Genomic DNA, 72,089 nt, shown 5'->3' on the forward strand with positions numbered 1-72,089 from the left:
GCCTTTTGAGGTGCTTCGAAAGATTGGGGAGGTGGCTTGTGAGCTTGCTTTTCCACCCAGCTTGTCGAGTGTGCATCCGGTATTTCATGTTTCTATGCTCCGTAAGTATATTGGGGAAACGTCTCATCTTATGGATTTCAGCACGGTTCAGTGGGATGATGATTTGACTTATAATGTGGAGCCAGTAGCTATTTTGGGTCGACAGGTTCGAAAATTGAGGTCAAAAGATATAGCGTCAGTGAAAGTGCAGTGGAGAGGTCGGCCCATGGAGGAGGCTACCTGGGAGACCGAGCGGGAAATGCGGAGCAGATATCCTCACCTGTTTGAGGCTTCAGGTATGTTTCTTGACACATTTGAGGACGAACGTTTGTTTAAGTTGGGGAGGATGTGACGACCCGACCAGTCATCTCATGAGTTACCGCTCCGTTTTCCCCCTTTCTGCTCCTTTATGCTTTGTTTATCCGTGTTATGTGATATCGGGTTGGTCGGATCGAATCCGGAATAAATTTAGTAAGGTTTGAGACACTTATTCTCTTTTGAGGAAGCTTAAGTTGGAAAAGTCAACCGGATGTTGACTTATGTGTTAGAGGGCTCGGATGTGAGTTCCGATGGTTCGGTTAGCTTCGGGAGGTGATTTGGGACTTAGGAGTGTGATTGGAATGGTCTTTGGAGGTTCAGAGTAGATTTAGGCTTGAATTGGCAAAGTTGATATTTTGGCGATTTCCGGTTGATAGGTGAGATTTTGATATAGGGGTCAGAATGGAATTCCAAGAGTTGCAGTAGTTCCGTTATGTCATTTGGATGTGTGTGTAAAATTTCAAGTCATTCAGACGTGGTTTGATTGGGTTTTTTATCAAAAGCGGAATTTGGAAGATTTTAGAAAATTTGGCTTGAATCCAATGTGTTTTGGTTGATTGATGTTGTTAGAGGTATTTTGAAGATTGGTACAAGTTTGAATAAGGTATTAGGATATGTTTGTGCTTTTGGTTGAGGTCCCAGGGGCCTCGGGGTGATTTCGGATGGCTAACGGAGAAGTTGGAATTTTGTTGCAGCTGCTGTTTGCTGCTTCTGGTATTTCTGCACCTGTGGATTGGGGACTACAGGTGTGATGAGGGAGGTCGCAAAAGCGGAAAAGTGCTGATGGAGTCAGGGACCGCAGAAGCGGTGAGATGGACCGCATCTGCGATGTCACATATGCGGATGAGGAATCGCATATGCGGAAAATAGTGAGTTAAGTGATTTCCGCAGAAGCAGAGAAATAACCGCAAATGCGGTACCGCAAGAGCGGGTATTGTGCCGCAAATGCGAAAATGTCTGGCAGAAAGTATAAATTGTATCATTCGCGAATTTTAGCTAATTTCACCATTTTTATCTCGGCTTTGGAGCTTTTTGGACGATTTGAGAGAGGGATTTCAAGGGAACTTCATTGAGGTAAGGAATTTAGACTTAAAACTCGTTCCTATGCTATTACTACATGGATTAGAGCTAGAAATCATGAAAATTTATGGTGAAAATTGGGGAAACTAGGGCTTGGAAACTTAGGCCTTTAATTGAGGATTTGAAGGACCATTTGGGGTCGGATTTAAGAACTTTGATATGTATGAACTCGTGGGGAGATAAGGAATCTAAAGATGTAAAGATTATTGAATTCCGAGACGTGGGACCAGGGGTCAAGTTTTGGTAATTTCGGGATTTGTGTCATATTTTGATTATTTTTGCTTGGGTTTCATTCCCTTAGCATATTTTGGCGTCCTCGTTCTGATTTTGGATAGATTCGACGCGAGTGGAAGCCGATTCAAGGGGCAAAGGCGTCGCGAGCTAGGGATTTGACCGGTTCGAGGTGAGTAATGATTGTAAATGATGTTCTGAGGGTATGAAACCCCGGACTTGCACATCGTTGCGCTATATTGAGGTGAGATACATGCTTGATGACGAGCGTGGGATCGTGCACTGTTGGGGATTGTGACTTAGTCCATTCCGAATGGCTATTTTACTGCGTATTTGACTGAAATCTATTTTCTATCTTCATGATTTGGGCTAAATTCCATATTTGGGCCTTGTGCCAACTACTTGAATCCTTTCGGGGATTTTTACTGGTATTTTCTCACTGTTTTGACTTTATACTTGAACTAAGTCATCCTATATTTCACTATTTTCGTACTCAGCCATGTTTACTCTGTTTTAAACACTTACATGATCTTTTAATTGATATTTTTGGGGCTGAAAAACATGTTTTACTACTGCCCGAGTGGCTTGTGAGGATTTTGACTGAGTAAGGCCGAGGGCCTATGTTGTGAGGATTTGATACTGATTATGAGGCCGAGGGCCTGAGATATGTGTGCCGTGATGTGGCTTGATTGATATGGGGGCTGAGGGCCTAGTGATGATGCCACGAGATGGCTTGATATTGCGCTTGGGCCGTAAGGGGCCTCTCCAGGAGTCTGTACACCTCCAGTGAGAACGGGTACCTATTTGTGTTGTGAGATTCAGCCAGAGGGGCTGGTATTATTCTATTTGATTGCCCGAGGGGCTGGTACTGTTCTGAGATGTTGCCCGAGGGGCGAATTTGTTGATACTATGCCCGAGGGGCGAGCCTTTATATGTTTACTTTTCATAATTGACTGTCAATTACCTGCTTAATTATTGAAAAAAAGCTTTTCATGAAATTACATTTTAGTTAAAGGATTTTACCTATCTTTCACTGATTTACTAAATTTAAATGGTTTTACTGCTTCATTATAGAATGTTTTGTGCCTTACGTGATTTCTTGCTTTCAGTCTTTATTTACATTTGTTACTCACTAAGCTGGAGTACTCCCTTTACTCCCTACACCCCTGTGTGCAGATTCAGGCATTGCTGATCCTGCCAGTGCGAGTTGAGTGCTCCCGGCGGACATTCGGAGTTCACGAGGTAGCTGTTTGACGTCCGCAGACCCGTGTTTCTCCCTCTTTATCATTTCTATTTCTGATCAGACAATTGTAATAGTTTATAGATTCATCGGATTTGTAGTAGGATTTATAGATGCTCATGACTAGTGACACCCCGGTATCGGGCTGTGTTGGGTTATTTTCCGCGAATTATGCTATTATCTGATAACTTTGGATTACCTTATCATACTTTAGATTTATTTCTTATGGTTTAACTGTTAATATTTGGAAATGGGAAGTGTCGGCTGGCCTTGTCTTCATGAGAGGCGACATCACGACCGGGTTTGGGGAGGGTCGTGACAGCAAGCGACCTTGCAAAGGTCAAATTGGAAGTTGATAAAAAATGCACATGTGATTGTAGATGCATCTATTAAACTCATACAATGGTAAAAAGTCCATATGGTAGGTGATTGGGCTCATATATGTCACGAACCAATTTCCTTTATTGGCCGTGATGACACCCAACATTGCTATTAGGCAAGCCAATGATGAACCATCAACACAAACAACCATTCTAATACTTTTAAAATCAAGAATTATAATAATAAAGTGGAGTTAAGTTTCGAAATCGTGGCAAAGTACTTTCAATCTTGCTAAGTCACAAAATATGAACAAAACATAAAGTGAAGTGATATGAATATTAGGTACAACTATGAACATCTACAATAATCCCCAAAATCCAGTGTCAAAAGTGTATGAGCATCTTGTAGGATATACAAAATCACTACAACTACTGTATGGAATGAAAAATAGACAGAATAAGATAAAAATATAGGAAAAGAGTCTCTGGGTGTTGCGGGTCAAAGCATGGAAAGAAGCTCATCACTAAGTCTCTAGATGATGCCACTATGAGCCCAAGTGACCATCTGATATACATGTCTCAGTACCTACACAATTAGGGCTAAAGTGTAGTATGAGGATGTAAATCAATACGTACCAAGTAAGTATCTAGTCTAACCTCTGAGAAGTAGTGATGAGGGATCGACTCATATGCGCTTTGAAAATATATTCGAATATTACGCACGAATTGTGCCTAGGTCGTGCGGCCTGATCCACAAGAATAGAGTTATGTAACATCACCGTATTCGTACGCCCGGATCTATAGATGCATCTCATAATACTACCGAGGTCGACGACCCGATCCATAATAATATTTTATAGCACTACCAAGACGTAGGACCCGATCACATTTCTATTATCTATTATATAGAAGAGGCAAGTGAGGTCGACCAAGGGCATAAATGTAATTTCACTCTGCCATAAAGTTTTGTGCTCCATTAGACACACTACAGTGTTCTAGAACCATCTCGTCTTCCATCTCTTCTATTCCAACAGAGCAGAAGTATTCTTTTCAGATCTTCAGACTTTCAAGAATACTTTTATCTCTCTTCATTTTTCTTCCATCTCTTGCAATTTCAGGTATGATTGTCTCTCAATCCTCTCTCTACTATTTTTGTCTTTGCCTTTTCGACATCTCTTAACAAATTTTAATTTCATAGCTGAATTTTTGGTTGTTGTTGTTGTCCTATGGTGACATTATTATGTCTATAGAGGGAAGGAGAACTAAAAATTTTGGGCTGAAATTTGTTGCTTTGATACGATTTCTCTTTCTATTTTTTCTACGTCATGGTTTATTCGAAGTTCTCTTCTAACTTTTCGTTTTCGCCAAAGAAGTCGAAAATAGAGAAAATCAAACCAAAATACAATACCAAAGCAGACTATAAGTTCTCTTATTCAGAGAAACTCAAGGAAAATAGGAAATCAAAATGCATTTCAGAACACCTATCAACATAAATCATACTGTATTTTGGAGATGATCCCATGGACATGTGATCCTGAATCAGATTCAACATTCAAAACTTTTCTCAACTGTTACTTGTATTGTTGTTTCAGTGGAAGACAGATTCAGCCACTCCTGCCTCTCTCACTTATTTCTACTTCCATTCATTGGACATGTTCTCATACTTGCAATTTGCATTCTCATCACACACTGACGATAGTACGATGGAAAAAGTTCCTTCATATTTACTAATTCTCTCTTGCAATCATAAATACAATCAAATTGGAATGAAAAAAAACTGACAGAAGGGCTAGGCGTTATATAGACTGATGTCGGCGGACAAAAACAAATCCCTTTTAATACAACAATGAGCTAATAAAGCTGAATTAAAAGATGGCTTTTCTGTGACAATGTTACTATTGCATTGTCGCAATAACACTCTATATAGATGAGTATAATTAGCGGAAATGGTATGATTCGTTGGAGTATCCTAATTCCAGTTTCAATCCGAACTAAAAAAACAAACAATAAAGAAGTTGTCATGTATAAATCCTCAACATATGTATTATGTAGTTTCTCTTTATTCTTTGACTAGCCATTTTGACTTTAGCACTTTTGCATGTTAAAAGGATAATTTGTATCTCTGCAGTAGAACAGTCACGTCCGATGGCTCTAAGCGCTGGCTGCACAACATAGAAGCCTAAGGTTGACGTTCTGACTGACACTGTCACTTTTTATTTTAAGATTTTGTTATTTTGGTCTTTTGCTTAAATTTTGTAGTTGCGCTTGTTTCCTTTAAGAGGATTTTTTATGAAATTCAAGGTTGCACGATAGAGATTAATGATAACTTGAAGCAGGTTTATCTATTACATGAATTTTGTGATTATTTCTCATCTTCATTTCTTCTACTGTAGGTACACTCACTAAAATACATATCCTGCATTTTACTGTTACGAAGTCTGGGAAAAAATTTATCAATGTTAATTGTTGAAAAAATTACGCTTAAAATATCAGCATCTCCTAATGGATAGCTGAATAAAGCACTTATGCATATAATCCAATTAGATTTACCTCCTTTAAGAGAGTGGACTAATATCTAGAATTCTGGATTTTAATCGATCCACCAATCCTGCTCTATGTTAAACTACTATATGTTGTTGCAACACATTCTCTCAGTACATTCTATCTGATTGATTTGGTGCAAAAAGCTTCCTTTTCTTACTCTACTTTTGAGATTTTTTTGGTTTCTTTGTTTGCCTTTTTTGGGGTCGCGGTTGGAGGGTCATGAAAACTAGAGTTTGTTTTAAGAATTTCTTTTTCGCTATTTTTAATATGTCGATGTATGTGCACCAAATTGTATATTTGCTTTTTTTCTTTTTGAAGCATGTTCTCTCTTTATCATTAATTTCTTCAAACTTACTGGGTACACTAATTTACCTTCGATATTTCTCTATCTATTTCTCTTTTGAGGAAATGAAAAAGAGAATTAAGGCCACTAATATTCTAATGTTTATCATTATACTAGAAATGAAATTCTTAAAAGGTAATATAAGGTTAGTATATCTCGGATATTTATACATTTTTTTATCTATCAAAAGATTTATTATTAGAGGGTGGATTGTATATTTAATTCCTCATGAAGATTGTCTTTTGCATGTTAAAGATGTTTCAAACTCTTTTGAGGATATATATAAAGGTATGCCAAACTATCATTCTTTTTTTTTTTTGTTATTGATTGTTTTGTTTATGCTCTATAATCTTTTAAACTATAAACAAACGCGCTATCTGCAAATGCCAATAATTTGTGCGTCAAAATGAATTGATACTTTAACATAATCAGCTAGATCCTTTTTAAGCTGTGAGCAAACATATTATCTGCACATGTGAATGAGTTATGTGTCAATTGAGTTGATGCATTAACTTAGTTAGCTATGTCATTTTTCTTACCACTAATTTTTTCAAGGAAAAGTGATGGGATGGTCATGGTACACGTTGGCAATAAAAGATATATGGCATTTGTGCTAACCAACGTTACTTGAGGAAGTATATATTATATTTGAAGTTAAAGCCTAGAAGCCAGCAGCATACTTTGCTAATAGTTTTGGACTGCTCATCTTATCCAAAACTCAATTGCAAGTAGCTTCAGTATTCCATCTTCTTTCAAGAAAAGCAATTTTTTGGCATCCATCTATGCGGCAGTTGTGTTTATAAGTTTCAAATATAGTATTAGGTTGTCATGGTGATCCAAAATGAATAAGCCTCTTCTCCTTGATTGCCCATATTGTATGCTTCTGAGTTCAAGAATTTAGAACTGACATGTCTAAGGAAATTTAAAGAAGAGGGGCAACAATATTGTCCTATTCTATTCTTGTTCTTTCTTTCCTTCCTATAATTTTTTATACATATATATTATATGTACATTGACACCTGACAATTCTCATCACTTCGCAATTCTACAGGTGCGAAAGATGCAAAAAGGACACGACTGACCACAACATCATCAATGCATCAAGCATCAAATTTTCTGAATATGTAAATAGTAATAGTAAGTTCATGGCAGTAAAAAATGTGCTACTTACAATATTTCGTAACTTGTGTACAACTTGATTTTGTTTCTAAATGCATCGATGATATGAAGGTTCGTGGATGTGAAGAATGTATTCTTTGGCAGCCACACAACATGCATGAGTGCATATTTTGTTCAGAAATGAATATAAATTATTTGAAGCTGTTAATTTCAACACTGACAATATTGGGCCCGTGCTTACGGGCCATAACCATCTAGTAGGAATAGAGAAACTTTCATCGGGCCACTAGCCCCACATGTGAAGGTACGTGCGAGTCGAGAAGTCCCTGAACTACCGATCACATAAGAACACACGAGGATATGAATGTAAGAGAAAACATAATTGTTACCGACAATCAAATATCCCGCCAAAACTCAAAGTAAAGAGGCTTGGTCAAATATGTAAATTCTAGTCTCAAGTTCAGCTATGAATTTAAGTAATCAAAAAGGAAAGATTAATTCAAGTATAACAGTTAAGGCATGATGTAGGTATAATTCTACCTGGGCATAAACTAGAATCTAGCTTACGCACGGGCACTCGTCACCTCGTATGTATGTAGCACCCAAAACACATAGCACATAACAAGTAAAAATACCTATGGGGATAATTTCCTCTTATTAGATTAGACAAGAGACTTACCTTGCTTCCAAGTCCACTACTCGGCTCCCACACCTCACTAACGCCTCAAATTGATGCCGAGCAACTCGAAACTAGCCAAAAGGACGTGCAAACCAATCAATATATGCTTAAGAACTCATAATATAACTATTAGAATTAACTTCCAACCCCACTCGGAAAGTCAACAAAAGTCCACCCCGGACTCAAGCCCGAATTCTAGAAATTTTTGAAGATAAATATCACCCATGGAATCACGAACTTAAATGTATAATTTATACATAATTTCATAACCAATTTCGTGGTCAAATCTCACTTTTTCCAGTTCTAATTTTTCTATCCAAGACCAAAAAAATCTACTAAGTTTCATGTTAAAGTCCTCACATAATACATATATTCAACTCACAATAAGTACAAATCACTTACCTAGTGATGATTAATGAAAATGGCCCGTCAAAAAGCTCCCCTATCGCCCCAAGCCAAGAAAAAATAGGGCGAATGAGCCTAAGTCTCGTATTGAAACTTTTAATCTGTGCAAGTGTCCTTCATCGCGATCGTGAAGGCCAAATGATGCCTCAGCCAACCTTTCACATTTCTGGGCCCACAACCGCGTTTGCGAAGGCCAAATCCTGACATCCCATTCCTTCCTCTTCCTTCTTCGTGTTCGCATAGGCTTCTTCACGTTCGCAAAGAGGAGCTAGGTCATCCATTGCGTTCGCAGGGGGCATTCTTCGCGTTCACAAAGAGCAACCACTGCACCCCTCCAAAATCCTTCTTCGCGATTGCGGGACCACATTCGCGATCGCGAAGGACACTAGCACCATAAAATTTTTATCAACTTCAACATCGCTCAAGGTTGTCCGAAACTCACCCGAACCACCCGGGATCCCATTCAATTATACCAACAAGTCCATAGGCATAATCTGACCTACTTAAGGTCTCAAAATACTCAAAATCACACACAACCAAGAATCTAACCCCAAACCAAACTTATCAACTTCTAATCATCAAACTTCTTCCAACAAACTCCTAACGCAACGAATCATACTTAGATAACTCGGAATGATGCCAAAATTCATAAACAAGTTCAATATGATAATAGGAATCTATCCATAGGTTTGGAAAACCAAACGGGATCCGATAATGCCAAAGTCCACCCTAGGTAAAACATAGAAAACTCTAAAACCTTCAAAATACCAACTTCTAACAATAATTACCGAAACACTCTCGGTCCACTTGAAACTCGATTCGAAAGTTCAAAATTGTCATATGAACCTATTGGAACCTTCAATTCCTGATTTTGAGGTCGTTTACTCAAATTGTTGACTTAAGTAATACTTTTCCAATTAGGCCACTATTATATAACGAAATATTTGCACTTCAACCCGAACCCTTCCAAAATCAAACCAACCTCCCCCGAAAGTCATAAAATAGGAAAAACACATATGGGAAGTCTTAAGTAGGGGCACAGTATTTTTGAAAGCAAATCGACCGATCAGGTCATTTTGTTTTCCACCTTTTAAACAAATATTTATCCTTGAACGAGTTTAAAATCATAGTTGAAGTGCCAAATATGTGTGGATATATACTCCGTGTGTCCTCCTTTGTTTCCCAAGTCACCTCATTGACTGGTTGACCCCTCCATTGAACTTTCACAGCTGAAATCTCCTTAGACCTCAACTTGCGAACATGCTTGTCAATAATGGAAACTAGCTCCTCCTCGTAACTCAAGTTCTCATCCATTTGAACTGTGCTATAATCCAACACACGGGGCCTATCAGCATGGTACCTCCAGAGCAAGACACATGAAATACCGGATGAACTCCCAATAGGCTAGGAGGCAAAGCAAACTTGTATGCAACCTCACTAACTCGCTCCCAAACCTCGAACGAACTAATAAATCTCAGATTCAACTTGTCTCTCATTCTGAATCTCATGATATCCTTCATCGGCAAGACTTTCAAAAGAACCTTCTCACCCACCATAAATGACAAATTACTCATTCTGATCTGCATAGCTCTTCTTCTTGGACTGTGCTATGCGAAGCCGCTATTGAATCAACTTTACCTTATCCAAGGCATCCTTTACCAAATTACTGCCATATAACCTAGCCTCCCCAAGCTCGAACCAACCGATAGGAGAACGACATCGTCGGCCACATAAGACCTCAAAAGGAGACATCTCGATACTGGATAGATAACTGATGTATAAGCAAATTCGGACAATGGTAAGAATCATTCCTACTGCCCTCCAAAGTCAATCATACATGCTCTAAGCATATCCTCCAGGATCTGAACTGTCTAATCCGACTGCCCGTCGGTCTGCGGATGAAAGGCTGTGCTGAGCTCTACCTAGGTACCCAACTCACTCTGTAATGCTCTCCAAAAAAGCGAAATGAACTAAGTTCCTTGATCTGAAATAATGGAAATAGGCAAGCCATGTCACCGGACGATCTCCTGGATATAAATATTGGCCAACCTCTCCGAAGTATAAATAGTCATCACCTGAATAAAGTGCACAAACTAGGTCAGTCTATCGGCAATGACCCAAAAATATCAAATTTCCGCAACGACTGCTGCAAACCAACCATGAAATCCATAATGATGCGCTCCTATTTCCACTCCAGTATAACCATTTTTTGAAGTAAGCCACCTGGCCTCTAATGCTCGTACTTAACCTGCTGGTAATTAAAACATCTCGACACATACTCAACTATGTCCTTCTTCATCCACCCCCACCAGTAATGCTGCCTTAGGTCAGAAACATCTTCGTAGTACCTGGATGAATGAAATAACACAAACTATGTGCCTCCTCTAGAATCGACTCCCTCAGGCCATCGACATTAGTAACATATAAGCGAACCTGGAGCCACAGAACACCATCATCCCGGATAGTAACCTCCTTGGCATTACCTCAAAGTACCAACTCTCTAAGAACCATCAAGTGTGGATCCTCATACTGACGAGCCTTAATCCGCTCGAATGAATATTGAGCCACAACAATGCGAGAACTCGATTGGGCTCTAAAATATCCAATCTCACACTGCGTTTAGCTAAGGACTAAATGTCTAAAGCCAATGTCCTCTCCTCTGCTGGAATTAATGCCAAACTACCCGTACTGTTAGCCTTTCTGCTCAAGGCATCCGCGACCACATTCGCCTTGCCCTGATGACAAAGAATGGTAATATCACAGTTCTTTAGTAACTCAAGCCACCTGCACTACATTAGATAAATATCCTTCTACTTAAATAGATGCTGCAAGCTACAGTGATCGATGTAAACCTCCATGACACTCCATAAGGATAATGCTTCCAGATCTTAAGAGTATGAACTATCGCAACCAACTCCAAATTGTGCACATGGTAATTCTTGTCATTGGGCCTCAACTGATGAGAAGCATACACAATAACTCGCTCTTCTTGCATCAACACACAACCTAACCCAACACATGAAGCATCGCAATACACAGTGTAATCCCAAAACCGAAAGGTAAAACTAATACTTATGCGGTAGTCAATGCAGTCTTGAGCTTCTAAAAGCTCGACTCGCAATCATCGGACCATTTGTAGTGAACGCTCTTATGGGTCAATCTAGTTAAAGGAGCTACAGTAGATGAGAATTCCTCTACAAACCGACGATAATAACCTGCTAGCCCCAAAAACTCTTGATCTCAATCATTGTGGTAGGACGACCCTAACTCTGAACTTCCTCGATCTTCTTGGGGCTCAACTTAATACCCTCACCGGATATAGCATGCCCCAAGAAAGGCACAAAATCTAACCAGAACTCATACTTGGAGAACTTAGCATACAATTTTTGTTCCCGCAAAGTCTAAAGTACTATCCTCAAATGTTGCTCATGCTCCTATATGCTACGCGAGTAGATCAATATGCCATCAATGAAGACAATAACAAATGAGTCAAGATATGTCATGAACACCCAATTCATCAAATCCATAAATGTTGTTGGAGCTTTAGTCAAGCCAAAGGACATAACCAGGAACTCATAGTATCCATATCTAGTCCGAAAAGCCGTATTCGGAAAATCTGAATTATGAATCCTCTGCTGATGATACCCAAATCTCAAGTCGATCTTCGAGAACACTCTAGAACCCTTAATCTGATCAAATAAATCGTTAAGTCCAGCAATAAAAACTTATTCTTGATGGTAACCTTATTAGCTAGTGATAATCAATGCACATACGCATAATCCCATCCTTTTCCTTCACAAATAATATCGGTGCGCACTAAGGAAACACACTCGGCCTGATAAACCCCTTCTCGAGCAACTCCTAAAGCTGCTCCTTCAGCTTTCTCAACTTAACATGAGTCATATGATAAGGTAGGATAGAGATAGGCTGGGCTCCTTGTGCCAAATTAATGCCAAAATCGATATCACGATCCGGCGACATGCTTAGTAAATCAATAGGAAATACATCAAAAAACTCCCGCACTATATGCACTAAATCTATCTTGGGAGTCTCTACAACAATATCTTGAACAAAGTCCAGATAGGTCAAACAACCCTTCTTGATCATATGTCGAGCCTTCAAGAATGAAATAACCTGACTGGATGTACTACTAGATGAACCTCTCTACTTAAGCCTAGGCAACTCTCGAGTGTTGATTCCAAACGCACCCGCAAGTGTACGTGGTCGACAAATAGTAAAATGATGAGAAAGTATCGTCCCGCGAGAATTAATAATCAACTATTTTCCAATCTAAACTATGTATAAATTTCTTGCTCAAGGATTTTTACTACTAAAGTTACTACGAAATTACTAAATAGTCAAACAATTCAAAGATGCAAAGCAATCAAGTAAACACTTAGAAAGAATTCAATGAGGTGGGAATATTCCAGTGTTATGAGATTAATGTCTCTCCAATTGCGTTCTATGGGTTGATTTAATCACTTGATTAACTAATTTGTTAATTAGCAGAGCTTATTATGCTCGTGAAGTTCTTTCAACGCTTCGCGCGCGTATTCAAGTAACCTAAGACTATATGTCTATAGAATCAGAACTAACAAGAATGTATGCATATTTCTTGTGAAAATAACAAAGTAAGGGAACTAGAATATATCGATCCTAATCGCGAATCTATTCTCCGGTGTCTGAATTGAAGAACTTACTCTATTCAATCTTATATGCAATCTATAATTTCCACTTTTGAGTTCAACTATAAACTCGTAGATAGTATTTTATTGTTAGCTATGCAATAGAAAAAATTAATTGCAGGATTGAATAAACAAATTAATATAATAATTCAAGCAAAACAATCAACCATCAAACTATAATAGACAATAACGACCCATAACCCCAGAATCATGAGGTTCTTAGCCACTCATGTTCATGACAACAATCAAACTAGTATTCTTAAACATAAAGTTATAAATACTAGATGAAAGATGGAAGAATTAATGAATTTCGTTGTCCGTTTGTGTTTCTATGCGTTTTCCACCTTCAAAATTGTCCAACCCTCAAATAATCACGTTTAAAGGGTATTTATAGGTTATGGTCGGAGTTCTCATGCTCAAATTCAAGTGAAAAATGTTTAATGCACGGACTGGAAAAGGATAAGGCCTCAAAGCTCGAGAGGTCTGGCTTGTAGCACGCCCTGGAGCTCGCCTGGTCTTTTCTTCGTACGGTGGATCTTGCCTAGGACCAGGCATCGCCTGGCCTGGTGCCTGGTTCTAGGACTTGTTTGATTTTTCCTTTATACGCTCTTTTTGTGTTCTTTGATATCCTGGTGTGCAACCTTCATGGATTTTCATCCTCCAATTATCCTACACATAAAAAGATACAATTAAGCTCACATTCAAATCAAATGCTCAAATATACTTTAAGGACTCATATATATCAAAGGAAATACCTCACTCTCACAAAGAATCACATTCATGCAATCGGTACCATAAGTTTGCCCTTAATGTATACCTCTACTAATGTAGACTTGCTCGATCTAAAATAAATTAGGACTTTTTTATGGTTGTAGTGTGGGCTAAGGTACGAGGAGAATATATTTAGGAATAGTGGTTCACCCTCCTGAGCACTTTAACACATCACATAATAAACTTTCACTGCACATTAGGGGTGGCCATAATACCGACCGAATCGAAAAACCGGCCGAACCGTGAATTTTGGTTTTTCGGTTTCGGTTTAATCAGTTTTTTGGTCGGTGCATGGTTTTAAAATTATTAATTTTTGGTTTTTTAGTGCGGTTTACGGTTTTTGTATTTTGGTTTTCGGTTAAACCGAAATTCACAGGTATTAGTCCCTCTCTGAAATCAAAAACTAAACTGTGTCTTATATCTTCCACACAACTCTTTCCGATTCTTCCTTTATGCTATCTTGTCTTTAAGGCATTAAACATGCCAATACGCAATAACACAACTTCTTCGATTTGTTGTGGTGCATCTGACCAAACCTTTTTTTCATGCACTTGTGATATATTTAAAGAAGTTATTAAACATACCAATACGCAATAACACAACACAACTACTGTTTCTTTCTTTCCAGCTCTTCAAGCAGAGACAAACATTGAAAATCATCTGAACCATCAAATTGCAAATGTACGCATTCAACTTTTTTCCACGCTTTCAAAATCATAGTCAGAGAAACAAATGAAGTAGACCAAAGTTGAACAATAAATTCAAAAACCTCTTTTTCCTTGCCTTAATACTGCAACTTATGAATTGGCTTCTCATCCCTTATTGTTCCACTTACGATCTGTCTTCCATATTATCCAGTCGACTAGAAATGTAGAAATGTAAGTTAACTTTTTAAAAGTCTCAGACTAGTTGTTATCAAATCTTTCGTTAAAAATTTCACAAATTAGGCTGTTGTTATAAGAACGATCAGTGTACAATCTTTTATAGGAGGCTTCTGGGATTAGACTTCTAACCAATTCAATAAAATCAGTGTACAATCATTTCTTAAAACCAGCATTTCTAGAGAAGCATAAAATTATTTTAAACCGTTTAAAACCGAAAAAATAAACCGAAAATAACCGAACCGAGCTTTGTAAAAACCGCACCAAATCGTAAATACTTTGGTTTGATTTGGTTATTAATATTACAAATCGAAAACCGATAAATCGAACCGTACTTTCATAATAACCGACCGAACCGACCGATGCTCCCCCCTAGTGCACATTCTTCAATCCACTTCAATTTCACAACAAAAATCATAACCCAAAAATATTCATTCTTTCTTTAAGCACTATCTTAATTAAGCTCCACCAGCAAGAACAAGACATCACTTTATCCATCTATACTTTTTCTTCTTTTTTTCTTCTCATTTATTTTTGGCATGTTCATTTTCTTTTGTAATTTTCGCTAGTGGTCTGTAATTTTACAAAATAAGTGCACATTTCCTCCTTTTATCGGTTTTACTCAAAAGCCACTCCAAATTCTCTCACTTCTTTTAGAGTCCATTTTATAATTAAAGTACTTTAAGAGGTAAAAGGATCAAACACTATCAATTAAGAACAAAATGGAACAAACTTCTACGAGTGCCAATTAATAGTCTATAGGCTCAAAAACGTTAACTACGGATAAATTTTATTTGTGATAAGCAATAGAGCTCAAAAAAGATCAAAGAAAGTCTAACATTATTTTCAAATTGAGCATCACCTAAAATTTTGCTTTGACTCACATACGGGGCAAGTTCTAGACTCAAGTACAATACATGGACTACACAAAAATTTCAATTCACACATGGCACATGACTAACTAAGGACGAACCCATTCCGACTCTCAAACTAATGTAAGTATTCACGGAGCCACAAGATATTAAGCATTAAATACAAAGTGAACATAAGCCAAGAAAATGAGAAGTAGGCGTCATATAACATGCTATCCAAAAAAACAAGGCATCATGGACAATTTTAAGACATACGGAAGATTACACATGCCCAAACCTAAATATGCTTCTATCAAACAAGTCAAGGGCGCCTAGAAATCTCATCTATCTTCCTCTATTTTTTTTAAATTCTAATTTACTCTAAAAAATTTTAAAAAAACTTTTATCCGGTTCAAACTACATCCAATAAAAAAGAATCGAGGCACAAAGAAAAATCACGGGGAAATTAATACTACCTAAAAAATAAAAGACATTTGGATTTTCTATTTTTCAATTTTTTTTAGGCCTTAGTCCCTCAAGAAAACTGTCTAGGAGATCCATCGTCAGGAAAAGTCCAAATTTTTCTAATTCTTTTTTCGATTTTGTGTATTTATGCTTTTTTCTTAATTTTTATTTTCAATATCAATAAACTACTAGTAAATTATTTTTTTTAAAACTACCACTAATTTACTACACTAATGTTTTTTTTTCTCCTTTTTCATTAAGCTATGCTAAAAAAATAAAGAGAAAGAAGCTAATCTAAAAATTACTAAATTATAATAAAAATAAAAACTAACAACCAACCTACTATATATATGCTCCAGATAATCCCCCACCCATACTTATCTCATGTAGTGTCCTCAATGAATATAAAATAATGAAAATTAAGTGAGGTGGTAAGAAAATCTTCCTGGTCACTCCTCATCATCGCCCTCATCATAGAAGGCCATATCAGCAGCTGCCCAATCTTCATCATCATCTCCTGGCTTAGCATCCTCCTCAGCTTCATCCTCAAGCTGCTCTGGCTCGGCCTCTCAATATTTGGGCGTGTTGAAATCTTCGTCCTCAGGTAATCTCTAGCCCTCACCAAGCCCCACCAGATGATGTGCATGGTATTGAGCGGGAAGTGCTAACATAAGTTAGTCCTCTCCTCCTGAGTAGCTGACCTTCCTCCAATTTGTAGCTGCAAGTATAACATCATATAGAAATAGGCCATAAAGCTATAATCATGAGTATTGTGCTCGTCACTAGCAGGCGCAATCATATCATCTCTTTCTTAGGCTGGATGCTGGTGATGGCAGTCCCTCGAAGGGTGCTGGGATGATTATATCAAACTCTATCTCCTCCTCTACCTCCCCCTTTCTCAGATAATTAGTCAACACATTGCCAAAGAATAACCTATCAAACTCTTGCTCTTTCTTACCTATGCCATCTGATGGCGTATCAAATGTCCAACTTTCACTTTTTGACCGTTCATTAGGAAGTAAAGCAAGCACACTTCTCCCGCCAAATCAGAGTGTCATGATTGCACGATAGCAACCGAGTGTTAATCAATTTCAATCAAACTTGAAACTCCAGAACCGAGTGTTAATCAATTTCAATCAAACTTGAGACTCCAGCTTCATCTTCTTCTTTTGAAATTTCCTATGGCGGCCAGTCTTTTTGTCATATACCCAGGCGGCCACATAATTGATACCACATAATATGTGTCTAAGCTATCGATATATCGGGTAGGAAATGAAGTTACCCAGGGGATCATGTTGAACATTTGGAGCTCCCAAGTAGTTGCATAAAGCGGTTGCAGAAAAATCAATCAATCTACCCCGAATAGGCACATATTGCTCCGGATCATTTGGATCATATCCTTTATAAATATAGCGAAAGAGGTTAATATTAATATCCCTAGGGTTCCCAAACACATAGCTCTACCCAAGCTCATGAACAAACTTCTATATTGCTGGATACTTAGTACGTAAATGGCGCTCATCAACGGCTAGATCGAGGTGCATATGCTTAGGCCGACAAATCTTATATCATGCCTTGGTAGATGGGGTATAGTTTTAATTCCATATTCATGCTACCCTTGAGGTCTGGGGCGTGAAGCTGCCATAGCTGCAACTATCCGTAGTACCTTATCCTAACTAGATGTGGCGTCTCCCTCTTTCCGCTTTTTCGGTGGCGGTACAGTGGATGTCTTCCCTTTGGTGGGGGTAGTAGCTTTGCCCATTCCTTTATCAGTTGGTGGTGAATTTGGTTTTGGCATACCATATTTGTACCTACACAAGTGACTGTTAGTTAACTTTAGAGGGTATTGAATTAATTCGAAACATGGTCGTACCATCCACATTTAAAAGATTAGCACATTGTTGTCAACTAAGTCGAGGCTACTCATACTTCACCTCTTGAAATTAAGCAATAATTGGAGCTGCAAGACAACTAGTTCATGCAAGAGAACAATGTAAATGTCATACTTGAAACCTTTACCCCGACACCGGTGAGCCACCCATACTTAAATCTTATGATCGGTATGCTTACAACCTACTAGTGTATCAATCCCGAAGATTCAGGCTCTAATTGGGACACAACATGCCTTTGAGGCATTTTATTGAACACATGATATGCACTAGTGTGGTTTAAGATATTGTGTGGGTGAGTGATTGCCTCCACCTCCTAAATCAACTTGGAATTCAAGTGTAAACACTCGTAGGAGCAACAAGAATAATATTCTTATAGGTTTCATGGGGTTGGGACAAGCATGCACAATTTCATATTCAAAACATTCATAAATTATGCTAGGTGCAATTTTACCTCAAGCAATCTAAAAATAAAGGAAGGAGAAGTAAGAATTCATTCTAGATGTTGTAGAGGGAGCAGGAACCTTCAATTAATGGTGATTATGAGAGGATGTAGGTGTGAGAAGGGAGTTTGGGGAAGTTAGTTGAGGGAATGAGAGAAGGGAGAGAGTTGGGCAGTGAGGTTTTGAAGGATTTGGTCGTGCTTTTGTTTTGTGTTGGTGTGCTTTGTTTTGTGTGTTTTAAAATGGTGTTAGAGGTTTTAAAAGGAGAGAAGAAGAAAAATCTTATCTGGCCTCAGAAGCTGGGACGTAAGGCCTACCGCAAGACAGATCATTAAATGCGAGGTCTAGGGTGATTAGTAGACCAGGCAGCGCCCGGTGAGGTGCAACAAGTAGGGCACAATGGAGCGCACGTCGCCAGCTCTGGCGCGAGGGAACGCACATGCCTAGGCAAGAAGCACTAGCTCTGGCGCGAGGTCATCTGTGCTTTGGTGCCTAAGGTCCCTTTTTGGGACTCCTTCATGAATTTTTGACCTCTCAACATGCTCTCGTACCTATTCAACCACCAAAATCCAACTAAAAACTTGTTAGTATCGTAAAACAAAGAGAGAGAAAATCTAATTAAGCTAAACTAAACTACGAATAAGGTTCCTCCCAACGAGCCCCTTAGTTAACGTCATGGCATGACGAATACAACATCATAATGGGTTGCCTCCAATGAAGCACCTGATTTAACATTGCACATGGCTCAAGACATTCCCTCAAGCATCCAACAAGTCTATCGAAGTTTTGTGACAATGAACGCCACAACCCCAATAGTGTTTATCTCTTTTCCTATTGAATAAAACATGCCATCACTCTTGGGATCCCGTAGTTTGATAGCTCCATGCTTTGTAGCCTGAACTACTTCAAATGGACGCGTCCATCTAGACTTGAGCTTCCCAGGAAATAGCTTCAACCTTGAATTGAACAATAGAATGGCTTGATTTGGTTCAAACTCACGATGCATAATATATTTGTCATGACATCTCTTTGTTTTCTCTTTATACAGCTCTGCATTCTCATAAGCATGAAATCGAAACTCTTCAAGCTCATTGAGTTTCAACATTTGTTTTTCCCCAGTTAGATCCATATCAAAGTTGAGATTCTTGATTTCCCAATATGCTTCGTGTTCAAGCTCAACGTGCAAGTGACAAGCCTTCCCATAAACCAACCGACACAGTGAAGTGCCAATTGTAGTTTTGTACGCAATTAGATATGCCCATAGAGCATCACCCAGCTTGATATCCCAATCCTCTTGTTGCGCTCACTGACTTCTCCAAAATTTGCTTCACCTCCCTATTCGAAACCTTGACTTGACCATTGGTTGCGGATGATAGGCAGTTGTGACCTTGTGTTTCACACCATACTTAGCCGAGAGGTTGCCCAATAATTTCTTGCAAAAGTGAGTACCTCTATCAGTAATCAGAGCATGCGGAGTTCCAAATCTCGTGAAAATGTTTTTCTTCATTAAGTTCACCACAACCTTAGCATCATTCGTAGGAAAAGACACAACCTCAACCGACTTCGACACATAATCAACTGCAACCAAGATGTACCTATGAGCATTTGATGATGGAAACAACCCCATGAAGTATATTCCCAATACATCGAAGATTTTGACCAACATTATGCCCTTCAATGTCGTCTCATGCCTCTTTGAAATCGTTCCCTTTCTTAGGCACATATCATATCTCTTCACAAAAACATGTGCATCCTTGAATAGATTGGGCCAATAAAATCCCGACTCGAACACCTTTGCAGTTGTTTTGTCTCCACCATGGTGCCTTCTATAAGATGATGCATAACAATCTTGCAAAATTGCTTCCATCTCCTCCTTAGGGACACAGTGCCACACCAACTGATCTGGATAATGCTTAAACAAAATGGCTCATCCCACAGATAAAATCTTACATCATGCATGAATTTTCTCTTACCATCTGGTGACAACTCTGACGGAGTCGCCCCACTTACGATGAAGTTCGCATAGTCAGCATACCATGGGGTTGTGCCAGCTGTGACGGCTAGAAATTTCTCATCACAAAAACTTTCCTGAATTTCACCCCCTTCATCCATATGTGTGCGAGTTTCGAAGTGCGACAAGTGTTCAACTACCTAATTTTTGGCCCCTTTTCGATCTCTGATTTTCACATCAAATTCATACAAAAGAAGAACCCAATGAATGACTCTAGGCTTAGGATCCTTTTTCTCAAACAAATACTTGATGGCTGCATGGTCTGTATAAACGATGACTTTAGTTCCCACTGATGTGTCGTAGAATTGCGGCACTTTTGATACTAATTACATAGGCTAGAGCTCATCTTTTAAAGCATTTTAAGTCAATTCTTATGTAGTTTTGGTGTTTTGTAGCAAACTAGACTTGAAGAACCAAGAACAAGGAAAAGATGACAAAAACTTATAGAAGGGCAAAAATGCAGCAGGTAAGCGACTGCAAAAGTGATGTGTGGGCCTAAAACAAACCGCAGAGTGAAGCGGATGAAGAAGATAAACCTAGTTTTTAGAATTGATTTTGCAGTCGCATAACGCCTTTGCGGACTGCATAATGACCACAGAAGTGCAAAGAGAGTTTTTGCGAGAACAATTCTGCGGCATCAAATGAGATCGCAAAATCAATGTGCGGACCGCATAATGGATCTGCAATGGAAAACTGGGCAACTGGACATTCAAGTATGCGATGAAATTGTAGTTATGCGGGCCGCAAAAGTGTTTTGCGGCTTGTTCTACAATCGCAGATGTGATTTGCAGGGGTATTTTTGTTATATTTTGACGCTGACTTTTAGTCCATTATAAATAGAATAACTAGGGTTTTGTGGGCCATCTTGTCTGGAAAAAAGGCATTAAATACACCATTATTTTGGAAGCTTTGGAAGAAGAGAATATTGTCATCTTTGTAAGCCTTATGACTTTATATATTGCTTTGTTTTTGGATTATAGTATGAGTAGCTAGTTTTAAATACTAAGGTTGTGGACCCTAAATGAGTGTAATGTTAATGGGTATTTACTATTGAATATATATATATATATATATATATATATATATATATATATATATATATATAATGGTTGGTTGGTATTTATTCATTTCTCATACTTCATTTAATGTTGATTGTTGCAAACATTGACTAATGTCATTTCACTCTATCTTTACTTGAAAAAGTGGGTTGGGGTTTAGTAGAATTGAATAACAAAAACTCAAGGCTTTAAACCTTGTTTAATAGAATCGATAGGAATAAGTGAGTTCTATTTGGCATAAATTGGTTGTTCTTAACTGCAACTCTTTTATATTTGGGAAAATCATAAAGAGAAAATACTACCTAACTATTGGAAAATATTGGTAGTCATTTAGGAATCAGTTGCATATCAAAAGACCTTCCATTAGAAATATATCATATTAACACTGATAGTATTATATCCCATTGATGGGGACACAACCTTGGTTTTCTTAATCAAATTAATTACACTCTCATAATAAAATAGTTATCTTGATAATTCACAATTACAACATTCTCTTTTTAAGCTAACGGAGTAGAATTATGACTTAAGTCAAGTTTCACACTACTCAAGTAACCTTTTCACACATATTCATTGTGGGATTCGACTCCAACCTTGTTGGGTTATTATATTTGACACCGACTGCCTTACATTATTTATTTAAGTGTAATTTGAATGTATCAACCACCAATTAAGCCCTAAATTTATCAAATGCCCATATTACCACTAGCAACTCTTTTTTTGTAACTATTAATTTATTTGTGTTGGATTTAGAATTTTACTAGCATAGTAAATCGAGTGAAACATTTTTTTTCCTCTGACCCACTATGGCCCCAATTTCTATGTCACTATCATCACACATAAACTGAAAGGCTCACCCCCCTCTGGGGCGATGATAATTGGTGCAGTTGTCAATTTCTTTTTAAGCTCCTCATACGCCTTCCAGCAATGCTCATTAAACTTGAAAGGCGTGTTCTTCTCAAGCAACCTGCACAAGGGAGTAGAAATCTTAGAGTTTAATGAATCTGTGACAGAAACCTGCATGACCCAGAAAGCTTCTGACTCCATTAACAGAGATTAGAGGTGGCAGTTTGTCAGTTGCATTCACTTTTGCCTTGTCCACCTCCAACCCACATTTAGACACTTTGTGCCCGAGTACAATTCCTTCTCGTACCATAAAATAACACTTCTCCCAATTAAGCACTAAGGTTGTCCCTTCACACCTGGCAAGTACTTTACTCAAATTTGTGAAGTATTCATCAAAAGATGGTCCGAAGACCAAAAAATTATCCATAAACACTTCAACAAATTTTTCTATCATATCAGTAAAGATTGCCATGATGCACCTTTGAAAAGTGGTTGTGCATTGCACAACCCAAATGAAATTTGCTTAAAAGCATAAGTGCCATAAGGATAAGTGAAGGTACTCTTTTCTTGGTCCTCTGGTTCAATTAATATTTGATTATAGCCGGAATATCCATCAAGAAAACTGTAATATTCTTGTCCGACCAATCTATGTAACATATGATCAATGAAGGGAAGGGGAAGTGGTTTTTTCTAGTAGCATTATTCAATTTCCGATAGTCTATTCAAATTCTCCAACCTTTGACAGTTCTAGTTGGAATTAATTCATTATTCTCATTTATGACCACCATCATTTCACCCTTCTTAGGCACACACTGTACTACACTTACCCACTTATTGTTAGAGATAAGAAAGATAATACCTGCATCTAGCCACTTTATAAATTCCTTTCTAACCACTTCCTTCATGACTTGATTCAAGCGGCGTTGGTGTTCTACACTTGGTTTGTTCCCATCCTCCATGATAATTTTAACCATACAAAACGTTGTGCTAATACCACGAATGTTAACCATGGTTCTTCCAATCGCATGCTTGTGCTCTCTAAGCACACGAAGCAGCTTTTCCTCCTGCAAAGCATATAACTCAGAAGATACAACATGTAAAGTTTTATTAGCACCCAAATAAGTATAATGATGATAAGAGGGCAAGGGCTTGAGCTCTAATGTGGGAGGTTCTTTGATGGACAGCTTAGGTAGTGTCACAATTGGTATATCTAGAGGCTCGAAATTGATTATTCCTTTTATGTAAGAACATGCATCCAGATGACACACCATCTCCTTAACCTCATTATCCATGTCAATGTTGTCGAACACCATAAGTGCTTTCTCAAGAGAGTCATCCAGATATGCACCCACATCATTTTATTTTTCTTATTTTTCAACCATATGTAACATCCTCATAGTTACTTGAAAGCTGAAATGCCTTGTACACGTTAGAATTGCTTCCACAATATCAACCCGGAGAATTATTTTCCTTTACAAAATTTTATCACAACATCGGTGGTGGCTAAGAGAGGTCTTCCCAAGATAATGTGGATGTATTCATTAGCTTCATAGTCTAGTATAATTAAATCCTCTGGAAGAATAAATTACCCAATCTGTAGTAGCACATCTTCGATCATCCCCTCGGGATGGACAATAGATCTATCAGCAAGTTGCATCATGATAGTGGTTGGCCTTGGGGCCCCAACCCCAATTGATTGAAAACCAAGAAAGGCATCAAATATATGCATGCCCCCAAATCACAATGTGCATGTCCCATATCTACCTCACAAATTCGAGCAGAGATGGTGAAAATCCTAGGGTCCTTCAACTTTTGGGGCAACTTCCTTTGGATTCATGATGTGCACTCTTCAGTAAGTCTCACTGTTTCAAATTATGTCAATCTTCTTTTATTATCCACAATATCCTTGATGTACTTAGCATATTTTGGAATTTCACGTAACAAAACCCAATGGGAGATTCAATTGGATTGGACTCAGCATATCAAGAAATTTGTTGAACATACTATCATCACTTTTCTTCTTCAATATATGTGGAAAAGGAGGTGGCGGCCTTGAAACTGGAGTCTTTTCACTTTCCTCAATTTCTTTCTCAGTTTCACCTATAGCCTTAGGGACTAGTTTTCCTTCAGAAGTGACTTTCTCTTTTTTTATTTTTGGTACCTCTTCCAATTATCTTTCATTCCTCAAAGTTACAATATTTACTTGATGATTCTTGTTTGTATCACTTGGAAGGGCCCCTACAGGTCGGGTATTTTGATGTGCAGCCAACCACTCAATTTGCCTCTCTATATTTCGAAATTCAGTCCTCAGTTGTTGGTTGTCTGTTCGAAGTTGCTGGTTGTCAATTAACAAATTTTTCAAAATATCATTGGTGATTTCTTCTATGTATTGTGGTGAGTTTTGGGGCTGATTATAGTTTTCTTGGGGTCTATATTGATTTTGAGTAGCCTGGTTTCCACCCCATGAGATGTTCGGGTGATTCCTCGAGCTGGAATTATAAGTGTTCCTATATTGTCTATTTTGATTTGTTGGACCTCTAACCTACGCCCACATAATAAAAAGATTCTGGATTCACTGACATTGGTCGCTTATATGACCATCTCTATAAATTTCACCACACTTGGCCATCCCGTTCACTTACTGCATCTGATACCCTTGACCCATTGTCATCTTAGCCACTTGGTTTCTAAGTTTAGAAAATTTTGCCCGCATGGCTGACATCTCATCCATCTCGAGTGTACTTGCTTCTTTCTGTCTTATCATTATTCTTGGTTCACCCTCACTTTGCCAGTTATGATCATTTGCAGTGAAATTATTCAATAGAGTCTAAATCTCACTGTATGGCTTTTGCATGCAACTTCCTCCACAAGCTAAGTCTAGACTCAATTTAGAGGTCTCGTCCAACCCATCCACAAAAGTATGACCCAACACTTCATCAGCTTGACAGTGACGTGTGCAATCTCTGAGTAGCTTTTTATATCTATCCCAGGCTTGACGTAGAGTCTCAACAACCCATAATTTGACTTCTTGGTGACTTTATTTTCTTTGTAGGAAAGAATTTAATGAGGAAGTTCCGTGCTAGGTCGTCTTATGTGTGGATTGAGTTTGCTGTCTCTTTGTTCAACCATTCCTTTGCTTTCCCCATCACAGAAAAGAGAAACAAAGTTATTCTGATATAGTCCTCAAAGACCTTTGGATAGTTGTATGTAACCGTATTCTCCAAAACATTCTGCATATGCTTTTGGGGATCTTCACGCGATAAACTCACAAATTGCCCTGTGGATTGAATTAGTTGTACCATGTAGTGTTTCAGCTCGAAGTGCCTAGTTATGTCAGGCTTCATGATAACATGAGTCATGTTTGCGAGACAAGGCCTTGCAGCATCAATCACCAGTCTCTCATCATTTTTTCTGATATCGATTGGTTGTGGTTGGCCTATAATGCCCAACTCTACAGTCCTTGCTCTTGGTTCCTCGTCCCTCCTTAACTTGTGAAAGAGTCTTTCGGGTTCATGATCAAAAGGAGAAAGATTATTGAAACTGTTACTTCTTCTTAGCATTCAATGTGAACTCTGTAGAGTCGGAAACAATAAAGAAATTAAATCTCGAACCAAGACAAATCAAAGATTATTTCAGACAAGTAGCTAATTTCTAATTTTTCGGCAGCGACACCAAAAACTTGTTGGTTCCAAACCCACATGCAAGTATACGTGATCGAAAAATAATAATATAATGAGAAGAAGATGATCAACTATCGTCCAATCTAAACTATTTATAAATTTATTGCTCGAGTGGTTGTGAAGAAGATGATTGTGTTTGTATTACTAAAATTACTACGAAATTACTAAATAGTCAAACAATTCAAAGATGCAAAGCAAGCAAGCAAGCAAGCAAACGCTTAGAAAATATTCGATGAGATGGGAATATTTCGGGGTTATGGAATTAATGTCTCTCCTATTTCGTTCTCCAGGTTGATTTAATCACTTGATTTATCCAATTTATTGATTAGTAGGGTTTATTATGCTCGCGAAGTTCTTTCGACATTTCGCTCGCCTATTCAAGCCAACCTAAGACTATATGGTCTATAGAATTAGAATTAACAAGAATGCATGTGTATTTCTTGCAAAAATAACCAAGTAAGACAACTAGAATATGTCTATCCTAATCGCGAATCTATTCTTCGATGCCCGGATTCAAGAACTTACTCTATTCAATCTTACATGCAATTTATAGTTCCTACTTTCGTGTTCAACTATAAATTTGTAGATAGTATTCTGTTGTTAGCTACGCAATAGAATAATTAAGTATAAGATTGAATAAACAAATTAATATGATAATTCAAGCAAAACAATCAACCGTCAAACTACAATAGTTAATAACGACCCGCAACCCCAGGATAATGAGGCTCTTAGCCACTTGTGTTCATGACAATAATCACATTATTGTTTTTAAACAAAAATGTTATGAATACTAGATGAAATATGGAAGAATTGATGAATTTCGTGCTCTGTTTGTGTTTCTATGCCTTTGCCGTCTTCAAAATTGACCAAACCTCAAATAATCACATTTCAGGTGTATTTATAGGTTAGGGTCGAAGTCCCCAAACCCAAATCTAAGTGAAAAATATTTAATGTACGGACTAGGAAAGGATCAGGCCTCAGAGCTCATGAGGCCTGGCTTGTAGCGCGCTCTGGAGCTCGCCTCACCTGCTTTGTCACACGGTGGATCTCGCCTAGGACCAAGCGTCTCCTGGCCTGGTTCCAGGACTTGTCCAAATTTTACCTTTTCATGATCTTTATGTTTACCTTTGATATCCTTGTGTGCAACCTTCACAGAGTTTCATACTCCAACAATCCTACACATAAGAACGACACAATTAATCTCAGACGTTGTCATTAAAATACTAAAATATAAGGTAAGCAATGCACTAAAAAAATACATTTATAGCCAAACATTAGCGAGTTGTCTCGAGAGCTCAAATTTATAAAGAATATCTCATAACAGGAACATTGTGCCTACGTAGATTGAATGATATCGAAAATAAGGCTTGAGTTTCCGGGTGGCTATTATTATCGCCAAGGCCAATTTTTCTAAATGTGGGTACCTAATTTGTGTGCCTAAAAGTGTTTTGCTAATATAATATATAAGAGATTGTGTACCTTTATCTTCTTGAACTAAGACCGCACTAAGATCGCACTAACTGAGATTTTGAAGATCTCCAGATAGACCAAAAATCATTCTCCTTCTAGGGGCTTTGAAACTAGTGGCGGGTTGGACAAGTATTTTTTCAAATCTTTCAGTGCCTGCTATTGCGCCATATTTTATCCAAATTAAGATAGAATTTAACATAATAGAAATTTCAAGGTTCATAAAGGTGAGGAGTCGCGACCTAACTTTAAAGTGTATTAGAGTACCTGTAAGTCAAGCAAATATTAAACATTAATAGTCTGCTAAACGAGTGAGATTCCAAATAAGGGTTCAAGTTAGTGTAAGGGAAATGTGTAATGCATCCCTTAACATCTACCTAGAGATAGTTCCTTAAACTTAGTCTTATTAATGGAAAGATTATCTATATTCTAATATTTCTCTATCAATTTTAAAGTAAAACTAACTCTAAGATAAATTAAGGAGGTCTATGGATTAAAGTACACATGTAAGTTAGTTATCACTTATTGATATAAGAAGCAAATTTATTTGAAGGTTGTGAGTAAAGCAGAGTAGTGTTCGATAAAGTAATATGATTTATTAGAAATATAACTCGGGAAATGTTAATGAAACAAGTACAGTTTAAGCTATACGAGTGTATAAAATAATCTAAGTTAATTGAAACTTATGAAAGTACGGGTGAAAGGTAGGAGAAAATACCATATTTTAAAATAGCTAATTTTGGGTCGAAAGAGTTGAGCCTTTAAAAAGCTTCTTGAATTCTTAAGATGGAAACTTACACAAATGTCCCAAATAAGTTTCAACTTACTAATTTTTAGCCATTAGTTATAGACTTATCGAAATTAGCCAAGCACATATAAAAATTGAAAAACCAAATAAATAAGGTTCTTTCTCTCAAAGAATCACATGCAAAAATAACCTTCCATATTTTAAGCGTGATTAGCAACATTAGGCGCAAGACGGAAAGGAAATTTCATGGATGAGGTAGCAAATAAGGTGATGAAATATAAAAAACAATATACAATATTCCAAAAATCTAAGCAAAAAAGGAACTTTTTCAATGGGTATAGTTGAAATTCATTGAAAACATATAAATAAGTCAATATACAAAATTTGAGGAAGATTGGAGGTGATTTGGACTGGTTTTGTATCAAAATTCGTAATTAAATCGAGTTCAAAAAATTCTTCTACGACACATGACCACGCATGTGTCTCACACAGAGGTATACATGGATATACATGTGATACACAATTGATACAAATATGATACATATGTGATACACATATCATTTTTTTATGTTCAGTTTTTACTTCGAACTTTCAATTCAAACTACCTCAAAACTTCACTAAATCATCCCAAAATTGAGATTCAAGTTTCTTAAGATGCACCCAATCTATTCTAATATCACCCACTCAAAAGAAAGCTAAAATTTGACATTTTTTGCTACAAATAGCTAATTGGCTAATATTAGTAATATTTTATGAATTGGCCAATTTTTGTAATGAGCTACTTATAAAGATTGTAAAAATTGCACGGGGCGCCCTATTTGGTCGCCCCCTTTTAACCTATACCCATATTTTTAAAATTATTTAACTTATACTCTAATTTTTACAACTTCAGGCGCCTCCTTCTTCCTACTACCTGTGCGCTCCTTTCTTCCTCCTTTCTTTTCTACTCTTTATTCTATTCTTTATTTTTTTATAATTTGTAGTATATTTTACTGCTGATTTGCTCATAGTAACTAAATTGATCATCCAAAGAAGTTCACTGTCGAGGAAGCAAGAAGCTAACACTGTTAAAGCTACTACAAAATTTAAATTTCTATCCCTAAGTTCATAGTTTTGTATTCAATAGGTGTTTAGATTGTTAGGGAAATAGGAGGAAAAAGAACTATTGCGCATCTTTACATTAGATTATAGTTGGGAGTTGGGACTTATGTCTAGATATAGAGAAAACTTCAGCTAAAACATGCTAAAGTTCAGTAAATATAGAACAAAACTTCAGCTAGTAGAATACTTAAGTTCAGCAATTACAAACAAAAACTTCAGCCAACACTAAGTTTACGCAAAAAACTTCAGCTAAAACATGTTGAAGTTCAGCAAATAGAGAATAAAACTCCAGCAAGTACGACTATAGGATAAAAACTATAGTTTATTTAGGTGCTGAAGTTTTTACAAATGAACTAAATAACTTCAGCATCTTCTGTTGAAGTTTTTTGAAAAAATTTTATGACAAAACTAATGAATCCAGGACAAAACTCAGCTTATTTATTGTTGAAGTTTTTACAAATGAACTAAATAACTTCAGCATCTTGTGCTGAAGTTTTTGAGAAAGCTTTACGACAAAACTATTGAATCCAAGACAAAACTTCAGCTAAAACATGCTGAAGTTCAACAAATAGAGAACAAACTTCAGCTAGTAGAATGCTTAAGTTCAGCAATTACAAACAACTTCAGGCCTGTCTATTAGAATGCTGAAGTTTGTATGATTGCCTTGCTACTTCAGGCCCGTATGCCTGAAGTTTACGTGAAAAGCGGGTATGCTTATAATTTTTTTGCAAAGTAGGTATAAGTTAGAACGTGACCCAAAAAACGGGTATAGATGCCAATCCCCCCAAAAGATTTTGTATCTGGTGGATCTTTTTTAGAAGGAAACCAACTAAGCTAAATTACTTAAGGGCCAAAAGAGGCTGAAAACCTGCTTCTTTGAAATCATATTTGTCTTTTGAAAATATGTCGGGCCTAAGACGCCCATGTCATTGCTTGTCCAATCTTGGCAAACCTCTTGGGCCAGGCCCACTTCGTAGCCCTTTTGCGTTTTCCAAAAATCAATTTTGGGCATGAAGTGCCGCTTCTTTGAAAACGAATTCTGCAGATAATGCTTGATCAAAAATTAGCTTTCTTAATGTAAAATCAAGATTACGTTGCACAAAAAAAAACCGCCGCAAAAAAATTCATGATCTAAGCCATGTTACCATTAGGTTAGTATTATCAAACTTTGTGATAAACTAAGTCGATGTACTGATTTTAATAATAGAAACAAGCGTGGTCCTAACTTTGTCGATTGTTTGTACCTAAACATTTATGTGAGAATTACAAAAAATATAACATCAAAATGTTAGTAATAACAATACAATAAAAATACAGCAATAAGGAAGGACAGTAGAAATAAAGGATGGTTTTGACTCCTATTTTTGGTGCTGAAGACTGTATAAGCATGGCCCTATTAGACTGAACAGGGTTGAGGATAGGCGGCAGTAGTTCCAATCCAATTGGACTAAAATTGTCGTAAAAATAGCACGGTCTAGCCAGTGTTCGGAATGATCATTCAAAAATAGCCACTATTTTGCTGCAACAGAGACCGGTCCAGCATAATATACTAGAGTTCGGTGCACCTGTGTATAAACTTCCAGCATATTATGTTGGACCGATATACTTTGCTGGCTCCAGTATAATATACTGGAGACTGGAGCACCGGTGCTCCAAACTCCAGTATATTATGCTGGACCGGTACATTATACTGGAACTCCAGTATATTATGCTGGAGTATTTTTCCGGATTTTGAACAGTCTTTTCGTTTAGATTTATCTTTACATGAAAAATGGCTAAATTTGGATTACTTTTGAAACTGAGCTATTTTTTGAACGACCACTTATAAATCTGGCTATTTTTGAATTTCTCCCAAAATTGTCTCTGTGCTCTAGGTTGTACACGCGAGGCAAAAAATAAAAGAGAAATAGAGGGATTAGAGAAATAAGGCCTTAACAGATACGATAGATGAATATAGACATGACATGAAAATATGTTGACCAACATTCAAAGAAATAAACTCATGTATTAATGATCCTCAACACTACTAAAAATGTTACGGCTAATAGAAATGAGTTATGGCCACCACAAGCACTAGCTTACAGCTTGTTTGGATAGTTGTTACCTATTTTATTGTATCGTATTATTATTTCAAATACAATGTTTATTTTGATGGGTACTTAATTTTTATTGTATCGTATCGTTAAATTCATTATTTCATAACGACGAAAAGTGTCACTTTATGGAACGAAGAATTTAGTGCAGTCATTTTCTTGCTTTTTTCTATCATCTTGCCTTCCTTATTATTAAATAATCATGTTTTATCATTTACCTTACTTTTTATATAATGATTCTACTTTGTATCTAATTTTTTCTTAATAATGTTGTAAGTTTATTCTTCATATTATTGATTCGTGACATCATGAAACGACGACAAATGATACAATCTATCGAAATATTATATTAATCAAACAATATAATACAATACAACACAATACATTATGGAACTATATGTAACAACAATCCAAACAATTAAAGGGATAAATGTCATTTATCATTAGAGCGTATATGCATAGAGAATAAGTTTCCATTTCTAACACTCTAAAAAAGTTTAGCAAATAGCTAGAGTCCAATCAACATGAGATCAACAACATCACACCCTCGATTCAAGATTGCAACCTAGTTTTAATACCATTAACTGATTCGAGCCCATACATGATACAACACTTAGACAAGATGTGAACTTCCCCTACAGTTATGGTTTCATTAGTCCCCAACAATGAAGGCAATCATCATAGGTGTAAGCACGTAATTGTTGACCCGTCACGTTTTTGAGCTATTTTTAGTGTTTAAAATATTTATTAAACTTAATTTTAAATTTATGGAGTTTTAGTCAATTTTTACTTCAAATTACAATTTAAAAACACAAAAATATTTTCATATTTAGTTTAAGGTCAATTAGTATATTTATATTTATAGTATTTTAATGATATAGTTTTACTTTAATTAATTGGAATTAGTTTTACATTTAATAGTATATTATTAAATTATTTAAAGGAAATGAATTATGTTTTCTTCATTGTTGGACTTTAAAAGTTGGATAGCCCCAGATTTGGCCGAATTCGGATTTTTTAGGCCCATATCCTATCTACCCACAATATAAAAATATAATTAAAAACAAAAACCCTAAACCTTGAGACTCTAGAACGGCAAAATCCCCCCCCCCCCCACCCCACCCCACAAAAAAAATCGGCTTCCTCTCCAAAGAGAACAACCGCTGCTTATCTTCTTCTCCTCAAGAATCAAACACATCCAAAAAGCTCCATTAATCTCACAAAAAAGAAGACAGCAGCCGTCAATGACCTCGAATTCTCTCACCCTTAACCCCTGAACCTCCCCCCTTTCTTTTCCACCTCTTCCGACTCAAACAAGCCCATATCACACACCGTGTACTGAGTTACAATCTCCAAACCTCGCTCTCACACTAGTAAAGTATCACATACGTCCAAATCTCCAAATACACATAACATGAGTTACAATCTCAAAGAATCTTACTATTTAAAAAAAAAAGCAAACCCAAAGCAATAAGATCTGGATAGACTCGGGAGAAGAAACATTGGGACAGAAAAAGAGAGAAAAAAAGGTTGCCGATTCGAGGTCGATCGAGGTTGCAACTCGTGATTTTCAGTTCGAGGTTCCGTCGTCGGTTCGAAGTTCCGATCAGTAGCTCGTTTGAATCGTTGTTTCTTTTGGTGCTCGCTCATTTGTATATGTTGGAAATTTCAGCAATAAAAGGTTCACTCTTCCTTTTAATTATTTCAGCTAATTTTCGTTAGTTTAGATGAATACTTAATCATTTTATTTCAATCTATTGTTACCATGCTTTCCCCTTTTGTTATCATAATTAAGTTACCCATATGCTTCATGTTAATCTCTTCCGTTTTTATGCGCCTCTATCCTTCGGCAATTGAAATGAATAGCATGAACTATGTTACTTGTTGGATTTGTGGTGATATCTCACATGTTTTATGTTATATCTTTTTTGTTTAGCATTGAACGATGTTGTTAATATGCATCATGTGATTTTGAGTGGTTTATAGCTATTTCTTGTTTTGCTTGATAAAATTCCATGTTAGTGTGATGTCTTCATTATGCTAAGTAGAGAGATTGTTGAGTTTTATTGAATCATAAGGTTAATAAAGAATAAAATAAGAAGGATTAGGCCTTTAAGCCAATTTGGCATTGAGGGTTCGGGCTGTTTAAGGTCGGTGATATTAGGAATTGGAGTTTGAGTTAATTGCAAATACTTTTCGGGACTCAATAGAGTAATTCATTTTATAAATAATCTTAGTAATAAATTTCATATTTCTCCACAATAAATTCCATACCTCATGACATCACAACAAATCTTAAAATAGTTTAGGAAGAACAATTCTAATCGCTAGTATGCTTTAGGCACTCTTTTAATCAATTATCGTGATTATGTATACATTCACGTGATATAATTATGATTCCAAAATAAATCAAAGTACGCGTTTGCGTGACTTTGACCAAGCAATCTTAAAAATTAATAAAGCGCGATTAATCGTGTACACGTCCGCGTGACATGAGTTTAGCGCCCCAAATAAAACGGATTTACACACATGTACTCCGTATCAAAGTTTTTATCCATAAACGCCATAATTAAAAGTGGTAAAAGATATAACACACATAGGTTCTAAAAATACGTAGTTAAACAAATTATTAAGCCAAGTTTGATTAAAAACGACCGTGCTAAAATTACGGAATCCGATAATGCCTATCACCTTCTCCCAGGTTAACAGAATTCCTTACCCGGTCTTCTGATTTTTGCAAACTTTAAAACAGAGTCAAATTTCCTCGATTTGGGATTTTAAAATAAACCGATGACTTGAGGCACCATAATAATTATCCCAAGTGGTGACTCTGAATCTAATAAATAATCCCATTTTGACTAATATCACTTTAATTGGAAAAACTTTTTATCCCTCGAAAAAAAGGAGGCGTGACAGCTCTGGTGACTCTGCTGGGACCGAACCCAGAATCTCTAGTTCAGGGTTTAGAATTCGAGTTTGTAATGTAATATGTACTTGGCTTTATTGTTTATTGATATTAATGTGTTTGTGGGCCTAATGTGCTAATTGCCGCTTATTTACCGCTTCGATATTATTTGAACTGTATAAACTATCTTCTTACACCACCCTTCTGAGTCTTCTAAAAATATGGTGCACACGTACGCGTGACCCACTTTTTTGTTAGAGGTCATACCAAATAGAACGAGGCTGGATCAACAACTGGGTCAGGTAGACTTTCGTGCTCCCGGTATATTGCCCCCACATCGGCTCAAGCTGTCCTCTTGGGAAAGCCATGTCTAGAGCAAACCCCTAGGATTTAAACCTAGACTAATATAGCCTCATGTCAGATCCCTAGTAGGTACGTTTGTTTGCATCACGTGCATTTGACTTAGGGGACTCAAAGCAGGGGTTGGGTCCGTCTAGGACAGATGTACCCAAAACTAAAAAGGCCATCCTAATACTTCTTACGTTCTACTTGTACATTTATTTGATGCGATCAAATGTTGATAGACTTTTAGAATATAAAAAGAAAATTGAAAAAACAACAAGAGAGAAAATAAGAGAGTGAAATTCACCTGGTTTTCATCAAATCCTTGTGTTCAAAAATCAAACTGTCTGATTTCATTCAAAATGTGTTGAAAAATAGACTAGGATTTTGAGATATTCCCCGCTTTTGGCTGAACTATGCGGGTCTGACCTCACCGGATGTGAGATATGTAGGCAAACCTCATCGGTTCCGGTCCCCAATTTTCAAAAAAGTCCAAAATATTTCCCCTTTTCTTAATTCTTTCTTAGAATTATTTCCTTAGAAAATAAATAAAAAAATCCAAAAATATTTTCCCTCTTTTCCGAAGTCTTTCATTCAAAAAAAAAAAAGAGAAAAAAAACTTTCAAATCAAAATCCAAAATATTTTTTTTCTTTTTCAGAAGTCATTCTTTTCGAAATCTAGAGGCAAAAATATTCAGGATTCAAAAATATTTTCTTTTTTCTTTAGAAGTCTTTCTTTCATAAATTCAAAATAAAAGTTCAAAAATCCAAAAATATTTCCTTTCTTCTTTAGAAGTTTTTCTTTCGAAATTATTAAAAAAAATATTTTCTTTCTTCTTTATAAGTCTTTCTTTCGTAAATTAAAAAAAATATCAGAAAAAACATATATCAAAATAAAATAAAAAAAACAAAAAAAAATTTCCTTGTTGGGAGCTTCATGCTCTAAAAAAAGAGTTATTTTGTTTTCTTTATTTCTGATCTTCTCGAACTACGCAAAGATCTGATTCATGTCTCTACATGATACGTAGGCAACTCACATTAAGTTCGATCGACCATTTTAAAAAAATGAATAAAAAATGATGATGATGATAATAAGGACCGACTGAGTCCATTCTAACTTAATCTTTGTTTTGAATGGTGAAGAAAGTTTAAGGTGGCCGGTTTGTTGTAAGCTGACAACATATCCAGAATTCACAATATCCAAGAGAAAAATGCCAATGACAACTGACATCGAAACTGTTACGAGTGGTCAAAAGACTCAGGGTCGGGAGATTCAACAAGTGTCTACTGGGTTGAGGAAAATAGAATACTAAAATAACAAATGACTGAAATGTGTCAAGCATGGACCAATGCCAAGGATCGCCCTTTTCTATTCATGGTCTCCCAGAGTTCACATCCATCTCGACTACTACCACTCCGGTCTCATTGTCTGATCAAACCTATCCAACTGGGTTCAGTCTTTATCTCAATTGTATGACTGCAACTGGAACTTCTGTTGCGCGCTCCCAAAGTTTGCCATTGAAAACCAATCAGAAAACCACTACTATTATGCCCATCTTCACTATCCCATAGCCGACAGTGGTGCAGAGAAAACTCATGAGTCACAATTTGCTACCCAGCAAGAACAATACCACTCTCTTGAGTACCACTCATACCTATTTGATCTTCCTGCAAAGATTGAGAAGCCTGCCCGTAAGATCTCACAGGAAGAAATAGCCCAAAGAATGAAAAGCTTAGAACAACAATTGAAAAACATGCAAGGGTTGACAAGTCGGAAGAGTATTGCCTTCAAAGATCTATATATGTTCCCCGATGTTCGTTTTTCACTTGGTTTCAAGACTCCCAAATTTGAAAAGTATGATATACATGGAGACCCCATAGCCCACCTGAAAAGGTATTGCAATCAACTAAGAGGTGCGCGAGGAAATGAGGAATTACTGATGGCTTATTTTGGGGAAAGCCTTACAGGAGTAGCCTCTGAATGATTTATGGATCAACACACCTCTCACTGGCATGTCTTGGATGACATGGCCCGAGCCTTTGTTAGACAATTCAAATACAACATCGATATCGCCCCAGACCGTAATTCCCTTTCAAACCTGGAGAAGAAACCAACTCAAAATTTCAGGGAATATGCCAATAAATAGAGAGAGCAAGTGGCTAGAGTTAAGCCACCCACGGATGACCACGAGCTAATCACTGTCTTCCTTCAGGATCAAGAGCCAGGTTATTTTCAAAACATGATGTCCGAAGTGGGCAAATCCTTCTCGGAACCAATCAAAATTGGGGAAATGGTTGAGAATCTCCTTAAGACATGCAGAATTATAAATCAAGCAGTTCTCAAAGATGCAACTCAGGCTGTCCAGATTGAATATGTTAATTTAGTGACACGAATGAGAAGGATGAATAAACCATGATGACAACAAAGTCAAGAAGAGGTTATATGAGAATATCTCGAAGGTATGAGCAGCCTCGTCAGGTTTCCGATGATTCCCCTGAGCACTACCATCTACCTCAGAACCCACAATACTCTTTTGCTCCACCTCAGTATGTTATACAGCTACCAAGACATCCTAGAAGGCGAGCACCAGCACCGCAAAGTCTCCATTGGCCTCCACAAAATTTTCAAGTGCCCTATAACCCACATCCAAGCTAAGGGTATAGAGGGGAACAAATGTTGAAAGATAATTTTACACCAATAGGAGAGTCCTATGCAAGCTTGTTTGAGAAATTAACGCATTGTGACATGATTGCACCCATTCCTCTAAATAATGTGGATCTACGTGCAAAAAGCTTTGACCCTTCTAAATGGTGTGAATACCATTCCAATTCCCTGGGGCACAATGTTGAAAGTTGTCGGGATTTGAAAAGAGAAATAGAAAGGATGATCCAGGAAAAATTGATTGTGATCCAAGAGAGTGACATTGACACCCAAAATATCGCAGAGAATCCTTTGCCTGCACATGATGATGCACACTTTGTTTGGATGATATGTGGTGACATAGAGTATGAGAATCCTCTCGGGAACTTATCGACTGAAGTTAATGAGTTTGAAATTTGAGAAGACCCTGGTGGTTCAGATGAGCAAATTTGTGGCTAAATGTCAAGCTTCGCAATTGAAAAGTCATTCCTTCCTCACTAAGAAGGATTATTGGTACCTTGTTTTGATGCTTTTTCTATTATCTGGTTTATTTCAGGGTTGTGATCTAGATTTTTTATGTTTTATTGAGTCAAAACCTTCCACCCCTCTATTTTGTCTGTGTGAGTCTTGTCTGTTTGTTCTCTTGTTATTTTTATTATCTGGATTATTTTAGGGTTTTAAATTGGATTTTAGGTTGTTTGTCTTGTTGTCAAACCCTTCCATCCTTATTCAATAAAATATAGTTTATCCCTTTGTGTCATTCCGTGCTTAGTTTCTTTTCCCGCTAGTTTTAGTGACATGATATGCATGCAAATTTTTTGGCCAGATGTTAGAAAAACTGATTTAGTGCCTGTTTGGATTGACTTGTTTTAAGTGCTTTTAAGCCAAAACCAACCGTCGTGATGGCACATATCGTGGAACTAGGCCAGCCTTTAACAACGCATCATAGAAAAATAACTTTTAAAAAATAATGACAGAAGCGGTTAACATTAAAGAAACCTTTTAGAAAACAGAATAAATTCCAAAAGTATGATACAATCTAACCCAAAACTGGGGTGTCACTGAGTACATGAGCATCTAAATTAGAATACAGTCCACTACAATGTCTAGAGAAATAATTGAAAATACAACTAATTATAAAGAAGGAGAGTCAAGGCCTGCGAACACCGTGTAGCTACCTTTATAGTCTCCGAACTCTGAAGCCTCGATCAGCAACTGCCATCATGACCGTAATCTCCTGGATCTGCACACGAGGTGCAGGGAGTAACATGAGTACATCCAACTCACTATGTAACTAGTCCAAACTTTTGACTGAAAGGTAGTGACAAACTCAATTGGTATAGATAATATAGAAATAATTGTGCAGAAACGTAAGCATGCTTTCAAATTAAATAGGCAGCTCAACACAATAAAAGTAAAGCAGGTCTGAACAATATAAAGAATATAACTTTGCTATCTCTACATGCCAATGCATATGCTGTATGTGATGCACCATGCTGTCAGCCTCATGTGCTCACTCTCAAATGGTCAACCACTCGGTATTGTATATAGCCCATACGGCCTAGGAAAGATCCATCCTGGAACATATACCTTACTGACTATAAGTTACCCAGTACCGAGGAAGGCCAATCTAGCCCTGTGGAGAAGATCCATCTCTAGGTATCAGGTACTTCGGACAAGATCCATGTCCAGCGAAGATCCATCCCTTAATAATATCAACTGCGCTCACTGGGGGTGTGTATAGACTCCGGAGGGGCTCCTACATCCCAAGCACTATCACAAATCAATATAACCGTTGCGGCGTGCAACCCGATCCCATAGTTGTCACTCAAAATCAGGCCCTCAACCTCACTCAGTCATCAATCCTTCCAGTCTCACTCACGGGCTCACAATGTCATGAAAAACTAGCCCGAACAATGATATGATGTATCAATAAATAACAAATGAGACTGAGATATGATATGAAATGCATGTACATGACTGCGTACAAACTATCAATGAAATCATTGATATGACAACAAGAAGTGACCACTATGGGTCCCAACAGTACCGACATAAAGCCTAAACATGATATCTAGCATGATTGATGACTCAATTACTTTGTCACATGGTGAAAATACGGATATCAACAAGATAGTGTCACTATACAGTGACATGGAATCAACCAGATCATAATTCTCACGGTGTGAACACCCGCATGTCCGTCACCTCAATAGCAATCACATAACACATAATTTAGGGTTTCGAACCCTCACAACCAAGTTTGAAATAGTTACTTACCTCAATCCGGGCAAAATCCTATTCCGCAATGCCTTTGCCCCTCAACTCGGTCTCCAAACATCCCGAATCTAGTTACAAGTAGTACAATACAATCAATAAAGGCTAAAAGGATCAATTCCACGAGAAAACTACTAAATTATAGCCAAAACCCAAAATCAGCTCAAACCTGGCCCCAAGGCCCACGTCTCGAAATCCAACAAAAGTCATAAAACCCAAAAGCCCATCCACTCATGAGTCTAACGATACCAAATTTATCCAAATCTGATATCAAATGGTCACCCAAATCCCCAAAATTCATTCTCCAAATCCCTAGCCTCAAACCTCCAAATTTCACCTCAACACTCACAATCTTGGTGGGAAAATCAATGGGGAAACAAGATTTATGATAAAAAATGAGTACAAGAAGATTAAATAATCCCATAAAAAATCCTCTCCAAAATCGCCTATGTCCGAGTCCAAAATGCTGAAATAAGACTAAAATCGTGAACCCTTGTTTTTAAACATTCTGCCCAGGTTTTTCGTACCTGCGACCCTCTATCCGCCTCTGCGGTAAAATCCCTGCTTCTGCGATAGTCACTTTCCCCATCTTCCTCCGCTTCTGTGATCACTGACCCGCATCTACGTAAGTCGCAGGTGCGGAAATCGCATCATACCTACGGACCCATACTCTCATCTGCGCTCCACTATCCGCTTCTGCGACCACCGCAGGTGCAAGAAAGTCTTCGCACCTATGACCTCTGCCCATCTCGTCCTTGATCGCACCTGCAATCCTTGCCATGCTTCTACGAGCTCTCACTTGCGGTTCCCACTCCGTAAGTGCGGTTACACTAGAAGCAGCAGCACTTCAGTTGCATTCCTCAACTCAAACTCAAGCCGTTAGCCACCCGAAATCACCCCAAAGCCCTCAGGACCTCAACCAAACATACCATCAAGTCCCAAAACATCATACGAACTTAGTCAAATCCTAAAATCACCTCAAATAACATCAAAAACACCAATTACACACGAGTTCAAGCCTAATGAACTTCGAAATTTCCAAATTCTACAAACGATGCCAAAACATATCAAATCACGTCCAATTGACCTCAAATTTTACACTCAAGTCCTAAATGACACCAGGACCTAGTCCAACTTTTTTAAATCCAATCCGACCTCGATATCAAAAAAGTCCACTCCCGATCAAATTCTCCAAAATTCCAACTTTCGGCATTTCAAGCCTAATAATTCCACTACAGACCTCCAAAACACAATCCGGACGCGTTCCTAAGTCTAAAATCACCTAACGGAGCTAACAGAACCATCAAAATTTAAATTGAGGTCGTTTACGCATAAGTCGACATTCGGTCAACTTTTCCATCTTAAGCTTTCAAATAAGACTAAGTATCTCAAATTCATTCTGAAATCACTCTGGACCTAAACTAACTAACCCGATAAATCATAATATAGTTGTAGAACACAAAAAAACAAAAATTGGGGAAATGGGGCTATAAATCTCGAAATGACCGACCGGATCGTTACATAAATACAAAGTCGAAACACTTTGGAATTAAGCTCGAGTAAAACTCATGTGGAACTAGAATAGTCATAACCGTGGAGGTTAATGATCTTTACCTTCAAATCATTGTGAACGTCAGATTTGAGAAATCAATTGAAGTTTTTTGGAAAGTTTGACATTGATGATGAAAAGTGTCTTTCGACCACGATACACCAAGAATATAGACATATTCATCAATGTTGTAATCGTGAAAGGATACTATGTTTGGCGTTCTCGAGGCCCTATTTCTGCTATCCAAATACTTTATACCCTTTGTTACCCCTTTTGAGCTTGTGTTATTTTCTTTGACCACCCTCTTTTGGAATCAGGTTTCGAGTTAAAAGTCAAAAGAAAAATGAAAAAAATAATAAAAAATGAAAACAAAAAAATGATGAAACGAAAAGTCCATGCCCCAAGAGTACAAACTGCGGCAACTCTTAGAAAGAACAGTCAAAGGTCCATGCCCCAAGAAAATAGAAGTTGGAACAATTTGTTTTGAAAAAAAAAAAGAAACAGAAAGGAAAATGAAACATAGTTAGGTCAGATGTTTGAACTAAGTTTGACATGATTCCTTAAAAAAGGGATACGTAGGCAGCCTTACTGTCACGACCCAAAAAATACAAATCGTAATGACACCTAACTCAACCCACTAGGTAAGCCAACTAAAAGAAGCACAACTCAACTGAGGTTATAATAGAAAAGAGAATAGATAGCTGAGCATTTACAAATTTACCCAAGACCTGGTAGTACGAATCACGAGCTTCTAAGATTTGGAATTTCAAAACTGATACAAATAAATACACGTTCTATTTGAAGGTTACTTAAACAGATTAGCAATAATCTAGACTACCAAGGACAAGTGGCAGCTATAACCAAATGCACGAATATCTTCTGAATCAGCACCCGATGTCACCAGCAGCTCTGCTCCAAAATCTGCATGAAACGTGCAGAAGTGTAGTATCAGTATAACTGACCCCATGTATTGATACGTATTTTGTCTAACCTCGTCGAAGTAGTGATGAGGCCTTTAGTTAAAAAGATGCTTATTGTTATAACCTATACAACAGATTAACAGTAAGGCAGTTCAAAGTATAACGGATAAAAGTATCATATACAACTCGGCGAGACAGTCAATAATTACTAAAACAACCCCTGTAGAATATTTACGATCTTTCCTCATATGAGATATATGTCCAAAATGTTAAATGTCAAATCACATGGCACGGTAACACCCTTCGTGCTTTTATCTCATCCTCACCATGTATAAGTAAATTTATGTAACAATTCAATTAGCATGGCAACACCCTTCGTGCGTTCAACTCATCTTTCCAAATGATCGTATAACATAGCCAACCCTATCACAGGAACACAATAATAGGAATTACTAAGTAAGAAATATGCAAGTAATGACGATGGGCAAGGATGCACGTTGGATCACAGTAAAGGACTAAGCGAAATACACGCGAGTAATAATAACAAATGAAAAACAAGGAATATCAACTTCAATAACTAGTATATTGGAGGCCTAAGTACAAATATAACAATTAAGACAGAAACACTTGATCTTTGCAAGTTAACAAGTAAGGGCATGAATGACTAGCATGGTGGAAGGCAAAAACTAAAGTGCAACATAATAGATATAACATGAGTATAATTATAAAAGCAGGAACTAGGCCTGGTATTCGCAAGTTAAGCAAGTAAAATACATGGGCAATGCAACAACAATTGAGATAAAGGTCAAGTATAGGACAATAACAACAAGTCACACAAAATATGTAAGTACAACAATAACAGCTCAAGGTAAGGACACAAACATATACACAGGAAACAAATATCACATCATAATGCACATCCCTCGTCCTCACCTGCACGGAAACACCCTTCGTGCCATGACCTCACAATAACATACAAGCATAACAATATAAATAAAATAGCACGGTATCACCCTTCGTGCTTTTACTCTCAAATGATATGGTACGACATCACCCTTCGTGCTTTTACTCTCAATAATATGGAACGACATTACCCTTCGTGCTTTTACTCTCAATAATGTGGCACTCCATCACCCTTCGTGCTTTTACTCTCAATAATATGGCGCGTCATCACCCTTCATGGTTTACACTCTCCCTCACAAAATAATGTATAAACAATGGCACGACATCACCCTTCGTGCTTTACACTCTTCCTTACCAAACATATATATAACAATAACAAACAAGACATGAAGCATAAAGGACATCAAGGAGAGTGTTTTAACGGATATTCCAAACAATTCCCAATCCCAACCTTCCAAGTCAACAATGATTCAACAACCCTCAAGAACTGACTATTCAAATTCTTCCACAGATCTCATAAATGATCCACAATTCAATTATAGAGTCTAGTGTCTCAAGAATATCGACTGCAGCAATGTAGTAATAATTACGCATAGAGATGACCAAACTAGACACATCAATGTATTTTCAGAATTCTATCAAATTCGATCAAGTTATATTAGGCTAAGTCTTGATTACTAACATTTTATACTACGTTCTTAATATCGGTAAATTAACTGAAACATGAAGCAAGGGAGTTACGTAATTCTACAAGACACAATTAGAGCACAATCTACCCCAGAGCATGATTAACCTCGGCACATACATATATGCTCTTCACCTCATATATGTATCACCCCTGCATGTAGCAAACAATGACAAATAGGAGAAAAATTTCCCTCAACAAAGTTAGGTAAAACACTTACCTCGATTAAGCTAATCTTAATGCTCAACTTAGCCTTTTCCTCAACAAATTCGCCTCCGCCCAACTCAATCTAGCCAATGACGACTTGAATACACCACACATTGCAAGAGAAAAAAATTTCAATTAATAAAGCTATGATTTTTATTCAATTTCTAAAAAGTCAACAAAAGTCAAACCCAGGGCCCGCCCGGTCAAAATCCGGGAACAAGGTTAGGTCTTGATTACCCATAGCCTCACAAGTCCAAATATGTGTTTTGTTTTCAAATCCGAGTCCTATTCGACTCTCAAATCCTAAATTTTTTATTTTTCAAAACTTTGACAAAATCTCCAAATTTTTCCATAGATTTCTCAAGAATTTGATGTTAAATCTTGTATAAAATCATGAAATATAGTTGAAAATTGATTAAAGATACTTACCAATATTTTGGTCTAAAAATCCCCTCTCAAAATCGCCTCACCGCGAAGCTAGGGTTCAAAAATATAAAAATGAAGCAAAAACTCGGAATTCTCAGTACTTAGCAGGCTGAAGATGTCGCATTTGCGAACAAAACTTCGCATTTGCGTATAAACAGTGTTTTTGCCATTGCCATAAATGGTTGGCAATTGCGGATGAACAGTGTTTTTGCAATTGCCATAAAAGGTTCACAATTACAAATTGTCACATCTCCTTTTTACCACCCGAGGGGTGTATATAAGGGAGTTTTTCCATTTAAGTGACATTAATCGAAATGAGATTATTTAATTTATTTTTTAGATTCGCCACTAGGAATAGTTTATCTGGTGTCCTAAGTCACCAGTTTATTTTAAAATCCCAAATCAAGAAAATTTCGACTTTGCATTATAAGCCTGCGAACCAGAAATTCTAGATATGGAATTCTGTTAACTCGAGAGAAGGTTTTCGGCATTCCCGGGTTTCGTGGTTCTAGCACTATAACGACCCGGCCAGTCGTTTTGAGAATTTAATCTCCGTTCAGCTGTGTAAGGTCTTGAACAACTTTGTAATATGAGCATCGACTTGTGTGCATGGTTGAATTCGGTTAATAGATGATTCAGAGTCGAATTGGAAGAAGGCATCAAGTTTTGGGAGCTTGAACGGTGAAAATTTGACCAGAATTGGACTTTTGAGTAAATGGACCTGGAATGAAATTTTGATAATCCCAACAGCTTCGTATTGTGATTTTGGACTTAGGCACGTGTCCGGATTCAGATTTGGAGGTCCGTAGGGTAAATTGAGGTATTTCGGCGAAAGTTGGAAAAGTTAAAGTTTAACCCATAGTTGACTTTTGTGATATCGGGGTCAGAATGTGATTATGAGAGTTGGAGCAGCTCCGTTATGTCATTTTGGACTTGCCTGCAAAATTTGGCGTCATTCCGAGTTGATTTAATCGGTTTCGACACAAGTTTTCGAATTTGGAAGATTTGGAAGTTCATAGTTTGATTCATGGTGTGTTTCGTCGTTTCAGCTTTGTTTGATGTGATTTGAGACCTCGAGCGAGTCCATGTTAGGTTATGTGACTTGTTTATGAGTTTAGACGGGGTCCCGAGGGCCTCGGGTGTGTTCCAGGTGGGCTACGGGTATTTTCCCCATTTTTGGAACTGTTGTTTTGCTGCTTCTGATATCCTTCTTTGTGATCGCGAACAGCCTCTCGCGTTCACGATGACTTGTTGCTGACCACCTCGAAATCCTTCTTCGCGTTCACGTCCTTCTCTTCGCGTTCGCGAAGCCCTGCATTTTTCTTCTCCGCGTTCGCGAGCTCATCATCGCATTCGCGATGAGCAACCTGGGCAGTCTTAAATTTTCTTCTTCGCGAACGCGGCCCTCTCTTCGCATTCACGATGAATAAAAACCTAGGCAGACAAAATATATCCCAAAATCAAGGGTTTCACCATTTTCATCACATTTTGACTTCTAGAGCTCAGTTCTTGGCGATTTTTGTTGGGGTTTTCAAGAAATTCGATTGGGTAAGTGTTCTTCAACTAGAATTAAATATATTCCATGAATTTGTCTTTATTTGTATCATTTAAATTGTGTTTTGGGTTGGGGAAAGGGTTGGTTTTTGAAGAAAAATTTCAAAGTGAAAAATCATGATTTGAGGGACCAAATGGTATCGGAATTGGATAAATTTTGTATGGTTAAACTCATTTTGGAATGGGTGATCGGATTTTTGTAATATTTGATGGGTTCCGAGGTGCATGCCCGGGGGTCGACTTTTGGGTCGATTTTTATATTTTTGTAAAGATTGAAACTTTATTATTTGGAATAGTTCCTTATTCGATTTTTGTGTTTTGGAGTTGTTATAGTTGGATTTGAGCTCTCCGGAGGTCTTTTCGCCCGAGAAGTCCATTTTAGAGTACCGAGTTGTCGTCCTTGAGGTAAGTATCTTGCCTAACCTTGTGTGAGGGACTTCCCGTTAGGATTGAGTTTTCTATGTTGATTGAAATCCATGTACGCGAGGTGACGAGTGCGTACCCGGACTTAATTGTGGATAGTTGGCCTTGTAGGGTTCTTAGGTTCTTATATTCACTATGTATGGAGTTATTCTTGATATGACTGAGTTCCTGCTTATTAGTTTCGTCTCTACATGCTTAGTTGGAATTGTTTGCTGCATGATTTATTCTTATTGCCTAATTGTCATCCTGCTTGATTAAACTGAAGAACTTCGTCTCTCTTATCATCATGCTACCTTTTCATAACTTTTTGCGTTACTGAGAGTTAGTGTTAGTGCACGCGGTCTCTACCGTGCGGTTGTGGTTGTGTTGGTGCATGAGGTCTTTGCCAGGCGGTTGTAGTTGTTGGTGCATGAGGTCTCTGCCGTGCGGTTGTGGTTGTATTTTGCACGAGGTCTCTGTTGTGCAGTTGTTATTGAGGGGTTGCAAGATCTTTGCCGTGCTATTGTTACTATTGATATATTGCACATGTGGCTTGACAAGGCAGGATATGTTTATATGCTTATATGTGGGTTGCGCATGTGGCGAGATAAGGTGGTAACATTATGATGCATGTGTGGCAAAACAAGGCAGGCGTTTATTATGTTATTATTCGCACACATGGCAAGACAAGGTGGGCTATGTCAGGGATTGATTGTGAGGATTTGTGATGGCTTGGGTGCATTCTTGTTTGTTAATTATATGATTGCGGTACGCTTACCTATATGAGCTTTATCTCGTGGAAGTTGTGAGGAAACATCGTATGTGTTGTTTGCTCTTCTCCTTACGTCTATTAGCTGGTAGGTTATTTTGTTAGAGCACTTGCACAAGCATAAACATAGTTGAACACTCCTATTGGATGTGAAGTCCTCCTAATTTTGCTGAGTATAGATGTACACCCTCGTTTACCTATTATATATGTGAGAGTGGCCCTGGTTAGGAAGTGAGTTGTCAGTATGACCATGAGGTTGATAGGGGCATAGGATGCCAAGTGTTAGATTTTAGGTACTGGGACTTGTGAGTTGTAATTGTCCGAGATTCGGTATTTCGTGGAAATTGTTGGATAAGACCTGATGTGAACACTGTCGTAGGATCTGAGTTATTGCTTACCTTTATTGTATTGTGACTCTAGGATTTGGGTTGTGTTTTTGCTCGCTCTTCTGTGTCATTATTTTAGTATTTCGTGTTGCTTGAGGTTTTCTTCCCTTATTGAGATTGTAGTATTGTTAGCCATTTCGTGTAGTCTTTATATATACATCATGTCCCGTTGTTCCTATATTTGTATAGTTTATTGGATCGGTAGGTGTCTTGACTGTTCCTCATCACCACTCCACCGAGGTTAGTCTTGATACTTACTGGGCACTGCTATGGTTTGTTGTGTAGATCTAGGTACTTCCACTCAGTTCTATCATCCTTGGGAGGAGGCATTTCTGTAGAGACTTTGAGGTATATCTGCCACGTCCGTAGACCGAGGAGTCCCTTTCTATCTTTCGGTAATAAGTATAGCCTTTCAGTATTTTCCCCTTGTTTAGACTTTTTCGGAGTTAGAGCTTCTTATGTATCTCTTAGCTTGTGATTCGTGAGATTCCGAGTTTTGGGAATTGTTGTTAGCTTCGAGAGTTGTTATTGTATGTGCCGAGCAGCACCTTAAATACTGTTTCATTTTACTATTTTGGTTTTTAATTATTTCTTCCGCAATTACTATTTACATTCTGCATTGTTAGGCTTACCTAGTCATAGAGACTAGGTGCCGTCATGATGGTTCACGGAGGGCGAACTGGGGTCGTGACAAGTTGGTATCAGAGCTCTAGGTTCATAGGAGTCATGGATCACAAGCGGTTTATTAGAGTCTTGCTGATCGGTACGGAGACGTCAGTACTTATCTACGAGGGGCTATGTAACTGTTAGGAAAATTTCCACTTCATTTGATTTCCTTGTCGTGCGAGATTTTTGACTTCACAATCCTAAACCTCTATCTTCCATTCTCTCACAGATGGTGAGGACACATGCTTCCCGAGATGATCAGGCACCTGCGCCCCCTACTGCAGCCGTCAGAGGTCGGGGCCAGGGTAGAGGCCAAGGACGCGCACGTGGTGCAGCTAGAGCACCCGCACAAGCTACCACTGAGGTACTACCAGCAGTCCCAGCTAGAGTCCAGGCACCTGATACGCCTATTGCTACTACTACTCCAGCTCTTCAGGAGACTCTTGTGCAGTTCATGAGCATGTACACCACTTTGGCTTAGGCAGGGTTGCTTCCCCTTGCTGCAGCCACATCTCAATCCAGGGGAGGAGCACAGACTCTCACCGCCCGCACTCCTAAGCAGCAAGTGCATGTTGAGAAGGTCCCTGAGATTATTCTTGTACAGCCTGCAGTCTGAGATCAGCCCGAGGGCAGGGCAGCAACTTCTGAGGAGGAGCAGCTGAGGCTTGAGAGATTCTAGAGGTACAAGCCTCCTATATTCAGTGGTCTGGCATCAGAGGATGCTCTGGGATTTCTAGATGAGTGTTACCGCATTCTCCGTACCATGGGTATATCGGAATCGAGTGGGGTTTCTTTCACCGCCTTCCAGCTTCGAGGAGCCGCTTATGAGTGGTGGCGCACCTATGAGTTAGACAGTCTGAATGAGGCAGCTTCACCAACTTGGACCCAATTTTCAGATATGTTCCAAAGAGAGTTTGTCCCTTAGAGCCTCAGGGATGCATGGCGGGCAGAGTTTGAGCATTTGCACCAGGGTACTATGACTGTCTCGAAGTATGCTGTCTGTTACACTAGCTTGGCTAGACATACCCTAGCCTTGGTTTCTACTGTTCGCGAGAGGGTTCGCCGGTTTATTGAGGGGCTTAATCCTAGCATCAGGTCTAGCATGGCTCGTGAGTTGGAGATAGATATTTCTTATCAGCAGGTGGTGAGCATTGCTAGGAGTATAGAGGGTATGAATGCTAGGGAGAAAAAGGACAGGCGGGGCCATAAGAGAGAGGGAAGACGGGATCAGGAGAGAGAGTTTGAGGAGGCAAGGAAGCCTCGTAGACCCGAGAGATCTGCTGGTCCTTATTTTGGAGGCAGGGTGCGACATGGTAGAGGTTTTGTGGGTCAGCCAGTTCAGTTCACGCTTTAGACTTTGCATAGTGACTCAGGTGTTCATGGGTCTCGAAGTGCCGTACCGCATAGTTTCCACAGCCTCGTTAGTAGAGAGGTTGCTTTGAGTGTGGAGATACTAGCCATATGGTGAGAGATTTTCCTAGACTTCGGGCTGATGTGTCATAGTGAGGTATTCATTCGAGTAGAGGGCACCCAAGAGGGGGAGGCCCGACTCATTGATGTGTTTCATATAGTAGGCTTGAGGCCGCCGCGCCAGCTAAATGTCATTCAGGTATGATTTCTGTTTGTTATAGAGGAGCACTATCCGTAGTTCATTAAAGTTTTGCTTATCGGGGTGAGTTTCCCTACTTGTTGCTCCATTTATGGGTGCATTTCATGATTAGCACTTTGTTTATGTTATTACCCTATTGGGAGGTTCTATGAGTGATAACCGTGTCTATCATCTGTTTCTAGCCATTGTCGGGAGTTATGAGACTAGTAGTAAATTCTTGTTGTCCATTACGGTAGGTTTGATGTAATTTCTGAGTATCTTTGGCTACGAGCTGTGATTTTATGCTCCACCAGTGCGGGAGCCAGTACGTGTTGTAATCTTGGTGACAGAATTGATCTAGTGAGAGTTCCTAGCTGATTTGATGTGTACCCTACTTGTGATTTAAGGTGGAGGGCGGGACCCTCGTGATTTCATGTGTTTTGATATGTTGAGGCCGAGCTGTGTATCGCGGTGGGAGTTATATCAGTATGAGAGCCTTGTGATTCTTTTATATGCCTTAATTCTTTCTTGTTAGATTGTTTTGTAGATTAGTGTTGATAGAAAATTTGTGCTTGTATGGCTTGTTTGGTAGTTCCCTTATGTGTTTCCCTTCCCATATTCAGTCATTTTCGTTCTGTGCTTTCAGCTTGTGGGTGTGTGCCTGTTGGTATTAGCTGAGATTTGGTGATTCGGGTGTTTAGTTATGTGGCTTTTGTGGTTATTGTATCATCACCAGAGTGGTGGGGGTTTGAAACGGGTTCCTATTGGATATGAGCCTTATGGCTGGTGCTAAATTTGATTCCAGGCGAATATTGCGATTAAAAATATTATTGTGGGCTTATATGTGATGTGTCGTGTTGTGTTGTAAGGGTGTACTATATGGGTGTTGGTACGAATTGATGTAGCTGGTTGAGACTGATACCGGGTATGTATTTAGAATCGGGTCTTTTGAAAATGGATGGAAGATGAGAATTCTGGTTCTAAGGCTTATTGGCATTGCTAGAAAGGCTAAATTTCAGTTGAGATGGTGTCGTCAGGCTTAAGTGGATTGGGGTGACGTGGGATCACTAGCGAGTGTATATTGGAAGTGTGTATTCAGTGACTTGAGGACTCGAGGCGAATCTTGGCACGTTCGAGGAAGAACATTGGTTTTAAGAGGGGAGGATGTAACGACCCGGCCGGTCATTTTGAGATTTAATCTCTATTCAGCAGTGTAAGGTCTTGAACAATTTCGTAATATAAACATCGACTTGTGTGCATGGTTGAATTCGGTTAATGGATGATTCAGAGTCGAATTGGAAGAAGGAATGAAGTTTTGGGAGTTTGAACGATGAGAATTTTACCAGAATTGGACTTTTGAGTAAACGGCCCCGAAATGAAATTTTGATAATTCCAACAGCTTCGTATGGTGATTTTAGACTTAGGCGCACGTCCGAATTCAGATTTGGAGGTCCATAGGGTAAATTGAGGCATTTCGGCGAAAGTTGGAAAAGTTGAAGTTTGAGAAATGGAGAAGTTTCACCCATAACTGACTTTTGTGATATCGGGGTTGGAATGTGATTTCGAGAGTTGGAACAGCTCTGTCATGTCATTTTGGACTTGTCTGCAAAATTTGGCGTCATTCCGGGTTGATTTGATTGGTTTCGTCACAAGTTTTCGAATTTGGAAGATTTGGAAGTTCATAGTTTGATTCATGGCATGATTCGACGTTTCAGCATTGTTTGATGTGATTTTAGACCTCGAGCGAGTCCGTGTTAGGTTATGTGACTTGTTTATGAGTTTAGACGGGGTCCCGTGGGCCTCGGGTGTGTTCCGGGTGGGCTACGGGTATTTTTCCCCATTTTTGGAACTGCTGTTTTGCTGCTTCTGATATCCTTCTTCGCGATCGCGAACAGCCTCTCGCGTTCGCGATGCCTTGTTTTTGACCACCTCGAAATCCTTCTTCGTGTTCGCGTCCTTCTCTTCGTGTTCACGAAGCCCTGCATTTTCCTTCTTCGCATTCGCGTCCTTCCCTTCGCGTTCGCGAAGCCTTGCATTTTTCTTCTCCGCGTTCGCGAGCTCATCATCGCGTTCGCAATGAGCAACCTTGGCAGCCTTAACTTTTCTTATTCGTGAATGCGGCCCTCTCTTCGCGTTCACGATGCATAAAAACCTGGGCAGGCAGAATATTTCCCAAAATCGAGGGTTTCACCATTTTCATCACATTTTGGCTTCAAAAGCTCGGTTTTTGGCAATTATTTTGGGTTTTTCACGAAATTTGATTGGGTAAGTGTTCTTCAACTAGAATTAACTATAATTCCATGAATTTATCTTTATTTTTATCATTTAAATTGTGTTTTAGGTTGGGGAAAGAGTTGGTTTTTGAAGAAAAATTTCAAAGTGAAAAATCATGATTTGAGGGACCAAATGGTATCGGAATTGTATAAATTTTATATGGTTGAACTCATTTTGGAATGGGTGATCGGATTTTTGTAAAATTTGATGGGTTCCGAGGTGCGGGACCGGGGGGTCAACTTTTGGGTCGATTTTTATATTTTTGTAAAGATTGAAACTTTATTATTCGGAATAGTTCCTTATTCTTATAGTTGGATTTGAGCTATCCGAAGGTCTTTTCGCCCGAGAAGTCCATTTTAGAGTACCGAGTTGTCGTCTTTGAGGTAAATCTCTTACCTAACCTTGTGTGGGGAACTTCCCCTTAGGATTGAGTCTTCTATGTTGATTGAAATCCGTGTACGCGAGGTGACGAGTGCGTACCCGGACATAATTGTGGATAGTTGAACTTTTAGGGTTCTTAGGTTCTTATATTCACTATGTATGGAGTTATTCTTGATATGACTGAGTTCCTGCTTATTAGTTTCGTCTCTACATGCTTAGTTGGAATTGTTTGCTGCATGATTTACTCTTATTGCCTAATTGTCATCCTGTTTGATTTAACTGAAGAATTTCGTCTCTCTTATCATCATGCTACCTTTTCATAACTGACTGCGTTACTGAGAGTTATTGTCATCCCTCCTATAATCGCCTAGTCTTAAGTGCAACTAAGATCACCTTCCCTTAACTAAAATTACCGAATGTTCTTGTAACTTCCCAACCTTAAACGGAGTTTAGATGACCTACATCTTTTTTGACTTGCCTTTATTTGGGACTACTAAACTCGTGTTGTCTTCCTTGTGCTGATTTTCTTTATTTGGGATTGTCACTACATGTTAATTTCCCCTTTTGTTGAATTGTCCCCTTTATGCCTTTCATTTTTCTTATTGTGGCTATTCTTGTGAACTGGTTAAACCGATTCCTTGTGATTTGAAGTTTTGGAGTGGATTCACTCGCTATATTTTGTATTACTATCACTGTTATTGTTGTGCAGGTTGTGTTGGTGCACGCGGTCTCTGTCGTGCAGTTGTGGTTGTGTTGGTACACGAGGTCTCTGCCGTGCGGTTGTGGTTGTTGGTGCATGAGGTCTCTACTGTGCGGTTGTGGTTGAGTTGTTCACGAGGTCTCTGCCGTGCAGTTGTTGTTGAGGGGTTGCGCGAGGTCTTTGCCGTGCTATTGTTACTATTGATATATTGCACATGTGGCGTGACAAGGCGGGATATGTTTATATACTTATATGTGGGTTGCGCATGTGGCGAGATAAGGTGGGAACATTATGATGCACGTGTGGTGAAACAAGGTGGGCATTTATTATGTTATTATTTGCACACGTGGCGAGACAAGGTAGGTTTTATCAGGGATTGATTGTGAGGATTTGTGATGGCCTAGGGGCATTCCTGTTTGTTAATATTGTGATTGTGGTACGCTTACCTGTATGAGCTTTATCTCGTGGAAGTTGTGAGGAAACATCATATGTTCTGTCTACTTTTCTCCTTACGTCTATTAGCTGGTAGGAAATTTTGTTAGAGCACTTGCACAAGCATATACATAGTTGAACACTCCTATTGGATGTGAAGTCCTCCTAATTTTGCTGAGTATAGATGTACACCCTCGTTTACTTATTACATATGTGAGAGTGGCCCTGGTTATCAAGTGAGTTGTTAAGTATGACCATGAGGCTGATGGGGGCACAGGATGCCAAGTGTTAGATTTCAGGTACTAGGACTCATGAGTTGTAATTGTCCGAGATTCGGTATTTCGTGGAAATTGTTGGATAAGACCTGATGTGAACACTATTGTAGGATCTGAGTTATTGCTTACCTTTACTGTATTGGGACTCTAGGATTTGGGTTGTGTTTTTGCTCACTCTTCTATGTCATTATTTTGGTATTTCGTGTTGCTTGCGGTTTTCTTTCCTTATTGAGATTGTAGTATTGTTACCCATTTCGTGTAGTCTTTATATATACATCACGTCCCCGTTGTTCCTATATTTGTACAGTTTATTGGACTAGTAGGTGTCTTCACTGTTCCTCATCACTACTCCGCCGAGGTTAGTCTTGATACTTACTGGGCACCGCTGTGGTGTGCTCATGCTACTCTTCTGCACATTTTTGTTGTACATATCTAGGTACTTCCACTCAGTTCTATCATCATTGGAGGCGTTTCTATAGAGACTTTGAGGTATATCTGCCGCGTCCGCAGACCGACGAGTCCCTTTCTATCTTACTGTAATAAGTATAGCCCTTCAGTATTTTCCCCTTGTTTAGACATTTCCGGAGTTAGAGCTTCTTATACATCTCTTAGCTTGTGATTCGTGAGATTTTGGGTTTTGGGAATTGTTGTTAACTTCGAGAGTTGTTATTGTATGTGCCGAGCGGCACCTTAAACATTGTTTCATTTTACTATTTCGGTTTTTAATTATTTCTTCCGCAATTATTGTTTACATTCCGCATTGTTAGTCTTACCTAGTCGTAGAGACTAGGTGTCGTCACGATAATTCACGGAGGGCGAACCGGGGTCATGACAAGCACGATCGCTTAAACTATTAATATTTGGCCTATCATATGATTTACTACACATTTTAAAACTATTGTGCTTTTTTAACTTTATAACCGCTTTTAATTATTTTATGGAATTATTCTGGAACAAGTTACGACTGTCGTACACTTGTTTGTTTGACACACATTGCGGATCATTTCACGGGAACCATACCTACGATCTACAACATGTTTGATTTATAAAAGTTACTAGAAGTTGTGGTCGGGTCACATAAATATACCCCCGGATTTGGAAATTAGGTATCACAGCTACGTCACGGGAACCGTACATGTAGCTATGATGATTTTATTATAAACACGCCTAAAGCAAGCTGCGAATGTTTTAAAAAAATGTTTTCTATACTAAGTTATAATATCAATGTGAGGGCCATGGGTTTCATTTGTGGATGACACACCTGAATTTATTTTTAAAAGGTTTTACTCAACTAAAACATACTATTGATATTCATATTTAAAATTAATTTTAAATTAGGTATCACAACTACGTCATGGGAACCGTACCCGTAATTATAATGATTTAATTACGTGCCTAAAGCAAACTACGGTGTTCATAATTAATTATTTCTAAATTTGAGATTAATCGTAAATGTCACGAATTTATAGATAAAATGTGATTGTACAAGATAAAGAAAGGAAGCCCACCAAATAAAACTTTGCATTGACATGAATTGACAACAGTGCATTCATCGCTCCTATGAGTCTTTTAGCTCATGAAAGACAAAAAGGTAAACTTTTCAATTTCCAACTTGCAAAAGATCCAAACAAAATATCTCATCCTCCCAAACCACAAACCATCATTTAAAGGCAAAATTCTTAAAATGGGTAAGATAAAATTAGCCCCAGAATCAAATGGTTTATAAGAGTAATCCGAATTCAGCTCAGTATCACTATGTTTTTCTTTAGCGGGATGAAAGTGAATACAAGTTTCACATTGTAAACACTAGTATAAGTACTATCAACTAAATTCCCAATATAAACAGCAAGAGTTTGATTTGTCATAAGCAAAGAATAATACCTTGTAATATCCTTCTTAACTGTACAAATAATCCTATTAGCTAGCGGCCGTGAGCTCTTAGCTTTTTGAAATTTTGAGAGTTGGGTTCTCTAGTTAAACTAACTTCCATAAAAATGGATTTCCTTATGCCGCAGGCTTTCATTTCCCCCAGCTGATTCTCAATTTACAAGGAAACAACTATCAATAATCAAACATCTTAAAAAACAATTGGAATCAATTTAATCCTTAAGCTCACTTTAAACATGAATCATTGCTTTTAGGAAGTGAATTCTGTCAACAAACTGTATCAACTTAATCAACAATTACCTAGTAGCTTGGACATTTAATTCAAACGTGTCTTATAGCATCAAATATTAATCAGAGAAGGAGAATTCAGGCAGATTTGAAAATTAAACATACTAAATCTAGGAGATCCATCACACGCTTAACGTGAACAACACAAATTTCATTCACAAACAACAAAGTACAGGACAACAGGTAAATTTCCACATTCCTATAGCAGAAAATAGCAGAAAAGTGACCAAATAATGGTCAAAATAATAAAATCTGGAGCTCAACCAAGCTTAAACAACACAGCATAAGCAGCAACAGTAGAACCCTTAGTTTCCTCTCAATTTTCTATCCGATTTTTCTCCAGAAACCTCTCATTTTTTGGAGTCCCGAACCTGGTCGTCCCCTGTCTCTCTATCCTAAGTCGTGCTTGTGTCTCTTTTGCAAAATGAAAAGAGTCTTGAAAATTTTAATCGCCGCTGTGATTTTTCGTTTAAAGAAGAAGAAAGCTCCCTTTTAGAGGTGCGTCTATCTCTCGTTAGCCTTAGGGAACGAGAAGATCTAATCTCTGGATTTCTAGGTTTGGAGAAAAATTAAAAAGAAGAAGAAGGGATGGGTGTAGATACGTTGTATCTCAATTTTCAAGGGAGGAGAGTCTCTGATTTTTTTTAGGTCTAAAAATCTGATTCTCTCTTCTCTAGGTTTTTCTTTTTAATGAAAATAGAGTTTGTCTTTTATTTTTGGGCGAAATTCATTTAAAAATCAATTGGGCCAATTTAAAATTTGGCCCAGCATGCCAAGACCAAAATTAATCCCTCTCTTTTATTCAATTTTTTTTTTGTTTCTCCTTTTTTTTTTTTATTTTCTTTAATTTAAAAATCCTAAATCAACTTCCTAAATTAATCTAAATTGTAATATTAAGCTAATTATCCAATTATAAATTTATAGCAATTAGTTTGATCCTAAATTAAAAGAGAAAAATTACTAATCTAAAATTAAAAGATAAGATGTAAAAAAGATGAGCCAATTTTTGTGATTTTCAATTTAATAAAGCAATTAATCCTAAAAATATGAAAACAAAAATCTAAATGCAATGCATGGTATTTTTGGTATTTTTCATGATTTTAATAAAAATTAAACGTGCGCAAAAATGTAAACAATTAATAAAATCCTAAAACAAAATCTACAAAATGGCAAATAATTAGAGAAAATCTATTTCTTTGAATTTTATAGGAGTATTTCATATAGGCAAAAATCACATGCTCACAGCTGTCCCTTTTTGCTCAGGAACATGAAGGATTTTCGGGCAAAGATAAAATGAGCAATTGCGAACGATTTTTGCACGTTTAAAACTCCATGGGAAGCATCTTTTGAAAAAGTCTAACCGAACCTTGCTTCGAAGGTTGCCTACATATCCTTGGCGATAAAGGAATCTGGTTAGTGTAGTTCTAGAAGTTTTGGTAGCTGGGACTACCGAGAAACTATGATTTCACTGATGTTACTGTTGTTTCTGCTTGCTGAGCTCCTTATTACACTAAAATGAAAAATAAAAAGCTAAACTAGCTAAGCCTATCAACTACGAGTTACAAGATTCCTATCTATAATCCTTCCAAAGCTTGATCTCGAGTCTTGGCTGGTTCTTCCTGCAGACTCCGATCTAAATCTTGATGCTCGTTAGCCGCAAACACTGGTTCGTTCTTCTTCAGCTTTTCGGATCAAGGTGGGACATGCAAAGCTCGTAACTTCAATCGTATCTTGAGCAGTCTGCATCTTTTCTCCGCTTCTATACTTCGAGTTCAACTTCTTTTCTTTTTCTTTTATTTGGGTTGAGACTTCTTCTTTTAGTCATCTCAAACCTTGTGCCTCATGGTGAAAACCTGTTCAGGCACCAAAACAAACAAACAAACGAAAATTTACCCCAGTTTTCACTAGGAAAATTTCGTGAGTTATTGTAACAAAATCTAAACTATTTCTTTATTGAAAGACATTAAAATCGGGATTATGTATTCCTGAGAAAAAGAGATTAATGAGTGGAGACCCTATATCTAAAATGCAATCAAATGGGGATCGGAGGCCCCAAGTTTGGAAGATTACCAGGTTATGCTGGAAAAATGACCGGTTATGCCGGAAAGGTCCTCGAGTTATGCCGGGGAAGGTCAACGGGTTATGCCGGCCCGAGGAGGTCCATGGGTTATGCCGGAAAAGGTCCTCGGGTTATGCTGGGGAGTTATCGGGTTATGCCGGAAAAGAAAAATGTCCTTAGTGTTATGCCGGAAAAGGTCGTCGAGTTATGCCGGGAAAGGTCAACGGATTATGCTGGCCCGAGGAGGTCCACGGGTTATGCCGGAAAAGGTCCTCGGGTTATGCTGGGGAGTCATCGGGTTATGCCGAAAAAGAAAAAGGTCCTCGTGGTTATGTCGGAAAAGGTCGTCGGGTTATGCCGGGGTGTCATCGGGTTATGCTAGAAAAGAAGAAAGGTCCTCGGGTTATGCCGGGGAGGTCCACGGGTTATGCTGGGAAAGTCCTCAGGTTATGCCGAGGAGGTGCACGGGTTATGCCGGGAAAGTCATCGGGTTATACCGGGGAGGTCCACGGGTTATGCCGGGAAAGTTATCGGGTTATGCTGGAAAAGGTCCTTGAGTTATGCCGGGGTGTCATCCGGTTATGCTGGAAAAGAAAAAAGGTCCTCGGGTTATGTCGGGGAGGTCCACGGGTTATGCCGGGAAAGTCATCGGGTTATGTCGGAAAGAAAAAGGTCATCGGGTTATGCCGGGGAAGTCCACGGGTTATGCCGGGAAAGTCATTGGGTTATGCCGAAAAAAGAAAAAAGAAAAAAGTCCTCGGGTTATGCTGGGGAGGTCCACGGTTATGGCGAGAAGGTTATCGGGTTATGCCGGAAAAGAAAAGGATCCTTGCGGTTATGCCAGGGAGGTCCACAGGTTATGCCGGAAAAGTCATCGGGTTATGCCGGAAAAAGGAAAAGGTCCTCGGGTTATGCTGGGGATCAACTAGGGAGTGGAACCTTACGTTGTAAAAGACTACCAGGTTGTACTGGAAGCGACTAGGGAGGGGTACTCTATGTTGGAAAAGACGCATCTAGGGATTGGAGACCCTATACTACCATGATTTTGAATTTTTCTTCTTCTTTCTTTTCATTTCATCTCTTTTTTTTTCTTTTTTTATTATTATTTAAGAAAATGAATAAAATGCAGGAAAGAATTGCGAGGAGACTTCCCTTTTGGATTGATTATTGCTGCAGAGCATTTTCTAGCCTTTGCACAGTTTCTTTTTGTTGCACCTGCTTCTTGCAAGGTCGCTCTTGGATTGCACCCGTTTCCTGTTTTCAAACAAAGAACAATTGTTAGTTTGAAACAGTGGTTGGTTTTGTGGCCTTGACTGTTTCAATCACTTGATCTCGGCCCAGCTTCTTTGATGAAGATTTCAACTGCAACTGCTTGTTCCCTGAAGGCCGATTTCATTTTTAACCCTGGAGAACCTCTAGCTTTTCCAGTCTTTGCCATGACGGTTGGTCACGTGGAACTCAACCTTCTCGACTTTATTTTGCCTTTGTAGGCCTTTCATTTCTGTGTTTTTTCAATTTTTTAACTTTGGAGCATTGGGGAACTTTTTGGCTCCTCAAATTTGCTGCAACGGCTAGTCGCGTAGGACTTAACCTTTTCCGACTTTATTTCGCCTTCATAGGCCTTTCATTTCTGGCTTCTTTCTTCCAATTTTAATTTCAGATCATTTGGGTACCTTGTCTTTTCAATCCTTTGCCAAGACGGTTAGCCACATGGGATTTAAACTTTTCAACTTCATTTTGCCTTTGTGGGCATTTGACTTTGATTTCCTTTCTTTTCAGGAGTTTTTCAATTTCAAAGCATCAGCCGCCATGGCCGATCGAGGTCGACTTGATGCCCCCGACGAGGTTGGGTGCCTTTTTGCATATTAGCTTTTATTAAATGAGAACCCTGTAAATCAGTCTTACCATCCTTTCTTTGTCTTAATTTCGGAATATAGTTAGACCGAAAAGGATTCAAAGAAAACAAACAATGGAATGGAGAATGAGTTTAAAACAAGAAGTGTCCCTTTCGGGGAAAGGAAAGAAGGACTTATCTGGAGTACATGCGGACTTCAATGGACACGACATGCCTTTTGGACTGGATGCCTGATCTGTGTAAACACTCCAACTCTTAGATATTCATCATAACTTTTTCCTCAAAACCGAGAAACCTTGCCAGGACTCTGTCCGTGTCAATGGCTGTGAGGATCCTCTTTTCGATCAGGGGCGTCCTTTGCGAGTTTTCACCATCTGACCTCTCTCATTTCTCTTCTCATCGTCACCTTATAGTGCTCTTTGCGAGTTTTCACTAACAAGACTCTCAGTTTTATTTTCTCTCCTTACTGTCGCCTTACAGTGCCCGTGTGGATTTTCACCAATAAGACTCTCTTATTTTATTTCTTTCATTTTTGTTGCATCGGATCGAAGTAGTTGTATTCTCTAATCCTTGAACATTCTCACCGATTGATCGGAAAGACTTGAACAGGATTTGGGGTAAAAACAGTTTGGATTGAATTACGACATTGGAACCTTTCAGGCAAACCATCGCCGAACCATTATAACTTCTACCCCAGTTTCACTTTTGGGGGGAATTTGAACTTTTATTTTGGTGTGACTGAACCCCAGAGAGAGGCTGCCTATGTATCCTTTCGAAATCAAGTCGAACGTAGTTCAGGAAACTTTGTCTCTCTCTCTCTCTCTCTCTCTCTCTCTCTCTCTCTCTCTCTCTCTCTCTCTCTCTCTCTTTTTATTTTGCATTTTTTTTTTCATTTCAATTTTTTTTGTCTTTTCTTCCTCTTTTTTTTTGTATTTTTCTTTTTCTTCTCTTTCCATTTTTCTTTCATTTTTCATTCATCATTTTTTTCAATAATAACTTCCAGGTTCCAAGGAGGTAATCAAAGAATGGGAGCCAGCTCAAAGGGTTTGCAAAGGGTTGAATATTTAGATAGTGAGAAAGAAAACCTTCTTCATCCCAATCGGAGAAAATTAATGCTATATAGATGATCCAACATAGTACCTTTTGACTACATTTGCATTGATAGTGGTTTCAGGTACATTTCCTTCGATGTATCCCAAGTACAACATGCTCTTTTGGCAGTTTTCTTATTGCAATGTATGGACTTTTCTAAATTGGAACCAATTTTCCTTCAGTTGTTCCAACTCTTTGTTTTATTTCCTCAAACTTATCTTCTTTGAATTTTGACTCTTGATTCATTATTTCAAAGTATGACAGCGTTTTGGGATCTGGGCATGAAGTCCGCAAGCATGTCATGTTATTGAAATCTGTATTTAACAGAACTAAAAAGAGAATAAGAAAAGTGACATTCTTGGACAATGAATTATTAATTTCATTTGATTTTTGATTTTGATTTTTTTTTTGAATTTTTTGAAGATAGAAGGGTTTACATTGGAAAGTAAGACAATAAAGTAAAACATCCGGATCACACCCTGAGATAATCTGGACGCAGAAAGAATAGCAAGACTGGCTACTAAGACTCCCGTCTGATGGGGAACTTTTATGCTTGGCGACCATTTTTTGGTTTTTCTTCTATCTCAGCAATGGCTTCAATGGCCTTCAGTGCTGGATCAAATTCCTCATCTTCACAAATCATTCCGACTATTGGCCCGATGTTGTGGGCAGGCAACAGATTGTTCATCACATCAGGAGCTTCTTCATCCCGAAAAACAATTCTTTCAGCTTCAATCAAATCTTCAACTGCCATTTTGAGGGTCCAACAGTCCTCCGTACTGTGTCCCACTGCTCCAGAGTGGTATTCACATCTAGCATCAGCTCAGTGCGAGGGAGACTCGGGGTTTCGCCGGTTCGGGGCCACTGGATGTAATAGATTTAGCCTGATTAACTTTTTGAACAAGCTTGAATACGATTCACTAATAGTGGTGAATTGATTCTTTCTGAAAGGCTCTCTTGGGCGAGGATTGTATTGAGGATCATTTGGTTGAGGATTATATAGAGCTTGGTAAGGATAGGCATTTCTGGGAGGTGGAGCTCGGTTTTATGGATAATGTTGTGGCCGTGGGTAAGGTTGCACGTTCATCACCGCATAGGGATGCGGTGCCACGGTATAAGCAACATCTTGAAGGGGATAATAGTGTTGAGTGACCTCAGGAAGCATATATGATTGGATGAATGAACTGCGATCCCCCTCGAGCTGGAAACCATCATGGCTCCTTCTTCTCTCCCGTTTCCATTTATCAAACCCTCTAAACCATTTTGAACATCTGGTGATGTGGCTTTAAAAGCAGCATGACTCAAGATTCGACCCATTTTTGGCCCACGTCTACAATCTCCCCAATTTTTATAGCCTCAGCAAACGACTTTCCCATAGCAGACATCATGTTCTGGAAGTAGTCCGCCTCTTGGGCCTGTAGAAAGATCGTGACCATTTCAATTTCGTCCATTGGAGGCCTTACCCTGGCAGCTTGCTCATGCCATTTGACAGCATATTCGTGGAAGCTTTCCGCGGTTTTCATTTTCAAATTGGACAAGGAGTTTCTATCGGGAGCGATGTCCACATTATACTGGAACTGGTGGACAAAATCATGGGCCATATTGTCCCACACGTGCCAATGAGTAATTTCTTGATTAGTATACCGCTCAGAAGCGATTTCGGTGAGGCTTTCCCCAAAATAGGCCATTAGCAGCTCCTCTTTTCCACCAGCACTCCTCTACTAGTTACAGTATCATTTCAGATGAGCGACTAGGTCTTCGTGCCCGTCGTACTTTTCAAATTTTGGAATCTTGAAGCCAGCTGGGAAAAGGACATGGGGAAACATACAGAGGTCAGAGTATGAGACACTCTTTTGACCACTCAGACCTTGTATCTTTTTCAGGCTTTGTTCCAGGCTCTTCATCTTTCGATCCATTTCCTCATGCTCGATATTTTTAACCACCTTTTCTTGCTCCACCGAGAGATCATATTGCGGAGGTTGAGTGAAGGAGTACGGGGTCACATATGTTATTTCGGGTTGAAGTTGTGGACCCTGAAAGATGAATATTGGAGGTAGTACCCTTGAAGCAGGTGCCTGGAGGCATACCACAGAAGGCATGCCAGGATCATTGGAGGGCATAGGAGGGTGCCCGCATAGGATGAGCGGGTTGGGCATAGGGGCGTTGGTAACCTCGTATAATGACCCGACCAGTCATTTTGAGCTTTTGCACTTTGATCATCAGTTCTCAAGTGTGACCTACCCCGTGCGATATATTATAACTTATGTAAATCGTTGGTTTTGGTTTTCAGGGTAACCGGAATGAATTTTGAAGAAACAGTCCTCAATTGAAGCTTGAAATTTGAAAGGTTTGACCAAGATTTGACTTATTTGTATATGATCTCGGATCAGAATTTTTATGATTTGGTTAGCTCTGTTGGGTGATTTGGGACTTAGGAGCGTGATCAGGATGCATTTTGGAAGTCCATGGAAGGTTTAGGCTTGAATTGGCAAAATTGAGGTTTTTGCGTTTTTTGGTTGATAGGTGAGATTTTGATATATGGGTCAGAATGGATTTCCGGAAGGTGCAGTAGTTCCATTGTGTCATTTGGGATGTGTGTACAAAATTTTAGGTCATTCGGACGTGGTTTGGTTGGGTTTTTGATCGAAAGCGTAATTTAGAAGGTTTTGGAATTCTTAGGCTTGAATCCGATGCGAATTTGATGTTTTGATGTTGTTTTGAGCGTTCGAAAGGTTGGAACAAGTTTGAATGAGGTTATGGAATATGTTGGCATGTTTAGTTGAGGTCCCGAGGGCCTCAGGTGAGTTTCGGGTGGTCAATCGGACCATTTCATGTTTTGCAAAGTTGCAGAAAATTTCTGTTCAGTGCTGCAAACATTTGGACTTCGCGTTCCCGAGTAGACCCTCGCATTCCTGAATGGTTAGCTGGTGAGGTGGAGATTTTAGCCTTCGCGTTTGCTAGGGAGGCTCCGCGTTCGCGAAGGGCTGAGTTCATTGTGCATCGCATTAGCGAGGGAGGCTCCGTGTTCGCGTAGGGGAAGTGAGCAGCTGGGATTGTGGATTTATTTGTTCTTCGCATTCACGGAAAGAGAGTTACATTCGCATTGGGTTAGGGAGCCAAGTCTTCACGTTCGCGAGTGGTAGGACGCGTTTGCGGTGAAGGAAATTTGGTCAAAGTAATTTTGTGCTTCGCGAACGCGAGGCTTTGACTATTTTCACAAAGAAGGATTTTTATGCTTGGGCAGTATGATTTAAAATGGCTATTCCGCAATTTTGAGGCTAAGTACCTCCATTGTTGGGCGATTTTGAAGCTTGGGAGAGCTAATTGAAGAGGGAATTCAAGAGGATTTCATGGAGGTAAGATGTTTGGTCCATAAACTTGTTTCAATGATGAATTCTATCATTGTAAGCTTGTAATCCATGGAAAAATCAGTAGCAAAAATGGGTAACTAGGGCTTGAGATTAAGAGAGCTTTGAGTGGGGATTTGAGGTCCAATTTTGATGTTCTTGATATGTATAGGCTCGTGTGAGGATGAGGATTCCATTGATGTTAATTTTATCGGATTCCGAGACGTGGTCCCAGGGGGCCGGGTTTGAGAAATTTTGGGATTTTGATGTAAAATAGGATATTTTTGAGTGGGCTTTATTTACTTTGCATATTTAATGATTATGTACTGATTATGGCTTGATTTGGAGAATACGGAGGTCGAATCATGGGGGAAAGGTATCGCGGGCTAGAGTTTAGACTGGATCGAGGTGAGTAATAATTGTAAATGATGTTCTGAGGATTTGAAACCCTATATTGCACATCGTAGTGCTATATTGAGGTGAGGCACACGCTTGACGATGAGCGTGGGGTCATGCTCTATTGGGGATTGTGACCTGGTCCGTCTCGATAAATGATTTTACCGCGTATTTGATTGAAAACTATTTGCTATCATCATTATTTGGGTTGAATGCCATAATTGGGCCTAGTGCCAACTATGTCATCCTTCGGGGATTTTTATTGATATTGCCTCACGGTTTTGACTTTATACTTGAACTCAGTCATGTTATTTTCTACTGTTATTTTTAAAACTCAGCCATGTTCACTGAGTTTTAATACTCAAATGATATTTAAATGATGTTTTGGGCTGAGAAACACTGTTTTACTGTTGCCCGAAAGGCTTATGTGATTTTTGACTGAGTAAGGCCGAGGGCCTGTGTTGTGAGGATATCTTCTAGGTCGAGCTGCACGCCGCAGTGGTGATACACTGATATTGATTATGAGGCCGAGGGCTTGAGATTGTACACCACGGGGTGGCTTGATATTGATATGAGGCCGAGAGCCTGTTTATGATGCCACGAGTTGGCTTGATATTGCGCTTGGGCCGTAAGGGCCCCCTCTAGGAGTCTGCACACCCCCAGTGAGCGCGGGTACCCATTGTGATGTGAGATATAGCCCGAGGGGATGATATTGTCTAGTGATAGCCCGAGAGGCTAGTATTGTTCCATGTAATTGTGCCCGAGGGGCTGATACTATTCTAAGATATTGCCCGAGGGGCGGATTGGTTGACATTGTGCCCAAGGGGTGAATCTTATGTGCTTATCTTTCTTATTTTCCTATCATGTACCTGTTTAATTGTGTATTTGTGCCAGAGGGGCGGATTTCTATGCTTATCTGCACTAATTGTTTTGCATTCATTTGCGTAACTGTTGAAAAAGTCATTTTCCAAAATGTTTAAACTGAGCTAAGATGTTTTAAGAGATTTTGCAGCTTCATTGCCTTCTTACTAGTTTTTGAACTGCTTCTATACAACATCTTGATAGGCCTTACGTGATTTCTTACCATTCAGACTTTAGTTATGATTATTACTCATTGAATTGGAGTAGTCACTTTACTCCCTTCACCTTTTGGCAGATTCAGGTATTTCTAAACTCAGTAGTGGGTATTGGCTGATCAGAGGCAGAGTCATAAGAGTTTAGCAAGGTAGATGTCGGCATTTGCAGCACTGCTTTTCTCCCTCTTCATTTCATTAGTCTGTGTTTTGTACATTTCAGACTTTTCAGTTGTATTTATACCCTAGTAGATGCTCGTGACTTGTGACACCCCGGTATTGGGCTGTGTTTGGGCTGTATTCTGCACATTATAAAATCTTTTACTTGGTCTTTGGTTTATTTACTCATGCTTAGACTGTTTATTAATGTTTAATTGTTTAAAAAATTGAATTGGGACTAGTTGGTTGGCCTTGTCTTCACGCGAGGCGCCATCACGACCGGGTCCGGGTTTAGGGTCGTGACAAGTTGGTATCAGAGCCTAGGTTACATAGGTCTCACGAGTCATGAGCAGGTTTAGTAGAGTCTCGCGGATAGGTACGGAGACGTCTGTATTTTTCCTCGAGAGGCTGGAGAACCTTTAGGAAAAACTTCATATTCTTGAATTCTTATCGTGCGTCCTTGATTCAGCTTGAAATGTAACTCTTTGAATTCCTTCCACGCGCTCGTATGCGCGCATGAGCGCTCGGTATCAAATGTGCATCGATGGCTTGTGATTCCATGATCAAGGGGCGAGATGTGATCTCTGTGTGTTGATGTTGGGCTAGTCTGAAAGACTTGAGGCCGGATTTTTGCCTATAGCTCGATCCCTGAGCTATTGATTTCGTGAGCGTGTGTTTCTGCATCTCTATCTTTTGTTATGTCCCTATTAAGGGGACTAATGACTGGATAGCTACGTGATAAGTATGTTATGATAGCGAGATGTATTTATATGCTTTGGAAGCGATGAGAAGGGTCTGTTGGAGGATAAAAGAACTATCAGGTGCTCGATTTCCATCCTGATTTGTGGTATAGCCCCGAGTTATGGGGGTATAAAGAATCTTTTCATGTTTCCTAGCTGGGATTGAAGTAAATTCATGTCACGGTATGAGTTCAGACTCAGGAAGATTAAGTGACTACGTAATATTTATAACAGTGGAAGGTATACAAGAATATTAGTTGGAGGTAAAGCAGGTGGGTTATCCCCTGCGGAGTGTTTTGAGGTTGTGTGATCCTCATGTTGTTTGTTAGAAGATCTCATCTACAAGTGAATTATATGTGTTGAAATTTAAATTTGGGCCGCTTAAGAGAATGGGTGTAACTATTGCGAGAGTGAATGCGAGATTTGCAGAAGAGTTAAAATTCTAGATGGTATGTGTTTTCACAAGCTTACAAAGGATTTTGAGTTTAATCTCACTATGGTATTATAGCATCAACAGAGTATAAGCGTTATGAGTTATTGAGTGTGTGTTGATCTATGGCTTCGAGCCAAGTGAGGGAGTCTGCTATTGATTAGTTGATTGCACGGTTAAGTGCATATCAGTTCCAGTTTGAAGCGTTCAGGTGGATCAATTATTGCCTAGGGGTATTGAGACCGAGGATGGCTCGAGTAAAGGAAAATTCTTAACAAAGGTTATAGGATGCTTCACAGGTGTGTGAGAATCACGGGATGTCTTGAGTCATTATTGGTAAAGGATGCTCGGTGCATAGAGTAGGAAGTTGTTTGGTGGTAATGGAATGATGTCACATTCTGCGGTGTCAGAGTGCCAATGAGGCACGGGTTGTTCGGTTCATTTGATCAGGCTAATTGTAGTTTGAGTAGAGTGGATGACTCTCGGGAATGGTTCTAATGGGTTCAAGATTTTACATGTAACAATTGGGTATCTTCAAGTTGTATATGTGGCTAGAAACTGAGTTTTCATCGGAAGATGTCAAAACTTGTGGTATTTTCTATATCAATTATGGGATCCTATGTATCGGTATCAGGAAGGTAAAGGTAACAGATTTAGATTCGCAGGAAGTCTCTTCAGAGTAAAGTATTTTGAATATGGTGCTTTTGGGAATATTAAGAGAGCATTCGGCGGCTCATGAGTCTCAGCCAGTATGGTTTTAATGCTTGGATCTCGTGTGGTAAGTCTAGGTTAAGAAATTGTGATGTTATAGCAAGAAGGAGTATCAAGTTAAAGATAAGTCAGAAGGGAACTCGGACAGATGGGATAACTTGGTAGTAAGCCGAGTCGGTATGGTAAGGATATGATTAGATCTTCGATGCCTACGAGGTAATGAGTTTCTACAGGTATTTCACGGCAATGCTCTTGGGTTTTAGTGGCTTGCGTAGGTTGGTTGAGTTAGGAGGATTCAGTATTGACAGGATTGTTTGTACAGAGGGGAGTCGGAGAGTTCTTATCGAATTCTACCGTGGCTAGAGATGTATATTTTCTGTTGGCGTGAGGAGCATGGGATGTATAGTGATTTTCTTCTAGATTGGGCTCTATGGAAAGTTCTTGGTTGGTTGAGTACATAGTGGCTTGTGGCTCGGAAGAGATATGGAGTTCTCACGTTATCCTAGGATGGTATGGCATATGCGGTATGTTGTGGAGGAGTGAGATTGCGTGTGTAAGGTTACGACTCAGTTATGAAAGGAAGGTCATAAAACTCTTAGGCAGCGGGTCGTTTCAGACAATTAGAGGAATGAGCTTCGGATAATTAGAGAAAGGGTCTTCGGATGATTAAGGAAATAGTATTGCTAATTTGGGGTAGTTCTGGATTCATCGGTGGAATATACCGATGAAGTCATTGCAAGAATGGACACGAGAAGTCGAAGCGACTATGGTGAGCAGTTACGGTTTGTGACAGTTGAAGGAACTGGAGCGAGATCGCTCCTGCTAGGACAGGGCCTGCTTACTGGTTACCTACAGATAAAGATGCTACAAACATGTATTTGTACGAAAATTTAAACATGATGAAGATTCCCTTTGGACCATGAAGGTTGTCTTTGGACGGTTAAAGATGACGTCCTTAGACTATGATGTCCCGGGCCATTAATTGTTTAGTGAGGGATTCACAGGCCATGAAATGATGTTCTCGAGCCATGACAATGGTGCCTCCAAACTATGACGCCTTTGAATAATGATATGCAAATTTGAGGGATCCTCAGGCCGTGGCATTGTGTCTTCCGGCTATGAGGATGATGCCATTTAGACTATGATGCCTTTGGATAGATTGGCAATATTTCTGCCCATGATATGCAGTAATATGATGTTAACAAAACAAGGCTTAGTCTTGTGAAATGAAGGGTAGAGCTTAGCCTGATTGAAAAACGAGTAGATAGTACTAGAAATAGAGCAATATTTGTGCAAATAGGGACAGTGCTTTGTCCCATGCGGATGGAGGCAGAGATTAGCCTTATGCAGATATGGATGCAAGGATTAACCCCATGCAAATATGGAGGCAATAATTAGCCTCATGCAGGTGTGGAGGCAAGGATTAGCCTTATGCAAGTAGGGAGGCAGGGATTAGCCTTATGCAAATGGGGAGGTAGGGATTAGCCTCATGCAAATATGGAAGAAAGTATTAGCCTCATGCAGGTATGGAGGCAATGATTAGCCCCATGCAAATAGGGAGGCAAGGATTAGCCTCATGCAAATGGGGAGGCAAGGATTAGCCTCATGCAAACATGGAGGCATGGATTAGCCTCATGCAAATATGGAGGCAGGGATTAGACTCATGCAAATAGGGAGGCAAGGATTAGCCTCATGCAGATATGGAGGCAAGGATTAGCCTCATGCAATTATGGAGGCAAAGATTAGCCTCGTGTAGATATGAAGGCAAGGATGAGCCTCATACAAATATGGAGGCAAGGATTAGCCTCATGCAAATATGGAGGCAAAGATTAGCCTCATGCAGATAGGGAGACAAGGATTAGCCTCAAGCAAATGGGGAGGCAAGGATTAGCCTCATGCAAAAATGGAGGCAAGGATTAGCCTCATACAGATAGGGAGGCAAGGATTAGCCTCAAGCAAATGGGGATGCAAGGATTAGCCCCAAGCAAATATGGAGGCAATTATTAGCCTCATGCAAATAGGGATGTGTATGGTGAAATCGGGGGAACCAATTACTCATTAATAAGGCGTTCTTGGAGGTCACCTCGGAGGTTCGAGACCACGGATCCAATAACCCCCCTCGAGATCTATCGACACCCAGCCTGGGGATAATGTTGGCCGAGGCCCCAACGGGCATGGGGAGTTTCCGAAGAATGTAGCGGGGGCCAGATGAGTCTATCAGGCTAGTCTAAAAGCTGGTCTGTGCCTGCATCATGAAGCTAGTCAGCTGTCCCATCCCGCTTTCTTTATCATTAATGTATCTTGTACTATGTTGGGATTTCTCCTTCTATATAAGGGGAATCCTTGGCACTGTGTAAATCTTGTTGCTTCAACTATTCTACACAAGATATATAACAACTCTCTCTCTCTTTTCTCTCTAACATATTTTCCTGACGCTATTGTTTAGTATTTGTTCTTCATTTATTGCTTGTTATTAGCCATAAAGAGCCTCCTTTAATTATATTTAGACTGTTAGTCCCTTCCCGGTTATCCCCAATAGCTCGATCCCGAGCCCAGGCATCGACCTCGAGGTCCTTCATCGGTTAGCCTGAGGGCCGGACAGCTAACTCCTTGGTTTGATTGTAACACTGGTTTAGCTCGCATTTCACCTTTTATCTTCATATATCTAGCATTAACTGCTTTACCAACTAGCATAAAAATAGATCACATATTTTTAGAGTCCGATCAACAAATTTAATTGTTATTACCATTTTCATGGTAAATAGTTTGGCGCCCACCGTGCGGCTAAAAATAATAGTGATTATTTTCTTGTTGGTTTCGTCACACAACGCAAGTTATCTTTCACTTTTTTTCTTGTCCAAGATCTTCGATTTTAGGTCAAAATGTTTGGCTCAGTAAATAGAGTTGAGAACGACAACCTTGAAAACCACGGAGAAAACGGTGTGGCTGTTCCATTATTGGCGCGCCACCACAGAACCCCGACAATGCACCTGGACCAATTCCAGCAGACGGGGGTTCACTAGACACATAGCAGGTCGATGAAACCTCACACACCGACAGGAGCATATAACATGGCGACCAACAAGAAGCCCAAAAAAACCTAGCTTGGGAAGAACAGGAAGTTAGACTTCATGTTATTTTTGAAATGTTGCAGGCACAACAGTTGGCTATCGCCCAGCTGCAAAGTCACCTGAAGACTCCCAGCACAGTAGCACCGGGGATTGCTCCCCCAGCCGAACAGATATCTGAGAGATCGAGCAACAACGGGTCATTAGCCAACCCTACCATCATGAAAATGCTCGAAGACCTCACCAAGAGGATCGAATCGGGCAAGAAAATGATAGCAGCCAACGATAAAAAGGTCGATACCTACAACTCCAGGGTTGACCAGATTCCTGGCGCACCCCCGGTCCTGAAAGTTATGGATTCGAAAAAGTTCATTCAAAGACCGTTCCCCAAAGAGGCGGCCCCGAAACCCATTCCAAAGAAGTTTAGAATGTTGGAACTGCCAAAGTACAATGGGACCTTAGACGCCAATGAACACGTTACTACCTACACCTTCGCGGTAAAAGGCAACGATATAAAGAACGATGAGATCGAGTCCGTATTGCGGAAAATGTTCGGGGAAACACTCTCGAAGGGGGTCATGATGTGGTATCACAACTTGGCTCCAAACTCCATAGATGTTTTTGCCATGCTAGCAGACTCCTTTGTAAAGGCACATGTCGGTGCCATCAAAGTAGCGACAAGGAAGTCCGACGTTTTCAAAATTAAGCAAAGGGAGAATGAGATGGTGCGGGAATTCATGTCCCACTTTCAAATGGAACAGATGGAGGTACCACCAATCTCCTATGATTGGGCAGTGTAGGCTTTCACTCAAGGTCTGAACGAATGAAGCTCGGTGGCTTCAAAATAGTTGAAACAGAATTTAATCGAGTATCCAGCTGTGACCTGGTCGGACGTCCACAACCGGTACCTGTCGAAAATCAGGGCCGAGGATGACCAGTTGGGAGCCCCCTCGGGCTTAGTATACCCAAGCTGGCTCCTGGCAAAGGAACCAAAACCAAACAAAGAAAGATATCAGTCGTACATTAAAGATAGGAGGAATGCCCCAAGGTGGAACCTACCTTGAAACGACCGGAGAATGGATCGAGGACAGGATCCTCGAGGACTTATCAATAGAGCCAGATTCGATAGGAACATAGGGCCAACAGGTCCACCTCATTTGTTGGAATACAATTTCAACGTCGATGTATCGGAGATCGTGTTCGCCATCAGTAAAATTCAGAGACACCTAGTGGCCCAGGCCTATACAATCGGATCCCTCACAAAGGAATCACAACTTAGTGTGCGAGTTTCACAACACACACGGCCACAGGACCGAGGATTGCCATCAACTCTAAGAAGAGGTAGCCCGACTACTTAACAAAGGGCATCTCCGAGAATTCCTTAGCGATCGAGCC

General features: G+C 39.0%; 3 long non-coding RNA genes across 4 annotated transcripts; 2 read left to right on the plus strand and 1 right to left on the minus strand.

Annotated features, from left to right (window-relative positions):
• Positions 1-4,252: 4,252 nt before the first annotated feature.
• On the plus strand, positions 4,253-7,367 carry LOC107762568 (uncharacterized). Of its 2 annotated transcripts, none has more exons than XR_012695935.1 (3): positions 4,253-4,346; positions 5,337-5,412; positions 7,167-7,367. It is a non-coding gene; the product is annotated as an uncharacterized LOC107762568 (long non-coding RNA). The 2 variants fall into 2 exon arrangements; XR_001642834.2 differs by having other exon boundaries at positions 5,357-5,412.
• An 8,901-nt stretch (positions 7,368-16,268) lies between these two features.
• On the minus strand, positions 16,269-20,673 carry LOC107762566 (uncharacterized). Its single transcript, XR_001642832.2, has 2 exons — positions 18,315-20,673; positions 16,269-17,782 (listed from the first exon to the last, which is right to left on the minus strand). It is a non-coding gene; the product is annotated as an uncharacterized LOC107762566 (long non-coding RNA).
• An 11,723-nt stretch (positions 20,674-32,396) lies between these two features.
• On the plus strand, positions 32,397-54,272 carry LOC142164645 (uncharacterized). The gene is made up of 3 exons (XR_012695486.1): positions 32,397-32,988; positions 46,050-46,121; positions 52,892-54,272. It is a non-coding gene; the product is annotated as an uncharacterized LOC142164645 (long non-coding RNA).
• Positions 54,273-72,089: the final 17,817 nt, after the last annotated feature.

This window comes from Nicotiana tabacum, chromosome 10, assembly GCF_000715075.1.
Source record: "Nicotiana tabacum cultivar K326 chromosome 10, ASM71507v2, whole genome shotgun sequence".
Lineage (NCBI taxonomy): Eukaryota > Viridiplantae > Streptophyta > Magnoliopsida > Solanales > Solanaceae > Nicotiana > Nicotiana tabacum.